The 69,951-nt window shown below is 49.7% G+C and overlaps 3 protein-coding genes across 3 annotated transcripts; all 3 read right to left on the reverse strand.

Annotated features, from left to right (window-relative positions):
* Window positions 1-2,308: 2,308 nt before the first annotated feature.
* On the reverse strand, window positions 2,309-10,485 carry Krt4 (keratin 4). The gene is made up of 9 exons (XM_070041563.1): window positions 9,968-10,485; window positions 6,670-6,884; window positions 5,810-5,870; window positions 5,361-5,456; window positions 4,430-4,594; window positions 4,143-4,268; window positions 3,291-3,511; window positions 3,027-3,061; window positions 2,309-2,928 (listed from the first exon to the last, which is right to left on the reverse strand). Exons 1-9 carry the CDS (start codon window positions 10,457-10,459, stop codon window positions 2,753-2,755), a joined length of 1,587 nt encoding a protein of 528 aa, XP_069897664.1. The 5' UTR covers window positions 10,460-10,485; the 3' UTR covers window positions 2,309-2,752.
* A 6,951-nt stretch (window positions 10,486-17,436) lies between these two features.
* Window positions 17,437-25,983, reverse strand: Krt79 (keratin 79). Its single transcript, XM_070035748.1, has 9 exons — window positions 25,507-25,983; window positions 22,692-22,912; window positions 21,724-21,784; window positions 21,475-21,570; window positions 19,904-20,068; window positions 19,595-19,720; window positions 18,480-18,700; window positions 17,832-17,866; window positions 17,437-17,642 (listed from the first exon to the last, which is right to left on the reverse strand). The coding sequence occupies exons 1-9, from the start codon at window positions 25,981-25,983 to the stop codon at window positions 17,437-17,439; spliced, it is 1,608 nt and encodes a 535-aa protein (XP_069891849.1).
* A 6,533-nt stretch (window positions 25,984-32,516) lies between these two features.
* Krt78 (keratin 78) lies at window positions 32,517-39,492 on the reverse strand. Its single transcript, XM_070035760.1, has 9 exons — window positions 39,127-39,492; window positions 38,454-38,668; window positions 36,898-36,958; window positions 36,400-36,495; window positions 35,719-35,883; window positions 35,056-35,181; window positions 33,142-33,362; window positions 32,881-32,915; window positions 32,517-32,797 (listed from the first exon to the last, which is right to left on the reverse strand). The coding sequence occupies exons 1-9, from the start codon at window positions 39,490-39,492 to the stop codon at window positions 32,517-32,519; spliced, it is 1,566 nt and encodes a 521-aa protein (XP_069891861.1).
* Between the last annotated feature and the right edge of the window lie 30,459 nt (window positions 39,493-69,951).

The following is a 69,951-nucleotide window of genomic DNA, read 5'->3' on the forward strand; positions in this document are numbered from 1 at the left end:
AAGAAGAAAAAAAGAAGTCTTCTTGTATAAACACAAAACAAATACACCCACGTGGCCCCTTGCCTGCAAGTACAATCATGTTGGCTCTGATCCACACTTACACACATCTCATCTGCAGCAAACTTGGCCAGGTAACTCATTAAGAACAACTACAGAGGCCTTAGACCCCACACACAGCCCCTGGACTGGCCACTCCCACACCCTCACACCCAGGGATGTGAGCAATTGGGGTCTATCACCACCTGCAGCTTTCTGAGAATCCCCACTCCTCTTTCAACCCTTAATTCCTCCTCTTCACCACAGAAACTCAACAGAGAGCCAACTGGGCATTTTCCCAGGGGAGAGGTACACAGAGGAAGAAGTCAAAGCTGTCTGACTGGCTGCAAAGGCTGCAAACTTCCTGTTCTCACATGCGTGTGCATGCATACAAGAGGCAGGGAGCCCAGCATAGACAATGGAGGCATCAGGGCCCTCTGGCCTAGTCTCTGTTCCTCCTGCCAGAAAGCAGAATCAAGAGATTAACCCTTGCTGCTCTGTCTCTGCTTTCCCAAAGAGAAGTCAGCTCCAAGCCTGCCTCAGGGTCTGCTTGAAGCCTGCCAATCAGTGGCAAACCTTGTTACCCTCCTGTCTGTACAGTCAGACACACAGACAATGCACTGAGGACTGGAGATGAGTGGACTCCCTGTAGGCAAGAGGCTTTGCCCTGCACCTGTAGAAGAGGGACTAAGTTCAGGCTCAACAGTCGGCTTCTAAAACAGGGAAGATTTCTCTGGAAATTTTAGGATTGCTCCAGCATAAAAACAACATATTCTTAAAGGTTAGTCCCAACCTCACTCCCCATCTAAATGTCCTCTCCTCATTTTGGCAAATGCTCCACCTGGAGCACAATCTCCAGGACTGCCCAATCTGGAAGCTTCCCCTCTCCACTTCCACCAATCTCCCTGCCCAATCAGGAAGCTTCCCCTCTCCACCTCCACCATTCCCCCTGCCCAATCAGGAAGCTTCCCCTCTCCACCTCCACCATTCTCTCTGACCAATCCAGAGGCTTTCCCTCCCCCATATCCACCATTCCCCCTGCCCAATCAGAAAGCTTCCCCTCTCCATTCCCACCATTCTCTCTGACCAATCAAGAGGCTTCCCCTATCCACCTCCATCATTCTCCCCACCCAGTCAGGAAGCTTCCCATCTCTGCCTCCACCATCCTTCCTACCTCCACTCAGGGACTGAGCAATGCCCAAACATCACCATCCCACTCACCCCACATGCCAAAAAGCAGGAAGCAAGCAACACCTCTCAGACAGGGAACAGACTGATGTTCCTTCATCTACCACCTGTGGCCTTGGCTGGTTCTTAGATCTGGTTCCTAAAAGCCTTCTGGGGATGTAGTCCCATGTGTGCAATTCCATAAAAATAGGGAGGCCAAGTGGATGCTAAATCCAAAATGTTAGGTGATACGACAAAACTAACAGGACTTAAGAAACAAAGAACTCCCACTCATCTGGTCGAACCACTACTAAATATCCCCATGCTGCTGATCACATGTATGGTGTATAACATGTGTACACCGTTATATGGTATAGACTGTGATAGACAATTTGCTCCAGGAAAGTTAGAATGAACTTGTGACTTTAAATGAGCATCATTATTCCACAGTACTGTGAAATTCGGGAAATTATGTAATCACTTAATCACAATCAAAAAAAAAAAAGAACCTAGGGGAAGGTAGGGAGGGAAGGGATGGTAGGAGGAAAACAATGGAGGGGGTAAAAATGCTCAATAGGAAGTGTACTCATTACCTTACTCATGTAACTGTAACCCTCTGTATAGTATCTTTACAATAAAAAAAAATAGGGAGGCCTTGCAAAATCCCCAAACATGAGCTTTCTCCCCTGAGTCCATAACCTCTTGTTCTATATCCAGTTGAGACCTCTGACTGCCTTCCTTGCAGCTGGCAGACATCCCATACCTTTACATATTGGCCATCCCCTCCAGGTACCCTCCAGACTCAGCATTGAGATGCTCTGGTAGCCCTGTAATAAACATTCTTTGATAAATTGTTGGTTGTCTCTTGAATCTAAATACCTTACCCTGTGAGTAGTCTCCATGCTCCCTCCACTATTCTGTGTTCAATGATCTGTGTAACTTAAAGTTAGTAGATGACTTGACCAGTATAGACAGATCCTTTAGATAAACTGCCCCCCTCAACCATGCAGTGTCCATCTGCACCTAAATTATTTGGATGTATCACAAGAAAGTCTTCCCCCCAGTGAACAAAGACAGTTGCTGAGATTGAATGATAAAAGCATTTTATTGGAGGACAGAGGGAACAAGCGGAGCTGAGCAGAACACTGAGACATTCTCATCCTAACCTTTCAGAGCCAGTTGCTGCCAGGTGATAGGGACTGAGTTTGGTTAATATCGATACATAGCTATGGTTTGATGGAGCTATGAGAGGACATACATGATCTTGACAGGTCTGGTCATTTCTCCTCTGTGCATGGGAGGTCAAAGCTGACAGCCCTCCTCCCACTCCAGGGGAAATCACCAGTCCTAAATGGAGAAGAAACTACCAAACTCCAAGAGGGCAGAGTCCACATTCCGGCCAAGAGGATCGTCCTGGAGCAGAGCAAGCCCAAGGCCGAGTGGCCCATCTCTGGCAGGATGAACAGCAGGAAGGGTGCGAGTGAAATGAAGGAAGCACAAAGACATCAGGGCTGGGCTGGACACAGGGGCCTACAGCACCTCATCTTCTCTATCGCTGGGACCTCTTGGTCAGGGTGGAAGAAGAGATGATCTTACTGCTGGAATGGCTACCAAACCCATAACCACTTCCAGAGCCAGAACCAAAGCCGCTACCCAGGCCAAAGCCAGAGTAGCTTCCTAATCCTCCACCAATGCTTCCAGCGCTGACACTACCACCGACTACGGCTGCAAGAAAGGCAAAGGACAGTTACTCACACTGTGCCAGAGGCCCTTGGCCCAGACCAGGGTGAGCAGATGACCATGGTAGGGGCAGAGGTACTTACAGATGCTCACAGCACTCTGGCATTCCCCAGACATCCTGTAAGGAGAAGAGAACCATGAGCCATAACAAGCCCAGAGCTACGCTTTGGTCATTACACAAGTATGATGCACCTTTCCCAGACTTGAGTGGCCAGATCCTAAGGTCTGAGCATGAACTATTTGCTACCCCATCCTGGTTCTTGATACACCAGCACAGCACTAGAGCAAACATCCCAGCAGAGGCCCAAACTCTGCATCCCATGTTCCCCTCCCTGCCTCCCCCTTACCTGCACTCCTCGCCCTCCAGCAGCTTCCTGTAAGTAGCTATCTCCACATCCAGAGCCAGCTTGACACTCATAAGCGCCTGGTACTCCCGCAGCATCCGGGCCATCTCCTCCTTAGCCTTCTGCAAGGCAGCCTCCAGCTCTGTGCGCTTGCTATAGGCATCTTTGAGAGCCAGCTCCCCGCGCTGCTCTGCATCAGCCACAGATGCCTGGATAGTCTGGCACTGTGGACAAAGGCATCAACAGGCCGCATCAGTGTCCTCCTGCCAAGATCTCTATGCCTGTCCCCTGTGCTGGGGTTGATATGTCAAGATTCTGCCTGCTCTTCTCCCTACCTTCTCCAACTCAGGTGCTTCCTTCACTCCAGGCAGAACCTACCAATGTCTCCACTACAATGATGAAAAAGAGAAGCAGGTGGATGCAGGTGGCTGACCACTGTAATCCTAGCTACTTGAGAGGCTGAGATCTGAGGATCCTGGAGCAGGCAATCTCCAATTAACCAGCAAAAAGTTGGAAGTGGAGATGTGACTCCAATAGTAGAGTACCAGCTTTGAAGGAAAAAAAATGCTCAGCAAGAGTGTGAGGCCCTAGTCCAAGCCCCAGTACTGGCAATAAAGAAATAAATAAATAGGCCAAACCCAGTGAAGGTCCAGGAAACTGCTATCCAGGATGTCATGTGACATTAATGAGGATGCTGTTGAGAATATCCAAATGTGATCTGCATAATGAGTTATGAAGGCCCTGCTCATGGGCTCAAGGGGCTTGCAATACAGGGTTTATCTGCTTGTCCACCGTAGTAGCCATCTGCCACAGGTCCCTTACCCTGAACCTAAGCTTGGAGGAAGTAACACTCACCTGCTTCTTGACATTCTCAATCTCAGTCCTCAGCCTCTGGATCATCCGGTTGAGCTCTGAGATCTCATTCTTAGTGCTCTTCAAGTTGTCACCATGTAGGTCAACTGATGTCTGGAGCTGCTGGACCTAAGATAGAAGGAAAACAGGAAGTCAGGAGTCAAGACCTTTAGGGTAAGACAATCCACTCATCTCTGATGGCTCCTGGGCTGGAGCTGATGATCGCATTCACAGACATTAAAGGCAAAATCTAGAGCCACCCTCATCTCCTGAGTCACCCCATCACCCACCTTGGTCTGATACAGGGCCTCAGCTTCAGCCTTGCTTCTCTTGGCAATCTCCTCGTACTGGGCCTGGACCTCAGCAATGATGCTTTCCAGGTCTAGGTTGCGATTGTTGTCCATGGAGAGGACCACAGAGGTGTCAGAGACATGTGTCTGCATCTGGGACAGCTCCTACAAGGAAAATGTCTCACATCAGCCCCCCAGGAGACTCTCCCTGATCTCTGACAAAAGATTCCTATCATCATGATATGGCTATGACACCAGTCAGAGGGAACAGAGATAGCATTCCCAATTTAAAAGGAAAGGAAAAAAGGAAAACTCTAAGTAGAAATGAGGGAAGGGACATCTCCAAACAGAAAGCAAGGTTTTTCACCTTTTCCAACTCCCATGCAAGAGCCACCACAAGTGCTACGTGTCTAGTGTGGAGGGTGCTGGGAATACCATATACAAGGAAATGTAATGAGCCCATTCCTCCAGAAAAAATGGTAGGCAGCAATGGATTCTATCCCTTGACATATCTGGCTCTAATCACTTCTTTAAATCAATACCTGGTTGCCAGGTACTGGTGGTACACTCAGAAGGATCATGGTTTAAATCCAGCCTGGATAGGAAAGTCCTTGAGATTCTTATCTCCAGTTAACCACCCAAAAAGCCAGACATGGAGCTATGACTCTAGTAGAGTGCTCACCTTGAGCACAAAAGCTCAGGGATAACATCCAAACCCGGAGTTCAAGCCCAAGGATTGGTACCAAAAAATCAATAAGTAGACAGGACCTGGTTTTGAGAAGCTCCCTGTTGAACCTCACTTCACTTCAGCCCCCTCTGTCCATGACATTGTCAAGAGGGCTGGGGAACTTTCTAACAACTGTGTATCCCAAGTTCTTTCTGCAGCCCTGTAAGTGGGGATCTCCTTCTCCTCTGTGGATGGACTCCTCACCGCTTCATAGAGGACCCTCAGGAAGCTGATCTCATCATTAAGACCATCCATCTTGGCCTCCAACTCCACCTTGGTCATGTAGGCCGCATCAACATCCTGCAGAGAAAGAGGAGAGACAACAGGCAAGACTCACAATGGGGACAGAGAAGGTGTTGATCAATATCTAGTAGGAAAGGCTACACCACACCAGGTGACAATTATTTGGTATCTTCTGCACCTAAATCCATATGAACACATGGAAGTTGATTGTCCGAACAGGCTTTCCTCCCCATCTTAACTCCTTAGAACTTGGTCTGTCACCTCACCCACTTCCTTAGACTGCCCAGGTCTGAATAGTAACAAATGAAATTCATTTCAAGGTAGACAAGGACCAAGGCAGAAATGGACCAAGCCAAGCCAAGAACGATCTTCAACCACGGGGGAACCTGGGGCTCTTGCTCCATCTTTACCTTCTTGAGAACCACAAAGTCATTCTCTGCAGACGTCCGCTTATTGATCTCATCTTCATACCTAAGGGACAGAAAGGAAATGGCAAAGCCCACGGTGAGCTAGCGCTTCTGAAATCTCTGCTACGTATTCCTAAATATCTATTTGGAGATATCCAGGTAATTAAGCTCTACGTCCCATGTTCAGTGAACTCAGGGACAGCCCCCAGGCTCTGTTCAAGCCCCATGATCAAGAAGAAAAAAAAAAGAATGGAGAGAGAGAGGGAAAGGAATGGTGGGATAACACAGTCATAATATTCCATGTACATATGTGAGTATGGAACCACAAACCTTGAGGAGGTGAGGGGGGTTGGGAGGGATGGGAAAGAACATGGATGGGAGGTGACATTGATCAAGATACATTGTACTCATGAAGAAAGTAGCATGTTGTAGTGAAATCCCTCTGTACAGCTACTTAAAGGTAATAAAAAGAATTTTAAAATAAAAAATAAGACTTAAAAAAACTGAAGCTCAGAGATGTTAAGCAACTCCCCAGAATCACATAGCTAATGAGTGAGGAATCAATATTCAAACTGATCCCATATGCCTCAGTACTCCACGAGCTCCTCATACGGTGTGTGTGGCAGACATGCTCCCTGAATCTAACAGTAAATTTATGTTTGGGGCAATTTGTGATTATTAAACTTGACTCCATGAAAACAGGATGGCCCCATAAAATATGGGTACGAGGGTCAGACTAGAAGACTTTTCCTGACCCCCGGAGATTTCTTCAGAGCCTGAGATTCTAAGGCATTAGAGTAGAGCTGGGGTGTTTGGGCCATCCAGGCAGAGGTGTTAAAGATCCCTTCCTTCCTTCCACATACTTGGTCTTGAAGTCCTCCACACTGTCCTGCATGATCTTCAGCTCTGACTGTAGGCGCCCTTTGTCATTGCCCAAGGTGTCCAGCTGCTTCCTTAAGGCACTAATGTAGGTCTCAAAGAAAGGATCCAGGTTTCTTGGAGATGAGGTGGTCGTCTGCTGCTGGAGGAGGCTCCATTTGGTCTCCAGGACTTTATTCTGTTGCTCTAAGAACCGCACCTGTGTTGAACAAGACACAAGCGAACCAATGAGGAACTAAAGCTTATCAGGATGGCCAACAAGGTAACACCAACCCAGTCAATCCAGGCAACCAGTCTACCTAAAACCACACAAGTAGAGTCACCATCCAATGGAGTGACCACAGTGGCCCCACTCCTCAGCCCATAGCAGCAAATGGGCCACATGGACTTTGGAGAACAAACAGAGGGCCCAGCAGTGCAGAAAGACTGGCTCCCCGACTGCAGGAATCCACAGCCCCCTGGGTGAGCTATTAGAGAAGAACATGAAACTTCTATTTTAAAAAATCATCCATTCTTTGGAACCAGGAGCTACAGTCATAGTCTGAAACCTCTTGCATTCAAGTGATCCTGACTCAAGGCAAAGAAAAAAAAAAAAATAGTAAGTTCACTATGCACATTTTTGCAGTGCTAGAGCTGGAATCCAGGGCCTTATACATGCTAAGCAAGCCCTCTGCCAATGGTCTGTATCCCCAGCCTTCAGAAGAGACTTTGGAAATAAACTTTCTTATTAATGCTTCTGGGCATGATGGGGTACAGGTATTTACAACAAAGGCCTAACAGGTTCTGAGTCTCAGCTAGATCCAGCCTGCCAGGGACTTTTGGGACCTCCTCTCTCTCTCTCTCCGAAAAGACTCAGCCAGTCCAGGCAAGAAAGCAACTTAGCAGGACAATCCCACATATATGCTTCAGAATTCAGGGGCTGATCCCCTTCTGAACCCAGAAAGTGAGATGAGATGAGGTGAGCTGAGGTGAGACAAGGAAGCATGAAGATCCTTTAGGCTTGCTTTTATATCTGTCTGTCTGTCTAGCGTCACAATAAAGCGCCTGACATCAATAAGAATTTATTCAAAGTTGTGAGAAGAGTACATATAATCACTCTGTTTATTCCAGGGCCAGTCATTCTTGTCCCATGTATCTAAGAGGCCTAGCACTTTTTTTGTCGGTTGTGGGGCTTGAACTCTGGGCATGGGTGCTGTCCCTCAGCTCTTCAGCTCAAGGCTAGCACTCTACCACTTGAGCCATAGTGCCACTTCTGGTTTTCTAGTGTTTTATTGGAGATAAGAGTCTCACAGACTTTCCTGCTTGGGCTGGCTTTGAACCACAATCCTCAGATCTCAGCCTCCTGAGTAGCTAGGATTACAGGCATGAGCCACCAGCTCTCGGCTAAGGGGCCTAGAACTTTTTTTAAAAAAGACCTTCTGTTTTTTCTTTTTTAGTGGCATATATTAAATTGTACATATAGTTTCGTATTACATTAAAAAGAACAGCAAGAAAGTACTTATAATGTAGTATGTGATTTTTTTTGTTTCTTCCCCCATGGTATAACCCCCGTTGTCACTGTATTTGATGTTAATGTCCTGCATCTTGTATATACATTTTTCTAATTTGGGGAGGGGAAAAGAAATAACAAAATGCTGAAATAAGGATACAGGGCAACCCATTGTAACAATGAGATGTACAAGACAGTATGTTGAAAATGAACTTTACAACTTGGAGGGGGAGGGAGGAGTTGGGGAGGTGGGGAGGAAAGGGATGGTAAGGGAAAAACAAAGGAGGGGTTAACAATGCTCAATAAGAAATAGACTCATTACCTTGCTCGCGCAACTGTAGCCCCTCTGTACAGTATCTTTACAATAAAAATATATATTAAAAAACAAGAGTTTCATAAAAACATTTCATGACCTGGCACTGCTAGCTCATACCTATAATCCTAGCTAGTAAGGAGGCTGAGATCTCAGGATCCTGGTATGAAGGCAGCCTGGGCAAGAAAGTCATGAGACTCTTATTCCAAATTAACCACAAAAGAACCAAAAGTGGAGCTGTGGCTCAAGTGGTAAAGTAATAGTCTTTAATACAAAAGCTCTGGGATAGCACCCAGGTTCTGAGTTCAAGTCCTCCAACACATACACACACACACACACACACACACACACACACACACACACAAACACACACAGCACGACACATTCCATGCATGCATATTATACTTTCCTCTTTCTTATTCCTTTCTCTTCCTCTCCTCCTTCTCATGTCCCTTCCTCTTACCATAATACTCAAGGGGCCTAAGACTTAGATGCACCAAGAACTAGGCTAGCCAGGAGTGAAGATCAAGGTGCTATACGCATCCCCACAGTCACCCATCTGTAGGTGACTCAGAGCTCTGGGATGACCTCTTCACCATCATCCATCATACTTAGCTGTCATGGCGCCTCCACAACATTAATCTCCAGACCTTACAGGAAAGAAGGGAAGTTGGGCTACAGAAACTTTCCAGAAACCACAGAAAGACTGAACCATCCCTTCTTCTCCTCAGAAAGGAGCCATTTTTCCCAGAGTCAGGAGAAGGAAGGAGATCTAAGGTCTTGTGGGCACCTAGAATCTTCCACAGAACTCAGTGCCTTTTTCCTTTGCAAAACCAGCTTGACTTTCTTCTGTTCCCAGAATACAGTTCCCAAGAGTTAACAATATGTCAACCGAGTTTATACTGTTTCCAAAACCAAAACCTGAGGAAAAGCAGGGAGAATTATGAACCTACTCTCTAGCTGGGGTGACCAAAGCCAAAGAACTATTTCCTAAGTAGTTTGTCTAGGGACCTGATCATGAATGAACTGCTCTGATCGTCCTATCTTCCACGGCCAAGGGACAAAAAAAAAGGAAAGCTGGGAGTAGTGAGAGTCCTTTGCAGCCAAAAACTGAGTCCTAGAGAAATTCAGGGATAATCCCCATTAAAAACACCTCGTGGCTGGGTGCCAGTGGCTCACACCTGTAAACCTAGCTACTCAGGAGGCTGAGACCTAAGGATCCCAGTTCAAAGCCAGCCCAGGCAAGAAAGTCCATGAAACTTCTCTCTCCAATTAACCAGCAACCCTATTTCCAATTCACTTGAGTTGTAACTCAAGTGGTAAAGCACCAGCCTTGGGGAGGGGAGGGGAACAACTAAGGAACAATGCCCAGGCCCTGTGTTTAAGCCCAGTACCATCTCTTATCAAGCTAGGGTCTGAGATCCTATGTCTCAGGAGTTCTCACTGTGCCCCCAACTTCTCTGGCCTAGGACTCACTCACCTTGTCGATGAAGGAGGCAAACTTGTTGTTGAGGGTTTTGATCTGCTCACGCTCCGCCGTCCGGACTCTCTGGATCTCAGGATCAATTTCCACATGGAGGGGAGTCAGCAGGCTCTGATTGATGGTGACCTCTTGAATCCCCCCAGCAGGGCACACAGGGAAGCCAGGACCACCCCGGCCATTGAAGGAGCCTCCAAATCCACCACCAAAGCTGCCAGCACCAAAGCCTCCAACACCAAAACTGCCAGCACCAAAGCCTCCGGCACCCCCAAAGCCAATGCCTTGGCGGGACCCAGCCACACTGCAAGAAATACTCCTGTTCCCCCCAAGATTGTAGAGGCTTTTGCTGCCAAAACCTCCAGAGGAACAGCGTCCTGCACCTCCTGACATGGAGGCCGAGCTGAAGGCAACACGCTTGCCCCCACCGACGATGGCTGAGCCGCTGCTGAAGCCTCGAGATCCTCCTCGAACATACTGCTGTCTAGCAATCATGGCTGAGGAAGGAAGTGAGCTGTGAGCTGTTGAACAGAGGTGAGAGAGGCCAGGCCACTGAATGCCAGAGCCCTAGGTCTGGGTCTCTTATATGGGTTGGAGCAGTAGGGCTTGGTTACAGGGGCATAAAGGGAAAAATCTGAAACATCCCTGGGCTTGGCCTTTGGCACTGGCCCATGCTTCTTGTACCCTGCTGAACTTGTCACTAACACACCTACAGAAGTCACTGGAAGGGCACAGGTTGCTGGATCCCATCCCTTTCCCTTGAGGAAAATCCAAGCCAGCGCCTCCTGCACCACTGGCCCTGCCTGGGCTGAGCCCTGCTGTCCGCCCCCCACCCCACCCCATTACCTCCCCACACCTCACCTGCTCCAGACAGGCAGCCCTGTGGCACCTCCTGCCATGCTACAGAATCTGGGACCCATGATCCTGGGTTCAGTCTGCACACTTTGAGCGGGTCACCCTCTGAACACAGTCACTTTACCCCTAAGATAGAAATTGTACAAATATTTACCTCCACTGCTTTTCAGAACACAGCCAGATTGTGATTCATGCAGTGCTTTTGAAACTTTCATGCACTGTACATAAACTTTGTATCATTGTCATCCCGGCTCCTCAGGGTGTATGTTAAATACACCCAAGCACCTACCCAAAAGAAAGAAATCTGAAGCCAGGCACCAGTAGCTGACACCTGTAATCCTAGCCTCTCAGGAGGCTGCGATCTGAGGATTGAGGATTGAAGCCAGCTCAGGCAGGAAAGTCTGTGAGACTCTTATCTCCAATTAACCAGCAAAAAAAAAAAAAACAGAAGTGGAGGTGTGGCTCAAGTGATATAGCACCAACTTTGAATGAAAAAGCTAAAGGCTAGCACCAGGCTCTGAGTTTAAACCCCAATCCTGGCACACACTCACGCGCATGCACATGCGCATGCACACACGCTCAGAGGACATCTGTATTGCATCCTCTGGTAGTCTCCTAAACTTAGACCAGACTCCCTTCAACTTGCCTTGTACTAGGGCTGGTACTGAGTGGAGAGGGGGAGCAGGGGTCCACATCTTCCCTTGTAAAACCCCTGTCTGCTGCCTCAGGCCTCCCACTGCTTCTCGGGTCTCTGTAGTTCTGTGCCTGAGCTGTGCTTGAGGACCCTGCTCTAGGCTGGCCCTGATGGCGTGGGCCTTGCCACTCTCTTTGCTGTCCTGGGGTTTGCTCAGTTACCTCAGAACAGAGCACATCTTTTTCCTCCACAGTAACTTCTCTATTCAAGTCAGGAATTCCGAATGTGTTTGATGCTGGGAATCTCTTTGGCAGAATGGTAAAAACCAATGAGCCCCTTCTCAGAGCCATGCTTTTAGGTGCAAAATCCCCTAGTTTTAAACCTTAAGTTCTTGTCCAATAAGTATAAATGATGTTGTGTCCAAATTCCACACATTGCCATTAACTAGCGGTACTGCCTGGGGTGGGTGACCTAACCTCTCTGAAACCTTCTCATCTATAAAATGAGAGACCTGCCCCACAGGTGATAAGATAAGGTACCTTATACAGGGCCTACCGGGCACATGGGAGGTCAGTAGGCATTCATTCTCTTCCCAGCCAGTCCTTTCCACTGACACTTACAAGGGGAAACTGGGGAATCTGTGTCCCGTACTTTCCTCCTCTTCTCCCCTCAACCTGCCTTAGATGCTGACCTCTCCTTGCTATTGGCCTGGAGTAAAGGGATGGGGTAGAGGGTGGTAATTGCAAGGGTTCGAAGCTCAAACATCACACATCTGAAAGACATGTCAGTCAGCAGAGCAGGTCACCATTGCAAAGCCAACATCATCTCCAAGAGAAGGGGCTAAGCATGCACTCATCCTGGAGCACCAGCTGGGCCTGTGTGCTAGACGACTTACAGACACAGGTCAGCCAGTCTTGTGTGTATGAAAGAGAGAGAGAGAGAGAGAGAGAGAGAGAGAGAGAGAGAGAGAGCACACCAAGACTAGGGCTTGAACTCAGGACCTCTTACGCTCACTTGGCTCTTTTCCCTCAAGGCTGGCACTCTTGAGCCACAGTTCTATTTCTGCCTTTTTTGTTGACTTCAATCCTCAGATCTCAGCCTCCTTCACTAGCCAGGAGTTCAGGAGTGAGCCATGAGCCGCCAGGGCCCCCACTAGCCAGTCTTCTTAATGGGTTTCCTGGGCTGGTACCGCCAGCTCTGCTTTTGAATGATGACAGGGGCACTCAGAGAGATGAAGCAGCTCCCAGGCTTGCACAGCATGTGTCAGAGCCCACATCAGCCTGGTTCCAAGGACTGGGAACTCATGGTCTCCCTCCCACACAGCTGCGGCTGGGTGAAATTAGTCTGTCTACTGTGCAGACCCACAAGGGCAGGACAGGGCTCCTGAATGCACCTGATGGGCCCAGAAACCTGGGATGAAGGAATTATGGGCCACTGACAACCCTGGTGGACAGGTGTCCACTCTGGCTCACTCTGGAAGTGGACATATGAGGAAGGAAGGCACACCCAAGAGAGAGAGAAAAAAGAGTTTCATGGTCTTTTCTGCCCAGTTCTGGAGCTTGAACTCAAAGCCTGGGCACTGTCCCTGAGCTTTTGTGTTCCAGGCTAGCTGAGCCATAGCTCCAATTTTGGCTTTTGGGTGATTAATGAGAGATAAGAGTCTCAGGGACGTTCTTGACTGAGCTAACTTGGAAACATGATTCTCAGATCTCAGCCTCCTGAGCAGCTAGGATTACAGGTGTGAACCACAGGCGCCCGGCTCATCTCTCTCTGTCTCAGGAACGGCCTGTGTGCTGCAACCTTCATCATGGACAGTGCTCAGGCTCTGAGTTCAAGCTCTAGGATTGTCAAAAAAAGTATCAGGAAGCTAATGCCAGAGTAAAAACCCACAGCTTGAGCTGGGTTTGGGTGGCTCATGCCTGCAATCCTAGCTACTCAGGAGGCTGAGATCTGAGGATCACAATTTAAAGCCAGAGTCAACCCAGGTTGTTTTCTCCAAATAACCATCAAAAAGCCAGAAGTAGAGTTGTGGGTGGCTCAAGTAGTAGAGGGCTGGCCTTGAGCAAAAAAAAAGCTAAGGGACAGTGCTCAAGCCCTGAGTTTAAAGCCCAGTACTGGTACCCAAAAAAGAGAGAGAGAGAGGACAACCCCCCAGAAAAAAACACCCCCTAACACACAGATTTATCTGGACATTAGTGGATCGTGTTTGTAATCCTAGCTCCTCAGAAGGCTGAGATCTGAGGATTTTGGTTTGAAGTCAGCTAGGGCAGAAAAGTCCATAGGACACTACTTCCAATTAACCAACAAAAAAAGCCAGATGTGGAGCTGTGGTTCAAGTAGAAAGTGAAGAAGCTAGTCACAGCTCTCAGGCTCTATTCAAGCCCCAATACTGGCACAAAGACAAAAAATATAAAAAACAGAACAAAACATTCCCCCCACTCCATAGCTTTGTTCAAATTAAAACAGCAATTGCATTGCAGAGTTCAGAGGCCCAGCAACAAGTTATTCAGAAATCCTTGCTGAGGGTTCCCATGTGGATTGTTCTTGGGGCCTAAGGACCTTAGGGTTGCTTCAGGGTGTCCTCGGGAAGGCCAGTAGGCCACAGGACTGGTGTTCCCTCCTCTGGACTGACCAGACAAAGCCTTACCTGCCTTGCAGTGATTGTGCACATGAAGTGTTCCCCCTCCCCACCTCGAGAACACTTGTGTTGCAGAAGCTCCTGCTAGTACCTCCCCAGAACAAGAAGGGCTTTCTCTGTGGCCCAAGAGAAAGGATCCTAGTGTCATGATGTGCCAACCCCACCCTGGCCTCTTTGCCCTCTTGAAGGTTCTGCGTGGCAGAATCTCTGATCCTCTTGTTGGCTCTGCCTCCCTCAGAATGACTCAGAATAGTGGAGGCTGGGTGATTGAGCAGGGCCAGGCTTTGACCCAACCAGAGAAGGCAGGGTATGTTCCCACACCATGCACCAGGCTTGGGGCCCAGAGTGACAGAGGACTTGGATGGGTAATCCCAGGCTGAAAGAGAGGGATTTTGCCTCCGGAGGGCCCTGGGCAAACACACCCTCCCACTCCACCTCCACACCCCACAGCTGCTCAGTCCTCCGTGTCAGGGCTGGGATAGCTGCCAAAGGAAGTAAGGTCACAGAGGGAGATAGGGAAGGTCATGGGGGAGGGGGCTAGGGCTGGGGGTGGGACCAGCTGTCAGCTGCCATGCTAGATAGAACCTTATTCCATTGCTTGCCTCCTGTCCCTATGAGAAGAACATATCTTTCCCACAAAAAGGCTCTCTTCTCTCTGCCTCTCTCACTCAGGAAGTTCTCTCTTATATAAACTTTTCATCTTCATGCTACAGTTTGAGAGTTTTGTGACCTTTTGACAATTCTGATGATAAAATCATAGTGATAACAGTTCCAGATCAGAATTTTCTTACTATGTGACTTGGGGTTGCCACGGGATTAACAATTATTTAGTTTCAGTTAACTTGAAGATACAGGATTGGTTTCTCAGAATCATGTTTTACTTTATTGAGGACCAGGCCACGCAAACTAAGACTTTAATCATGAAACAGAGTAGGGACAGAAAGGAGAGGGGCCAGGTCTGCAGAATGGGCAGGTAGGTCGGCTGCCATTCTCACAGACAAAAGCTGTTGTGTGGGGCAGAATCACCCAGAGAAGACATTATAAAGTCCCAAGCTTTGAAATTAGCTACCATTCTCACAGACAAAAGCTGTTGTGTGGGGCAGAATCACCCAGAGAAGACATTATAAAGTCCCAAGCTTTGAAATTAGATGGATAGGGCTCCCATCTCCACACCTTCCTTGCTGGGTGGTCTCAGGAAAGTCACCTTGCCTCCTGAGCCTCAGAGCTGGCATAGCAGACCTTTTTGGAAAGGTTGTCATGATGAATAAAACAATTGTAAGAAAAGCCCTAGTGTTCACAAAATTGTACTACCAAGTGAGTCCCTTCCACCAGAAAACCATGTGGGCTTTCCCTCAGCTTGCTTCTGTGTGTGTGTGTGTGTGTGTGTGTGTGTGTGTGTGTGTGTGTGTGTGTGGTAAGCAGAGTGAAAGAACATGGGCTTCTACCATGAGTCACAGTGTTTACAGAATGGAGAGAAGGATGGGGGCTCTAGAGACAGATGGAGGCACTAGAGAAGAGCTGAGGGTAAAAGGCCCAGCCAGGTAAATTACTTCATATAGATTGAGGAATGGGGTCCAAGCTTGGGATAGAGGGCTTAGGGCAGGAGGGAAGGCTGAGGAAGAAAGGTGGTGATTCTCTTTTTTTTCTTCTTTTTCTTTCTTTTTTTTTTTAAAGTAGTGAGGTTTGAACTCCAGGCTCTGTGCTTACAACTCCAGACCTTTTAGCTCTGAGTGCTGTTGAAACAGAGTCTTACAAGTCTCACTTTTTGCCCAGCCCAGCCTAGACCATGATCCTCCTATTTATGTCTCCCAAGAATGCAGGTATATGCCACCACCCCTAGTTTTTTCTGTTGAGATGACAGTCTCGTGAACATTTTGGCCTGGGCTGGCTTGGAACCTTGATCCTTCCTATTTCCACATCCTGTCTAGCTGACAGGACCACTGGACCACTATCGAGTGACAGGGCCATGCCACTGGCCCCCAGCTATTAGCTGAGATGGAGTCTTGCAAACTTTTTCCATGGGACTGACCTCAAACCTCAATCCTACTGATCCCCACCTCCCAAATAGCTGGGATTATCAGTGTGAGCCATAAGCACTCAACTAAAAAAAAAGGTGAACATAATGAAGGGAGAGTCCTTGGATCCTGGAAGCAGGGGTGGGGTAGAGAGTACTTCCATGGAAAAAGGAAAGAGGGCATGAAATCACCATCTTAAGCACCTCTAACCTCCCCTAACCAGCTTGACAGCTGCGCCTATGAAGATTGACTTCCGGGAGCCTCAATTTTCTCCCCTGAAAATGGCCATCCGATAGTATTCCCCCTTCCTGAAATCTGCAGCAAACTAATGGATTAGTAAAGCACAAAATTAGGGCTGAGAGAGAAATTATGTGACTCTAAGAGAAGAAGTCTAGGGAAGGGGAGCAAGGGGCACCCAATCTTCACAAGGTCCCTTATGCCAGATGCTTCACACCTATTATCCTCACGACCCAGATTTTACAGAAGAGGAAACAGCTCAGAGAGATTAAGTAACTTGTCGAAAGCCAAACCACCAGTAAGTGGTAGAGCTGAAATGTAAGCCTGAGTCTATATTGTTCTAAAGCCAGGATCTCCACCCTGACAGAACCATGCCACCTAGCCTTCAAAGCAATGATGAGTGTACAACAGGCAACGCAGACAGGCAAGGTGATAGACCCAGAAGCTGAGGCCTTCCTTTAGATGGGAACTCTCTTCCTCTGAGCTTTAGGCTCCTCTGCACTAGGCAAGGAGCCTTTTTCCCAGCCAGGTGGTGATTGGGACATGGTGAGCATGGGACAGTACTGCAGATCAATGAACACATTTCAGTTCCTCAAGTAAGACAAACTCCAGCCACCATCCACCAACTAGCTCATTGTTTATTGAGACACATCACAAGGCACAGTCAGGGGACAGGACTGTAAGCTGAATTAGGGAAAAAGGGATGGGTCTAGTAGGAGACTGGAGAGGTAGGAGGATCTTTGGGAACCACTCCTGATTCCCTTCTTTGACCCCCCTAATCTTCCCTGGACTCACAGCAGCAGACAGGCAGTAAATGAAGGAAGCCAAGATGACAAGACTGCCCACTTCCCATGGTCAGAAAGTCAGTACTCTAGCTGATGCCCCTAACCTCCCCTCCCAGCCCATCCCAACCAAGCAGAAAACCTGGGCAGATCTGAGCCTCACCCCAAATGCAAATCATATGCAAATCAGGTGGTATAAAGAACTGGTCCCCTGGGCTGTTTCTGCTCCTGAGAAAGAAGGTGGGAATGGCAGCAATGGGCAGGTAGGTCGGGAGGGTAGGTTTGAGACCCCACTTGCAAAGCCCAAACCACTAGTATCTCCGACTGGATGTCTTGACCGTGGTGGTCTTCCGCAGGATAGATGTGCCCCCTGAGGCTGCCCCGCCTTTGGCCGTGCTGTAACCCATGCTGGAGCTGAATCCACCTTTGCAGGTCCCCCCGCTGCCTGCCAGGGTGATGCCACCTCCATAGCCTGTGGAGACGCCTCCGCTCACGGTGGTGGAGTTGCCAGTCACCGCTGGAAGGCAAAGGCTCTGGGTTAGGCAGGCTGGGGTAGCAGAGCCATGGGGAAATGGGCAGAGAAGCCCAGTCCAGAAAATTCTAGACCTGGCTCCAGAGGGACTCATGGAGGGGCATGGAATGAGTAGGCAGCAGGGCTCTGGGGCCAGGCCAGGGACAGGGCAAGGACTAGATAGCAAATACTCACAGATGCTCACTGCACTGGGACACTCGCCAGACATCCTAGGGGAAACAAAGGCCGGGAGAGGTCAGTGATCTCCAGAGCCCACAGGTGCATCCTCTCCTTCCTTTATGCAAGTGTCGCCATCCATTGACACAGCCATGAGAAGCCTTGCCATGGACCTCCCACCACCGCTGGAAGCCAGTATGGGCAGAGGACAGAGACTGCGAGTAGGCCCAGGACCACGGACAACACCCTCACCACAAACCCAGGCCCAAACCAAGACCCTTGCTCATCCGCTTTCCACCCACTTCCAGTCTCGGCCTTAGTAACTTCTCAAAGCTTCCACTGATGGGGGAATTTGGACTCGTCAGAGGAAGCTTCCATCCTGTGGTGCTGCTGCCCTTAGCTCACAGATGAGGGATGATTTTGCATCCAGGAGGTGAACAGGCACAGGCTTGGTGAGCTAAGTGCCTGCTCCATTCTGCCCCACCAGTGTAGACTACATAGCCTCTCTCTCTCTCTCTCTCTCTCTCTCTCTCTCTCTCTCTCTCTCTCTCTCTCTCTCTCTCTCTCTCTCTCTCTCCTCTCCCTCTCCCTCTCCCTCTCCCTCTCCCTCTCCCTCTCCCTCTCCCTCTCCCTTTTCTCAGGATAAAAGGGCAAAACGGCAGCCACCTGCTCTCCTCGCTCTCCAGCAGCTTGCGGTAGGTAGCAATCTCCACATCCAGTGCCAGCTTCACGTTCATCAGGGCCTGGTAGTCCCGCAGCAGCCGGGCCAGGTCCTCCTTGGCCTGGTGCAGGGCTGTGTCCAGATCCACAAGCTTCTTCTTAGCATCCTGAAGCGCTAGCTCCCCACGCTGCTCTGCTTCCCCAATGGCTGTCTGCAGCTGCTGACACTGCTCAGAGGGGTGAAAGGTATTAGGAACATCCTCCAGAGTCACCTGTCTTTCCTCAAAACCAGGTGCCACCACTACCATCACCATACCCCCTCCCAGATAACTAAGGAATGGGAAGGGAGAAATATGTGCTTGAGAGCAGAGCTACAGTGAGCAGAATCATGTAGTCCTGACCGATGTCCAACTTCAATCTCTCTTCCTGCAGCTCAGCTCAATGTTTCAGAAGAAATGGAATAAATGTCACAATTTTTCTATTAGCCAAATGCCTTATTCTGATGAGGAGAATTCACACCTCTTAGCCACACCTTAGCTGAAATCAGCATCTAGACCTAGAATTTAGAAACTTCAGCCTCCTGTTTTTGACCTCCTAGAAATAAAATTGATGCATCTACTCAGAAAAGCTCATCTTGCTTGTTTTACTATTTATTTACTAGTTACTTATTCATTCATTTACTATGCATTTACTGACAAGTTCCCTCCCCAGCTTCTTCTTTAAAAAAAAAAAAAAAAACATTGACCAGGTTCCTGTGGCTCAGGCCAGTAATCCTACCTACTCAGGAGGCTGAGATCTGAGGATTGTGATTCAAAGCCGGCCTAGTCAGGAAAGTCTGTGGGACTCTTATGTCCAATAAACTACTCAGAAAAATCCAGAAGTGGTGCTGTGGCTCAAGTGGTAGAGTACTAGCCTTAAGCACAGAGAGGCTCAGAGACAGTGCTCAGGCTCTGAGTTCAAGTCCCAGGACCAGTGCAGGGGGGGTTGGGGGAGGACCTCAGTCTTGGTGGTTCAGCATTTAGTTGCTCATCCCTCTGAAGAACAGACCTGGCCCCTCAGGCTCACCAGTCCTGCCAAGACCCAGGCCGGGCCCCTCCCAAGGACCCCAAATAGAGGCCCACCTGCTTCTTGGCTGCATCCACCTCCCCCTGCAGCCTCTGGATGGTGCGGGTGAGCTCCGAAATCTCGTTCTTGGTGTCCCGCAGGTTGTCCCCATGCTTCCCAGCTGTCACCTGCAACTCCTCATACTGGAGACCAAAGAAGGGTTAGGGAGGTGTTAGAGCCCCAAGCCCACCCTCTAATGGAGACCGTCATGAGGGCTGAGTGCATTCGTCCCCAGTACTCTGAGGGCCCAGGGCAGTACTCTGAGGGCCCGGGGGGGGGGACTGAACCTCTTGCAGCCCACATGCCTGAGCCAGCCTTCCACTCACCTTGGTCTGATACCAGGACTCAGCCTCTGCTCGGCTTCTCTGGGCAATCAGCTCATACTGGGCGCGGACCTCTGCGATGATGCTGTCCAGATCCAGGTTACGATTGTTATCCATAGACAGGACCACATTGGTATCCGACACATGGGTCTGTACTTGGCTCAGCTCCTGAAAAAACAGAAGCAACTGCCACCAGGCCGCAGAGAAGACAGAAGGGGGTGGAGGACAAGGGCCCTGGGGGGCATTGGAAAGGCCACCCTAGTTGTCTAAAAAAAAAAAAAAAGTATTGTGTAAAACTACCCAGGGTTGCCCAAACAATCAAAACAATAAGATAACATCTAGCATAATGCATGAACTAGGGCAAGGTTAGCTGCATGAACAGATGTCTATTTTCCCTCTCTGCCCCTCTGTGTTATGAGTGCTTGACTAAGAGACCTGGATGCTTACTTCCATGCATGTCTTGGGATTCATACATGCACACACACAGTCTGGGATCAGTCAAGGACAGAAATGGAAAAAAGACTCAAGGCAGCTTTTCACAGATCGGTCAACAATGGCAATTCCTGCCTTCACAGGAAGTATTCAAGTACAGGTCAGCTGACTAACAAATGAGAATGTCACAAAAGTGATCTTACACTGGATGAAAGGCTGATTTTCAGGTCCCAACGGATTCTCAGAACCCCTGGTTCTCTAGGGAATTCTTGTTAATTCCAGCCCCCTTCTTCCTAGTCTGTAATGCCTCTTAGTCTCCAAGGGGAAGAGTCTTAAATTGTGTGTATGTGAGAGAGAGAGAGAGAGACAGAGACAGAGACAGAGAGACAGAGACAGACAGAGACAGAGAAAGAGTCAGCGAGAAAGAGAGACAGAAAAAGAGACAGAGAGACAGAGACACAGAGAGAGACAGAGAGACAGTCCTGAGGCTTGAACTCAGGGCCTGGGTGCCATCCCTGAGTATTTTCACTCAAGACTAGCACTACCACTGGAGCCACAGCTCTACTTCTGGCTTTTTATTGATTAATGGGAGATAAGAATCTTACAGACTTTGCTGCCCAGACTCAATCCTCAGATCTCAGCCTTCTAAGTAGCTAGAACTTCAGGCATGAGTCACCAGCACTGGGCTTAGAATCCTGGATTCTATCCCCATCTCATTCCTACTCCAGCCTGGAATCCTACTCCCTCTCTGCCCATCTCTGCTGTTCCATCCTTTACCCCAGGACAAATTGGCCAAGACGAGGACAACACAAAAAAAGTAGGAAGATTCTAGAGGAGTACAAGAACCAAGTTTGAATTCTGGCTCTGGACTCTCACTTAGCTCTGTAACCATGAGCAAGTGACTCTGAGCCCTTGAGCCCTGGACTATACAAAATGGAGACAATCATGGTACTTAGGAACTGTTAAAAGGATTATACAAGAAGTTTGACCCAGTCCTGGCTCATTGAAAGTACTTCACACATGGGACGGGTCAAGTCCCCATCTTTTGCCAATTAGGCTGACTGGCAAATTCAGATCAGGGGGAATCCCCAATGCTATATGTAAATGTATGCAAATTGCCCCCTCTCCATTGACCACCTCACCATTTCATAGAGATTCCGCAGGAAATCAATCTCCTGAAGGAAGGTGTTCACTTTGCCATCCAAATCCATTCGAGTCATGTATGCTGCATCTACATCCTGGGGTGAGAGAGAACAAGACAGCCAGCTCAGCCTGGACAGGGCCAGGGCAGGGTGACGGCGGGGGGGGGGGGGGGTCCCTTCATCTCACTCCAGTTCAGCCAGCACCCTGGCAGCCAAAGACCACCAATCACACTCCCACCATCCACTCACCTTCTTGAGCACCACAAACTCGTTCTCCCCAGCAGTACGCTTGTTGATTTCATCCTCATACCTGTTCCAAGGGGAAGGTTCAAGTCTGCTCAGCCCAGATCTGCGTTTGAGTCCTTGAAACCCCTAGCCCAATGAGTTTCCCCCATTGCACAAGTACATCTTTGGGGAGTGATTCTTTAATACGGACAACTATTAAAGAAACTTGGGATGCTTCCTTAGTTTAAATATCCTCTTTTCCTCTTCTGGGAAAAAAGGCATGGAATTACTACAGGAACAGACATCCCTTTGGATCAGAGTCCTTAAGAGGCCATAGAGGAGCAAGTGAAAATGTGCCAACTGTGGTTAATTACTGTGTTCCCTTTCAACAAGGCCATGTCATGAAAAAGAACCAACTTCTCCTCAGCCACTTCTGCTGAGACTTTCAAGTTTTAAAAAAATGGCTATCATCAGTAATCCTAATTATTCAGAAAGCTGAGATCTGAAGATCTAGGTTTAAATTCAGCCTAGGTACAAAAGTCGGTGGGATTCTTATCTCCCATTAACTACCAAAAAGCCATAAGGGAAGGTATGACTCAAATGGTAGAGCATCATCCTTGAGCCAAAAAGACAAATGAAAGCTGAGTTCAAGGCCCTGAGTTCAAGCCCCAGTACCAGCACATTCACACAAAAAAAATAGCCAGGGTCAGGTTATGGAAAATGGAAAACACACAAACAAGCACACCAATTCTCCCAGTGGCAGCAGGCCCTGGACCTAAGTCCCAGGGGACTTAGGTCTGTATACACACACACACACACACACACACACACACACACACACACACACACACACACACACACACACACACACACACACACACACACCTTCCAGGAGTACCAAGGACCCTGGGAATGCATGACTGTGCTGAAGAACTCCATGCCTCTCCTCCCGCATCCCCTCACCAGGAAACCAGTCCTGCACTTTCCCTCACTTGTTCTTGAAGTCCTCCAGGACATCCTGCACGTTCCTCAGCTCCGAGTCCAGCCTTCCCCGCTCTCCCTGCAAGCTGTCCAGCTGCCGCCGCAGGCTGACCACATAGGTCTCAAAGAGGGGATCCAGATTGTTCTTGGTGACCCCCATGTTCTGGCCCTGCTCCTGCAGCAGTGCCCACTTGGTCTCCAACACCTTGTTCTGCTGCTCCAGGAACCGCACCTAAGCCAGAGAAAGAAAGATAATTGGGTGTCAGCACCACAGTAGGTCAGCATCACAGGGGTGGTAGAGCAGTACCTGCTCCTCACTGAGGTTGGGGTCCTGAGGGAACTGGACTCTGAACTCTCTTTCACTCAAGGCTAGTGCTCTACCACTTGGAGCCACCAATTTCTGGTGATTAATTGGAGATAAGAGTCTCACAGACTTTGCTGTCTGGACTTGTTTCAAACTGTGATCCTCAGATCTCAGCCTTCTGAGTAGCTAGGATTACATTATAATGTTTCTGAACCTGAATTCTGCATCAAAACCCACTGTTCAAAATGTCAGTGATCTCTGGCCTTGGTGATTCAGACCTGTAATCCTAACACATAGGAGACGGAGGTAGGAGGATCAAGAGTTCTAGGCTAATCTGGGCTACAAAGAATACGCAAATAAAAACATCAGAAGGGAGGTAGAGACAGCAGAGAAAGACAGAGGGAGGGGGAAAGGAAAAGGAAGGTGGCAAAATGTGAAAATTTACTAAATTTGAAAGCACATAAGAGTATGTTGGGCTGAGAGCCCGGTGGTTCCCACCTATAATCCTAGTTAGTCAGAAGGCTGAGATCTGAAGATTGTGGTTCCAAGCCAGTCTAAGCAGGAAAATCCATGAGACTCTTATCTTCAAATAACCACCAAAAAGCCAGAAGTAGAGCTATGGCTCAAGTGGTAGAGTACCATCCTTGAGTAAAAAAGCTAAGGTACAGTATGCAGGCTCTGAGTTCAATCCCCAGGACCAGTACACAAAAAAATAATAATAACGGGGCTGGGAAGGTGGCTCAGTGGTAGAGTGCTTGTCTCACATGTATGAAGCCCTAGGTTCAATTCCTCAGCACCACATAAACAGAAAAAGCCAGAAGTGGCACTGTGGCTCAAGTGGTAGAGTGCTAGCCTTTGGCTGAAGAGCTGAGGGACAGCGCCCAGGCCCAGAGTTCAAGCCCCACAACTGACAAAAAATAATAACAATAGTAATAATAATAAGTTGAACTATTCTTGCAATTTCTCTACAAATTCCACATTTTTTTAAAACTCAGCTTTTTGCAGATGCCGGTGGCTCATGCCTATCATCCTAGCTACACAGAAGGCTGAGCTCTGAGTCCCTGTGAGACTCTTATCTCCAATTAACCACTCAAAAAATGGAAGTGGGGGCTGGGAATGTGGCTTAGTGGTAGAGTGCTTGCCTAGCATGCATGAATCCCTGGGTGTTCCTTCCATTCCCCAGTACCACATAAACAGAAAAGTCCAGATGTGGCACTGTGACTGAAGTGAGTGCTAGCTTTGATCAAAAAGAAGCTCGGGGACAGCACCCAGGCCCTGAATTCAAGCCTTATAACTGCGGGGGGGGGGGGGGCAGGGGAAACAGCTTTAAAAAGAACGTCCATGTTTTATGTCTATAGACTCAGAAGAAGGCCTATAAAGTGAGTTTAACATCCCCCTACCCCCCCCCTTCCAGGGCTCTGAGTCATAGGACACCAACCCCTCAGACCTCCAACTCTCAGGCTGTAATTCTCTGAGCCTGAGAGACGTTTCTGCAACTCTAACCTTTGGAACAGTCCCACGAAAGAACCAGAAGTCACTAGGGGAGAGGGTGCGTAGGTGGGCAGGGCAGCTTGCTTCACTCCCTGTAACCAAGTCACTGCAGCTCCCACCTGCACAGTGCGCCAGGCCCAGGGTCAAGTGTCACAGGTGTTTCACGCAACAGGTGCACTCAGTGCCCAGGACCATGGAGCCAGAAACCTAATTTCTAGCTCCATTTCTGTCTTCCAATACCTGTGTGGCAGGCCTCAGTTTTCTCATCTCAAAAATGGGGACATCACCTATGTTCTGCTCGCGAGTGCCACATGAGAAAGAGAGAGGGAATATTCTTTGTAGAAGTTCCACCTGTGGGAACTAGATCTCATTGTTGAGTGCATCTCCTATCATGACCCCCACTGCCTTGGCTCAGGGCAGAGGGAGACAATGCCAGCTGACCAAGAAATGTCCCATCATAGTATTCTTAGTTACCCTAGAAGCAAGAAAAGGGTTCAGAGTACTCCTGATCAGCAACAAGTCAAACTCCTCTTTGACCCAGAGACCACCCTCACTGTCCAGCCCAGACTGACCTTCCCAAACAGGGAGCAGAAAAAAAAGGAAGCTTCCACTGTGATCTCCAACTCTGTCCCAACCCTAACTTGTCCTTAAGCCTCCTTCCAGGCTGAAAGAAAAGTGGGTAGACAGGGCTCTAACACTTCATTGCAGTGACTTGTTGGACTCCCAAGACAATCCGAGTTTTAAATGTGAGACAAGGCTGCTTCTAATAATCTCATCACAGACCTAGGAAAACCTCCAACACAGGCTGAGCTTGGTCCCTCAGTCTCCCAAGTACAATATAGATTTCCAGGCCAGCTCACAGCAAAGACCTTGCAGACTGTCCCAGCCATCAGACCCCAGGGTCAACAGAGATCAAAGCCGTTCTACCCAGCCTGCCTCAGGGCACGTAGGCTGCAGCAGCCTCTGCCCAGCCCCTCCTCCCTTCCAGGCCTTGCTTCCATTCCAAGCCCTCCCAATTCCACTCAGCCCACCTTGTCTATGAAGGAGGCGAACTTGTTGTTGAGTATCTTGATCTGCTCGCGTTCTTGGGTGCGCACTCTCTGGATCTCAGGGTCTATCTCTACGTTGAGGGGAGTCAGCAGGCTCTGGTTGATGGTGACCTCCTGGATACCCCCAGGAGGACAGGCAGGACCAAATGTCTGTCTTCCAGCCCCCAGACCCACATAAGCCCCACTACCCAAGCCTAAGCCTCCCAGAGCCCGACCCGAAGAAGCCCCACGGGCCACACTGACAGAGATGCTTCTGTGGTCTCCAACATTATAGAGACTCCGGCTGCCAAAGCTACCCATGCTGGGGCCGCAGCGGGCCCCACCACCACTGCCACCACTCCGGGACATGGTCACCGAGCTGAAGTTGGTATGGGTGCGGCGACCACCCCCTCCACTAGCCGAGTTGGAGCTGAAGCCTCCTTTGGTGGAGTAGGTCTGCCGAGACATAGAGGATCTCATGGCTGTCGGACAGAGCAGCTAGCAAGCAGGCTGAGAGATCGAGAGAGAGCACAGTGAGCTACCAGGCCATGGATGGGCCTTTTTATCTTTTGCCAGCTGGGCTGGCCCTAAACTCCACACACATTCCTGCCCCATTGCCCCAGGAGGAGAGGGAGGGGCCCTGTGGGCATGGAGGGAGTCCCCTCTCCCCCAGGAGGCAGGAGGGGGCCCCTCCCAGCCATCACTTGTATGCTAGAGCTGGGACGAAGGCGAGACTGTTTGGAGAGGAAGCCACCTTCTCCCCCCTCAGGCTCTCCTAACTTGGAACAGGATGGTATGGGCTCCCACAGCTGCCCCCACCGCCCAGTGGCTGACTTGGTCTCCTCCCACCCAGCTCTGATGGCCGTTGTCAATGGGGCTCTGTTCTGTAGGGTTTGTCCCAGGGCCCTGTGGTAAGCCAAGGCCCCAGGGCCCAGGGCTGTGCAGGCGGCAAGGGAAAGAAGGTTGGGCAATGGGCCGCTACACAGAGTTCCCAGGCCTGCTCTAGTCCCACCCTCCCAGCCCACGGCCTCCTTGTCTTTTTGGCAGGACCACGGTGGGGGACACAGGTGACAGGGTAGAGGTGGGGCAGCCTGTTCTTTTGTCTGCTGGGTGGAGTTTTTGTGCAGGACAACGTAGATTCAGGGGCCGAAAGTGGGTCCCTGCCGGAATGTGGGCCTGGGCAGGTAATGGAGGTAATGGAGAATAGAGGAGCCCAGGCTCTCAAGCAGGGGGCTGTGGCTTAAGTCCTCACTTCATTTCTCTCTTCCGAGGACTGAAGGGAGGTGGGGGGGCTTTAGCTACCAATTGAGGTCCCTTACCCTTTCCACAAGGGCCCAGCTGCTTTGGAGGGAGCTGAATGTGAATACAGGGCCCCCCTTTCTGCAGTTCTGGCTGGAAATGCCAGAAGTCTGTGATCAGCAAAAACCCCAAGAGGTCCATGGTGGAGCCCATCATTTTCCTTCTTTCCCTGATCACCAAGAGTCTAAATCCTTGACCACAAGAGGAGAGAGATTAGGGGGCTCCTTAAATCATTCCAAATGTTTGTCCTGGTTTCTATCCACTTGCTGGGACCAAACACGGTCCACGCAAAGACAACGAGACTCCCAATGTAGGGACCTAGGTTGATTGAAGAAGTGACAGAGACTGACCCTCATCACCTCCTTCAGCTTTCAGCAAGAAAACAGCCCCAAGAGGACAGAGACTGTCCTGATCCCAATAGAGAGGCCGGGGCCCTGCCGGAGGAGACAGAGGAAAAGTCCACTCTGCAAAGGGTGAACTAATTCAGCAGTGATACTCATTCGACACTATGTTGAAACTGAACTATACAACTTGTAAGGGAAGGGATAAGGAGGGAGGTTGGGGAGGGGGGGAAGTGGGAGAAAATGAAGGAAAAGGTGACACTGTTCAAACCGTAACTGTAACCCCTCTGTATATCATCTTTATTATAACAAAGTTTTACGTCCACTCTGGCCCATAAGGGAGCAGTAGTATCTTTTACCCTAGGGCCTCTAGGAGAATACAAGTAGCTCCCGATTGCTTGCCACCATCATGAGGGGTAGGAAAAAGATAACTCATAGGTCTGGTCTCTTCATGCCTGACAGACTCTCCTTTCTTTCTTGGACTTAAAATACCAAGAATTTAGGGGAGTTGGGATGAATCTTCACAGAGCTGTGTACCTCCTTGTGTAGCTCCCAGCCTCTCTGGGCTTCAACACTTCTGCTTCTAAGCACAGTCCACTGTAGAAATCCTTGGGGGAAAATGATAGCCTAGTCTGAGCCGTCCTTTCCCATCAACCTTTGTCTCCTTTCCCCAGGCTGTGATCACTTTCTCAGCCTCCCTTATCTCTTCCTGGGCAGCGTGGGAGAGGAGACGATCGTGAGTGGGAGCTAGCCTCCAGGAGGCGGCTGTAGCCCCCTGGGCACAGCAATGATGTCAGCCCTCTGAGTCACCATGTGGCTGGGGTGGTGGGAGTGGGAGTCAGGCTGTAAACAGAAATATACCCACCCCAGAGACTGGCATTCAGGCATGCAACTCCTTCATACATTTACCCAGCGTGCTGTGCATGCCAGGCCTTCCCTGTGCTGGAAGCAGGTGGCAGGTGCACAAGCAGCCTAATCACTGCTTTAGACAGCCTCCCTCCCACCTGGCCTGTCACTCACCCATTCATCTCCAACAGGATGGGAGAGGTCTCTGACTCCTGCAGCCCTTCCTCCTGACTCAACTGCCTGACATCCAAGCTCAGATCTCTTCTAAGTATTCTTGGAAGGAAAAACTCAGACTTTTACATCTTTCGCCTGAGCAATTTTTTTATTTTATTTGAGTAATTATAAAACAAAGCCGTATCTATAGTCTATGAACCAGGCTGCAGACTTCCGTTGACACCACCTGACAACGTCTGTAGGAAATAAGTGCAGTGCGGGGATAATTTCATTGCTCTCGGCTTCATTGGTTGACTGAGCCTCTTGAAATAACTAGAACTCAGCCACTGTAGTTAAACATCGACCATACCTACAACCCCAGAAATCAAGAGGCAGAGACAGGAGGATCAGCAGAAGACAACCAGCCTCAGAGACATAAAGCAGAGATCTGAGAATCACCATTCAAAGACAGCCTGGCAGGAAAGTTCACGAGACACTTATCTCCATTCACTACCAAAAAAAAAAAGTGGAGCTTTTTAGGGTGGTGGCTCAAGTGGCCTTGTGCAAAACACTACAGACCCTGAGTCCAAGCCCCAGCACCAAACAAAAAAAAAGCACAGGGATTAAATAGTGCTGCCCACCACAGGATAGAACCCTGAACATGGGTCAGCCTGAATGCAGAGCAATAGGGAAGACCTGGGGCTGAGGTGCTCCACCGAGAGGAGCAAGATTTTCTCATCTAATCAGCACTAATGAGCCTTCCTACATAATCCAGAGAGGCCCAGACACTTCCCATGCCATCATGTGTTTTCTCCACACTGGTTCTGCCCTCCTTGCCTCTTGCATCCTTCCCAGTCTCTACCCTCCTCTCACCATGGAGCTTCTCCTTACTTCCTGCTTTCTGCTGCTCAGGTTGACCAAAGGGAGACTAAGCAGGACATCCCAGTGGGATTGAGGTCCTCGATTCTTCCCAGCTCCCCTAATTCCAGGACAGCAGCTTCCTCCCAGGTCCCTCCTCCACCTCTTCTACCCAGACAATATCTCCTCCATTTTCCTCTCTACACTGGGTAACCAGCTCCTCTGAAAGTCCCTTCAATCCTGGACAAACTGAGGCACCTGACCACCCTAGCTCTAGGTGGGAGGTAGCTTCTCAACTTACTGCTATGACTACTCTTTTGGTGAATTATACTTCTGGAAGTAATCCTCTCATTCAAGTCAATTCAACTCTTGGGTCCTCACTTCCAGGACAACAAAGAATAGGAAGGAAAAGAAGGAGGAAGTGAGAAAGGAAGAAAGAAAAAAAGAAAAAAGAAAGAAAGAAAGGAAGGAAGAAGGGAGGGAGGGAGGAAGAAAGGAAGGAAGAAGGGAGGGAGGGAAGAAGGAAGGAAGGAAGGAAAGGAAAGGAAAGGAAAGGAAAGGAAAGGAAAGGAAAGGAAAGAAAGGAGAGAGGGAGGGAGGGGAGAGAAAGAGAAAGAAAGAAAGAAAGAAAGAAAGAAAGAAAGAAAGAAAGAAAGAAAGAAAGAAAGAAAGAAAGAAAGAAAGAAAGAAAGAAAGAAAGGGAGGGAGGGAGGAAGGGAGGGAGAAAGGAAGGAAGGAAGGAAGGAAGGAAGGGAAAGAAAGGAGAGAGGGAGGGAGGGGAGAGAAAGAAAAAGAAAGAAAGAAAGAAGGAAGAAAAGGAAGAGGAGAAGAAGGAGGAAGATGAAAAAGAGGAGGAAGAAGAGGAGAAGGACAAATCTGGCCACAAGCAGTTTGCTGCATGAACTACAATGTGTGACCTAGAGCAAGGCCATTATTGGCCAGGTACTGGTGGCTCACACCTGTAATCCTAGCTACTTAGGAGGCTGAGATTGGAGAAACACAGTTCAAAATGAGCCCAGGCAGAAAAGTGTGCGAGATTCTTCATTCCAATTAACCAGCAAAAATCCAGAAGTGGAAGCATGGCTTAAATGGTGGAGTGTCAGCCTTGACTGAGAAAGCCAAGCAAGAACAAGAAGCCTTGAGCTCAAACCCACCCACACTTACCCACAAGAAAAATAGTCAATTGAACCAAGCTATCTCTAATGCATTGTTCTCCCCCTGTGGTACTGAGTGGCATCATTCCCACACAACCCTGTGAAATGGATGCTGCTATTTGTCTCTGTTAACAGCTGAGGAAACTGGTAGATAGGATTAGTCACCTAGTGAAAGATATAGCACAAGGAAATGGCAGTGCTAATTTAAACCCAAGAGTTCCAGCTGCAAGTAACTCTTTCTTGGGTAGTTTGACAGAAGGACACATTGATCTGAGGAAGGACTGCCCTCCTCCTAATGCAAAAGAGAAATATTGCAACCTCCTGCCATACAGGCATCAGAGCTGGAAGAGGAGCCAGGTCTCCACCTGGGTCTGGACAGCAAAAAGGGGAAGGAGAGACAGCAAAAGCCCCCTTGGTGGCTGATGGGCAGAAAAAGTTCTCCTCCTACCCCTGGACCCCTTCCAGGGGTAGGAGCCCAGGCTCCCCAGCTTCTGGCTTCCAGCAGAGAGCAAAAAGAGAAGATAACAGAAAAAAAGATGTTTCCAGCCTACTGTTCAGAAAGGCCTGTGGCATGGATGGGATGGGATAGGAGCCAAGAGAGAAAGGGGAAAGAGCATGGTTTTAACCCCAAATGGCCATGAGGGCCCTGGGCATGAGCTGAACAAAGCTCCTGGTGCCGGAAAAGCACTTAGCTAACAGAGAAACTGAGTTCAGTCAGAACCAGACAGGCCACAGAGGCCAGGACAGCAACAGGTGTAACCACAATGTGCCAGGAACAGGAGGAATCCATCCAGAAGGTTTGGACATAAGGGACTAGGGTACTAAAAATGTGGGTGCAGACTTGAGAAGAAAGAGGAGTAGGGATGAAAGGTCAGCACTGAAACTTGTTCTAGAAGGGCAATTGATGAGGGACCACAATGGAAGAACAGATAAAATATACATGGAGATACAGGAGATGGCGTGTGTTCAAGAAACACACTGGATTGGGCACCGATGGCTCATGCTTGTAATCCTAGCTACTTGGGAGTCTGAGATGGTCCCTCATCAACTGCCTTCTAGATCAAGTTTCAGTCAACCTGGGCAAGAAAGTTGGTGAAACTTATCTCCAGATAAACACCAAAAGGCCAGAAGAAGTAGAGCTGTGGCTTAAATGATAGAGTATTACCATTTCTGAAAAAAGTGACACAAAAGCTGCACTTTGCCATAGAGATTCTTTGTCTCTGCCCTTTGGTCTCCTCTCTCAATGTCCTTTGGAACCAGTATTTGAGACTATTGCTCAGCATCTGTGCCATTCACAATTTAACATCTCTGAGTCAGAGCTCAGAATTGGTTAAGTGGAAGTGGGTGGCAAGAACCAGGCTTACTGGCCTTGGAGAAAGCTGAACCAGGGCACCCAGGAGAAGAGCTTGAAGAAGGGACAGACTGTTCCCAGCATAGGGGATCTGAACTAGTCAAAGGAGGCCAGCATTGAGTCTCAGGGCTCTGGGAAGGAGGCTCTGGTTCTCCTGGGTGGGAAGGATCGTGTTGGGGATTCCAGAAGGGAAGAAGCCCTTTCCAGAGGGGCCTCAAGGCTAGGACAGTGCCTCAAATCTGAGTGTCCTGAATACAATTTGCAGGAAGAAGATAGGAAGGGCACATAGAATAAAAAGGAAACGCGGTGCTGTGTCTTCACAGGGCAATTAGGCAAACAGAGGACCAGAGAGAGGAGGGAGGAAGACAGCAGTGGTATCCTTGGCTCCAGCCCCATCCTCTTGCCAAAAAGCCTCTCCCCTCTCACTAAAGGACAGTGTGTGTGTGTGTGTGTGTGTGTGTGTGTGTGTGTGTGTGTGTGTGTGCGTGCACGCGCGCACACACACACACACACACATGAATGCGCACAACATTACTGAGACTTTAACTCAGGGCCTGAGTACTATCCTGTAGTTCTATTGCTCAAGGCTGGTGCTCTATCACTTGAACCTTTTGGCTTTTTGGTGGTGAATTGGAAAGAATAGTTGCATGGACTCTCCTGCCTGGGCTGGCTTCAACTGTGATCCTCAGATCTCAGATCTCAGCTTCCTGAGTAGCGTGAGTCACAAAATAACATTAGCACTAGGGATACTGCCTGGCCACGCCCATCCAGGAGAGTTCCCAGCTCAGGCTGAAAGCTATAGGGAATGGAGAGACTGAAGCTGACTGGCTGCAGGATAGGTTCTGTGCACCTTGACTTGGGGGGGGGGGGGAGGTCACACACATAAGAAGCCAATGGCTGAGCACTTAAAGCAGAGATGGAGCAGGACTTTATTGATGGTCTCCCTCAGAAGCCCTACAAGGCAGTGGACCCAAGGGAATAGGGCAGGGAGGTAGGGAGCCTTCAGGTCACTCAGTATATAATGGATGTCTTCAGACTCGACTCCACTGTCTTCTTCACAATGGTGTGGCCAGAGCTGGAGCCAGAGCTAGAGCTTGAGCTAAAGCCAGAGCCAGACACAGAACAGGAGCCCAGAACAGGGCGGCAGCCAGAGCCCAGGCCAGCATGGAAGCCTCCGGTCACAATGCTGGAGCAGCCAGACCCAAAGCCGCCTTTGCCGCCTCTGCGTGCACAGGTGCCCACGCGGCCGCCACCAGCTCCTCCACGTGCCAAGATGCTGCCTTCCAATGTGGCTGCCAAGAAATGCCCGACGGTCATAGCAGGGTCCTCAGTGCCCTTATGAGGACCCCCACATTTGAGCCCCCCTCATACTTACAGATAGTGACCTGGCTGGGACACTCTCCAGACATCCTGTGGGAGAAAAGACAAGATGAGAAATGTTAACAAACAGATGCAGGTGCTTAGGCACAGCCCACCCAAGCTCTCATAAGATTTACAGTCCCCAGTTCAAAAGCCTTCTGTTGATCACCCTTCATGACTCACAGTGTCAGGAAATCTCCCAGAGCTCCGTGGGGGTAGTCTATACTCCTACCACCCACCCAGCCACACTTTCCCAGCTCCCTCCGACCTGTCCCACCTGCACTCCTCGCCCTCCAGCAGCCTGCGGTAGGTAGCAATCTCCACATCTAGGGCCAGCTTGGTGCTCATCAACTCCTGGTAATCACGCAGCAGGCGGGCCATGTCCTGCCTGGCCGATCTCAGAGCTCCCTCCAGCTCACTCAGCTTGGCCTGGGCATCCTTCAGAGCTGTCTCCCCATGCTGCTCAGAATCAACAATGGCTGACTGCAGGTTGGCATTCTGGAAATGGAGAGAAATGAGGGGGACAGTGGGTGTACGCCCCAAAGCCCCATGGAAGACACAATGGAAGAAAGGGCACAGACCAAAATTTCACAAACCCAGAATTACTGCAGCCACCCCATCCTCCAGCTCTTCTTGCTGCAAGAGAAAGAATGGCCCCCACAGTTTCCTTACCTCCCAAACAAGGTTAAATGGGTCACCCAAAAGTTTTTGACCACCCAGAACCTTAGAATATAATCCTATGTGGAAGTAAGGCCTTTACTGATGTACTGAATTAAAGATCATATATTATCATACTGTAATTCAGGTGAGCCCTAAATGCAGTGACTGGTGTCCTTAGGAAAAAAAAGGGTTGGAGACATGGCTCAGGTGGTAGAGCACTTGCCTAGAAGTACAATCCCTGCATCCAAATACAGTATGAAGAAGAAAGAGGAGGAGAAAAAGAGGAAGAGAAGAAAAAGAAAAGGAGGGGAGGAGAAGGAAGAAGATAAGAAAAGGAGAAAGAGGAGGAGGAGGAGAAGAAGCAGAGGCAGACAAAGAGAGAAGATGTCATATAAAAATGGAAGTTTTCAAACTCTAGTGGCTTATGCCTGTAATCCCAGCTATTCAGGAAGCTGAAATCTGAGGACTGTGGTTCAAAGCCAGATCAAGCAGGAAAGAGGCCCTAAGACTCTAATCTCCAACTAACTAGCTCCACTAGAAGTGGAGCTGTGGCTAAAGTGGTAGAGTACTAGCCTTGAGAAGAAAAAAAAAAGCTCAGGGACAGCACCCAGGTTTTTAAGTTCAAGCCTCAGGACCAGCATTAAAAAAAAAAAAGATGGAAATAGATTCTTGTAGGAAAGGCTTTGTGTGAGGAGCCATATTTCTAGGCCTAGATACTCGGTAGAAACCTGTGCTTCAGAGGCAGCTGCAGGATTCTGGGCCCCATACAGAGAGGTTCTGGTCCCCCAGGGTCCTCAGGAGACCCAGGAAACAGTATCAGAAAGACTACACAGAGGATTCTAGAACTAGAGTTCAATTCCATTGGGGAAACATTGGACAGGAAATTGAGCCTAGACTCCGGTCCCTTCACCCTCAGATCCATTTCAGAGGAGAGCTGCTAAGGAAAGTCTGGAGATAGGGTGACCTCCACATGCTCCAAGAACCTTCTCCACAGGGCCCTCCCTGTTCAGGAGGGTGCTTGGAAGTGAAGACTAAGTGCTTGGGGAACCTACCTGAGTCTGTGGCCTCTGCTCCCCAACCCTCTGAGCACCCCCAAGTCAGTTTTTGCAGTTTGGGGAACGGAAATCAAAGCTTTTCAACAACTGGTAAGCTGTGATATCACATTCTATGATCATGTCCCACCGGCTCTCCCTCTTCTGCCTACATCATACCTACATTTCGCCTGCTCGCCTACCTCTCACCTTCCCTGACAGCTGCCCAGGAAGAGCAGTGCTGAGCCTCCAAGTCTCTTCTCAGTTTTAGAAGAAGAGTCAAAGAAGAGATAAGCAAAGAGATAAATTAACTTTCTTCCCAAGAAGCCAAGAGCAAGAGGTCCACCTGGAAGTGAAGTCACTACAAGTGACAGTCACCCAGAAATACCAACATGAGAGCTAGAGTGCATAGGATTCAGGAGGTTGAATTCACTCAGAAGGGAAGCCACAGGAGTGGCTCACAGCCACTTATCCAGGAGCATGGGGGCCGGGAGCCTCACCTGCTCTTTGAGGCTTGCGATCTGACTCTGCAACTTGTGCATGGCATGCTGCAGCTGGGATATCTGCATCTTGGTCTCCTTCATGCTGTCCCCATGGTGCTGGGCTGATGCCTGGAGCTCCTGATACTGAAGGGAGTAGAGTAGACACCACAGGTTAGGAAGATGGCTGCCTTTGACCCCAACACCAGAGAACATCCCATCTCCCAGCCTTCAAAGGTGCCTTCCGACATCTTCATTTTCCTGATGCAAGTCAATGATGAGTCCAAGGCATGGTGGATGTGCATGCAGAAAACCCAGCCTTCTGGAAAGAGCCCTGGACCTCAGAGAGTTATCAAAAGCCTCCCCAATTATAGGTGCTGGTGGTTCATGCCTGTAATCCCAGCTACTCAGGATACTGAGATAGGAGGCTCATGGTTCGAAGCCAGCACAAGCAGACAAATCTGAGAGAATCTTGTCTTGAATTACCCAGCAGAATGCCAAAAGTGGAAATGTGGCTCAGGTGGTAGAATACTAACCTTGAGGGGGAAAAAGCTCAGCGACAGGCCCTGACTTCAAACCCCAGTAATGACACAGAAAAGTAAAAAAAATAAGCACCCCAGTGGGAACCAAGATGTTCCCAACAGCAGGCCTCTCCACCTCCCCACCACCACCTGACCCCCGCACCTTAGTCTGGAACACAGTCTCAGCTTCAGCCTTGCTGCTCTGTGCGATCTCCTCGTAACGAGCACGGACCTCAGCAATGATGTCGCTGAAATCCAGACAGCGGTTATTGTCCATGGACAGCACCACAGACGTGTCGCTCTCCAGGGGCTGCAGCTGGCCCAGCTCCTGCAGCAAAGATTGACTCAGTGTCCACACCTTGATGTTCTCTCTTTGATAAACATGCCCACACTCTCACCGCCAATCACCCACATTCATACTGGAGTTCTGAGTGCAGGCTGCCCTTGGTGGAGCTCTGTATCCTCATTTAAAAGGGAAGGCCAGTCTGTCTGGGTTGCCTTTGAACCATGATCCTCAGATCTCAGCCTCCCTGAGCAGCCAGGGTTACGGGAATAAGACACCAGGGCCCAATTTACATCAGTCACTGTTTACTAAGTCTAGTGCTTGGGTCTGTAGGAAGCCAGCCTTGTGTGCTGTTCAAATCTGGCTATCCATTGATGTGTCCCCATTATCTAGCAATCCACACAGTGACTTCTCAGTAGCTGATTGTCAAATGACTGAGTGATCACAAATCCAAGCTGCCCTTTTCAGTCACCCCCTCCTGGCTGCTCTCCCCCCACCCTCACCATGACCTTGCCCACATTGTCCCCTTCATTGTTCCAGCCCACCCCAGCAAAAGCTCACTTCTTCATACAGACGCTTCAAGAAGCAGAAGTAATCTCTCAGAGACTCCAGCTTGCCTTCCAACTCCAGCTTGCTCAGAAAAACCCCATCTACATCCTGGGGACAAGAAGATAGAGTTCATACATCCTTCCCTTCCTCTTGGTGGGCCCTGTACTGACAGAGGAGTTATCCAACTCCTACACTCCCTTCTTACTCCAATCCCACCCTGGCCTGAATGATCCTCCAGCCTACACCCACCTGTGATACCTCCAGGAAGCCCTCCCTGCTAATCCCACTCTTCTCTACTTCCTCCACTCCCTCCTCACCCTCTCCTGCAATGACACCCAGATGCCTTGTCTGGAAGGATCTCTGTGTCTAGGCAAATGTCCTATTTCAGAGGAGGACTGCACACAGAGGGACGGCCAGTCCTCCATCAGAGGGGCTCTACCCTCTTCCCTCCCAGCCTAGGAGCAGACTGCATAGTGGGGGGTGCACATTCCAATTGGAGCATTTGCCCACCTTCTTAAGGACCCCAAAGTCATTCTGCACCATGGCATGCTGGTGTGCCTCCTGCTCGTACCTGCCAGTTGGATAGAAAAGGACACATCAGATGTCTGCTGACGTCAGAGCCCACAGTCCTGTCCCCAAGTTCTCCATCCCTGAGCAGGAGCCTTGCCTTTAGATACCCAAAACCTACCCCAGAATGGGAAAGACGGAAGAGAACAGTGGAAGGTATGACACTGGTCAAGAAGCATTGCACCCATAACCTGACGTGTTGAATTGAAACCCCTTCGTATAGCTACTTGAAATAAAGAAGAAGGATTTTCTAACTTTTTTTTTTTTTTTTTTGTCGGTTGTGGGGCTTGAACTCTGGGCCTGGGCGCTGTCCCTCAGCTCTTCAGCTCAAGGCGAGCGCTCTACCACTTGAGCTACAGCGCCACTTCCGGTTTTCTGGTGGTTTATTGGAGATAGGAGTCTCACGGTCTCTCCTGCCCGGGCTGGCTTTGAACCGCGATCCTCAGATCTCAGCCTCCTGAGTAGCTAGGATTACAGGCGTGAGCCACCAGCGCCCGGCTTCTAACTTTATTTTTTAAATCATTGCTATCTCTCTTCTCCTTTCCCACTGGGAGGTTTTGTCACATCAGCCCATGTCCCCTGTGACAATAGACCACATGACTTCACAGTTTGTAAGGCAATTTAAACGCCTGTTCTCAGGCTGAGTGTGTGGCTCGGTGGTAGAGAACTTGCCTTGTGTGTGTAAGGAAATAGGTTCAATCCCCCCTCACTGCAAAAAAAAAAAAAAATCCCACCAAATGCCTGTTCTTACTACAGACAAGTGTCATCTGTGGTACTCAGCTTGGGTTTTATGAGGAAAAAAGGACTAAACTAAGATTCTCCTCCTCCACCACAACCATCACTCACAGTGATTATTCCTAGAAGACCCAGAACCCTGAATCCCCCTTTCCTCCATCTCCCACCAGCCCTGGAGGTCAGAATGGAACCTCTCTCCAGTGTGCAGGTGTGGAAACTGAGGCAGGAAAGTAGATAAAGTGGTTACCTGAGACCGCATAGCTTGTCCTCAACTCACAGCCTCTCTGGCCCACATCTCCCTTCCGCACAGGGCTCTCTCTCACACCATCAGGTAAGGAGGCCAGAACCACAGCCCCACTGTGAGTGTTGGCATGGTCCTGGGGACAGTCCCACTCAATTCATTGCCTTCTGAGGACCAGAGGACACCTGAGTCACTTTAGCCTACAGCTTGCTAAACAGGAAATCTCCTGAGGGAAAAAAACCCACTGAGGCATTATTTAAATAAGCCCTTCCCAGCCCTGACCAGAAACCTGGGCCCTCCTGACAAAGCTCATAGGAATGGGCCCCAACCCAGGGGTGAGATAGATCCACCTTGAGCTTCCTCTAGTGTGTGCAGACTTGGGCAGGTGGCTGCCTGTGGGTAAGGGGGAAGGGGAGGCAGAAGGAGAGAAGGAAGGTCCGTTGTGCGAATGCACTGAGGGAGACCCGCAGGCTGGTGGAAGTCCTCCCGGACCTTTCCCATGAGGGAAAGCGCCACTGCCTACTTGGTTTTGTACTCCTGCTCCTGGTCCTGGCAGGCCCTCAGCTCAGCATCCAGCGCCCCTCGGTCTCTCTGCAGCTGCTCCAGATGCCTCCTGAGCTGGTCCAGGCAGGCTTCGAAGACAGGCTCCAGGCCCCGGGGCCTGTCGTTCACCTCCAACTGCTGCAGCAAGGACCACTTGGTATCCAAGACCTTGTTCTGCTGCTCCAGGAACCGCACCTGCAGCCAGGGAACAGAGTCCCTGAGGCTCCAGCCACTGGAGAGGGAAGTTTTGGTATACACTCCTGACAGTCCCCCTCTCTCCCCTGAAAACAACCACATGATTGGATGGGTTAACATAGAAGTGTCTTTCCCTGTATTGTCAAAGCCTATAGAATTCACAAACTTTATGGACCATGATAAAATGACAATTTGCCTTGTTAAAATGTGTCTGTGACTTTAACTATCTCACAATACTGTGAAATGTATGTAATCACTTAATCTCAATTTTTAAAAAAAAAATTTTTTTAAAAGAAGGGTCTTTCCCACTGTTGATCAATGTTCTCTACCCCTAAGTCCCAGTCCTGGAATAACCAGGCCTTAGCCTACACAGAGAGATTCCAGTTAGACTACAGGAGGACTTCCTTGCTGTGGAAGAAAAAAAATGGTAGAAGGAGAGCAGACTTGCCCTCTCTCACCTTGTCGATGAAGGAAGCAAACTGGTTGTTGAGGGTCCTGATTTCTTGGGTCTCCTGTGTCCTGACCACCTGGAACTGGGGGTCGATCTCAATCTTCAGGGGTATCAGCAGACTCTGATCCAAGGTCACTTCTTGAATGCCCCCCGGAGGGCACAGTGAAAGCCCAGGCCCACCACTTCCTTTTGCAGGCCATACCCCAAGCCTTCCCCGAGACCCCCAGGCCCTCCCTCGAGCACCTCCCCGACAGCCCCGGAAAGAGCCAAGGCTTCTGGTACTGAAGGCAGCCTGGCCACGGGCTCCTGAGCGAGCCGTACCGGCTGAGTGCGCACTGAAGCCCCTCTGGGCCCGGTAAGGGGAGAGAGACATGGCAAAAACAGGCAGTTCACGTAGCTACAGACAGACAAGAGGGTCAAGGTATGTGTGTGTGTGTTCCTGCCCTGGGGCTCAGGCACGGGACTTTTATCCCCTCCCGTCCCTGGGCTGGGCCTTGGAGAGCAAGATGCTCTTAGTCTGACTGTGTCGGCCACTTGGCTCCGGCTGACTTACTATGACACACCTGAAGAAGGGATGGCAGACACGTGCAGAGATTAAGGGAGAAAGAGGCCCAGCTCCTGCCTTGGGAGCTCCGGGGTTGGCAGGAGGAGACCAGGAAGCAGACCTGGATCACCACACTGGACAATGGGCAAAGTCACAGAAGACCATTCAAGGAAGGCTTCCTGGAGAAGGAGGCAGGAGGAGAGAGAAAGATGCTTAGAGGAGATGAGGTGGGGAAGAGGGAGATGAGGTACCTGGCACCCTGGAGATGCAGAACAGAGGACAATTCTTTGAAAGGAAGACTTGACCTCAAAGAGGTGGAGGAGGGAGACCCTGTGCAGAGCTTAAAGCTGGGAGGTTAGCAAGATGTTGCTAGTCTTGTCGACTGAAAGGTACTTGAAGATTTGGAAATGGCATAGAAAAAGCAGGGCACCCAGTCCCTCCTCCAGCCCAACCCAGCAATCATCCCAGTGGCACCACCCACGGGAGCAGGCCTCCCCGGCCAGGATCCCCACAGGGTTTCTGTGTGTCCAGGGTACAAGGCAGAGGCACCAAACTTCAATATAAAAATTTCTATGCCTGTCATCCTAGCTCCTCAGGAGCTGAGATCTGAGGTTCATTGGTTTAAAGCCAGCCAGGGCAAGAAAGTCCATGACACTCTTTTCTCCAATTAACCACCAGAAAACTGGAAGTGGAACTGTGGCTCAAAGTGGTAGAGTGCTAGCTTAGAGCAAAAGAGCTCAGGGACAGTGCCCAGACCCTGGGTTCAAGCCCCACAACCAACTCCTCCCCCCCCCCCACCAAAAAAAGTGCATTTAGAAAACTACTTTTGAGGGAATAGGAGCAGAAACTGAAACGTTCACATCCTCCCAGGATGGACTCGGCCTCTGAGAACAAAGTCCAACCATCGCAGCAATACTCCAAGGTTCTCCAAGGATTATTTTGTCCAGCTTCTTGCCCAAAGCATACTTCTCTGGCCTTCACAGCTGATAGAGCTGGATAAAGCTGGACGGATCTGGATGTACCTGGATAGAGCTAGATAGAGCTGGATGGAGCTTACAGCTCCAATTCTTAGGAAAGTCTACAACTTCTTGCAGGATGCTGGTGGCTTACGCCTGTAATCCTAGCAGCTCTAAAGGCTGAGATCTGAGGATCTCAGATCATGTTTCAAAGCCAGCTCAGGAAATAAAGCCTGTGAGACTCTCCCGGGTAGTTAATTTCCAATTAACCACAAAAATAATCTGGAAGTAGAGCTGTGGCTCAAGTGGTAGAGTGCTAGCCTTGAGCAAAAAAGCTCAGGGATAGCACCCAGGCCCTGAGTTCAAGCCCCAGGACACACACACACACACACACACACACACACACACACACACACACACAAAAGAATGTCTACAACTTCTTTAAGTGATAGCAATGTTTTTGCTCCCTGAACCCCCACCTAGACCCAGAGCTTGGGACATTTGAAAGGAAGGACATTGGGGTCTCTGACAATGTTGTTAAAACAAAATGCCTTCAAAATACCCAAGAGAGGAGCTATGAGGAAGTAAGTCTTTGGTAATTAGAACAGTTCTGCAGTGCTCCACCCAGGTCAGACAATCCTGAGCCATCCCCTCTCCCCTCCCATCCGGGGATTACAAACCCCTTCCTTCCTCCATTGCCATACAGCAGCCACCCCTGAGTGACACTGAAGGGGAGGAAGAGGCCAGCCTTGGGCCTCTGATCGGGACGACTAAGGAATTCATGACACAGGGGCCAAGTAAAGAAGGGAAGAGGAAGAGGAAGCAAAGAGCCAGGAGAGCAATAGGCTCAGCTCCAGGCTGAGCTGCTCTAGGTCCAACCAAGAAGGAAAGAGTTTGGAAGTAGCTTTGGTAGCACTGAGAGCATACCCCAACTTCTCCTTATCCCCAAAACCCGTACTATACAGAGGCAAGACTGGGTCTTCCTGCCCTACTCTGACCTTCCTCAAACACATCCCTGGAGCCCTATAGGGACCGACCGGGGCCAGCCTGCACTTTCTGCATTGAGAAGATGGAGGTCAGAGGTCATACTTGGCAAAGAATTTCCCTATATATGTATAATCAGAGACTATGAGAGCAGGAGGGAGCTTTGAGGTCATGTGATCCACAGCCCATCTGCATGCTTTCTTGGAGAATCTTCAAGGTCACAGCAGTTGACCTCTAAATCTGCCATGGCCTCTGAGGGGCTTGCCTGAGACCACTTGCATGGTACTCAGACTCAAGCCATAAGCACCAAGAGTGGCCCAAACCAACTCCTCTCCCTCATGTCACCCTTCACCCTGTGCACATGAGATGCTTCACGGTGTCTGCCCCGCGCCTCCCTCTCCAGTCAGTTCTGCATCTGCTACACAGGAGGCATCAGGAAGTAGTTGTTGAAAAAGATGAGTCCAGATCCACAAAAGTCACCCTGGAACCTTCTCAAATCTCCAGATTTGTAAACACTGCTGTATCACATGCTTACCCTGGGTGACAATCACTTGAAAGATCATTTGAGTTCCTAGGTGCCAGTGCTCACGGCTATAATATTAGGTACTCAGGAGGCTGAGATCTGAGGATCATGGTTCAAAGCCAACCCAGACAGGAAAGTCCATGAGACTCTTGTTGCCAATAAACTACTCAGAAAAAGCCGGAAGTGGCACTGTGGCTCAAGTCATAGAGCACTAACTAGCCTTGAGCACAGAGAACAGTGGCCAGGCCCTGAGTTCAAGCCCTAGGACTAGCAAAAAAAAAAAAAAAAAAAAAAAAAAAAGATCATTTGGAGATGGAGAGAAAAACACAACAGGAGCTGGGATGTAGCTCAGTGACAAAGTACTCACCTAGCAAGTGCAACATCCTGGGTTTGCTCCCCAGTACCCAAAATAAACGATTTTTTTTAAATACCAGTTTGGAGATGGACAGAGGCCCCCTCCAGATGGGAGATATCTCCACACACTAGCATCCAAATCACACAGCAGAATTGCAAGTGGTTCATGCTTCATGACTAAATATTGCTAAATCCAGCAAAGACTCCGTGGGAGGTTTTTCCTCACCTGTCCCCCCTGCCCAGGGCAGCCATCCATTATCAGTCACATACCTGGGCCACAGTCCCTCCCTGGCCCAGGTCTGCCTCCAGAAAAGCCCTGGCCAGCCATGCTGCCTGCAGCTTCCTTCTCAGCTGTGACTCCTGGACTTCTTTCTCTGAGATAGTTCTCCAGCCCTGCCTTCTTTGTGTGGTTGGTTTGGGGGGGTGGGTTTTTTTCTTTTATTATTCATTTGCTTTGTCTCCAAATGCCATGTTTTCATACACTGAACCAAGCACAACTGAGCCTCCTAGGCACCAGGCCTTGGGCTAAGAGTGAGGGATTGAGGTAATGCCGAGGTTTGGGCCCCTGCACCAAAAGACCTTAGAATTCAACAGGGAAACAGACATTAAGCAAGTAATTAGACAAGTCTTTAACTGCAATTATGATGAGAGAAGAGATGGAGTGGAAGGAAGGAAGGAAGGAAGACCTAACCTAGTTTAGCTCCTAATTTATTCTTTTTTTAACTTTATTTTATTGTAAAGATGCTGTACAGAGAGGTTACCGTTACATGAGTAAGGTAATGAGTACATTTCTTGTCAAACATTGTTACTCCCTCCTTTGTTTTTCCCCTACTATCCCTTCCCTCCCACACTTCCCCCATTCCCCTCCCCAAATTGTAAAGTTAATTTCCAACATAGTGTCTTGTGAGTCTCACTGCTGCAATGGATCATCCTTTTTTCAGCATTTTGTTATTTCCCTTCCCCTCCCCAAATTAGATAAATGTATATACAAGATACAAGGTACCAAAATCAAATACAGTGACAACAGAGATATACCACAGGGTGATGAACATACAAAAAAATCACATTGTACATTAAAAACAACAACAAAGAAAAACCTCTGTTTCCATATCTTGGGGTTCATTTCACTGAGCTTGAACTCTGGACCTGGGCACTGTCCCTCAGCTCTTCAGCTCAAGGCTAGCGCTCTACCACTTGAGCCACAGCACCACTTCTGGTTTTCTGGTGGTTTATTGGAGAGAAGAGTTTCACAGACTTTCCTGCCCAGGCTGGCTTTGAACTCGATCCTCAGATCTCAGCCTCCTGAGTAGCTAGGAACAGGCGTGAGCATCATCTTATATGGTCATATGTACATAGCTTTTGAGCTTTTCTGTTTATCTGATAAGATTATCCTAGATGTATACTAATTTTTGCAAATAAGGGAAAACATGGGACCTATATTTCTTTGGATCTGGCTTATATCACTTAATATTTTTCCAAGTCTTACCATTTTCTAACAAATGGGGAGGTATCATTCTTTCTGATGGAAGGATAGAATTCCATTGTGTGTGTGTGTGTGTGTGTGTGTGTGTGTGTGTGTGTGTGTGAGTGTGTCACATTTTCTTGATCTACTCATCTCTTATCTATGGTGAATAATGCTGCAATAAACATAGTTGTGCTGGTGGCTTTAGTATGGTCTTGTTTGTGATCATTTGGATAAATGCCCAAAAGTGGGATTGCTGGGTCAAGGGGAGCTCTATGTGGAGTCTTTTGAGGAACCTCATACTGCTTTCCAGAGTAGTTGAACAAGTTTACACTCTTACCAACAGTGCAGTAGGGTTCCCTTTTGGCCACATCCCCTCCAGCATCTGTAGTTATTAGATTTCTTGATTATAGCCATTATAACTGGGGTAAGGTGGAATCTCAATGCTGTTTTAAGTTGCATTTCTTTTATGGCCAGAGAAGCGGAGCATATCTTCATTTGTCTATTGGCCATTCTTATTTTCTCTTTAGAGAAGTCTCTCTTTAGCACATTTATTAATGGGGTAGTTGTTTCTTTGAGAATTTGTTTTTGGGGGATTTAATTTTTAGAGTTCTAAGTGTATTTTAGATATGAGGCCCTTGTCTATTGTATGGCTAGTGAAAATCTTTTCCCAATCCGTGGGCTTTCTATTGATCTTGCTAGCTGTGTCCTTTGCCATGCAGAAGCTTTGTAGTTTAGTGCAATCCCATTTGTCCAACCTTTCTTTGATTTGTTGGGTCATTATTATTATTATTATTATTTCTGGGTCTTTAATAAGAAAAAAACCGGCCTATACCAAGGAACCCTAGAGTTTGCCCTATTCCTTCCTGTAATGTTTTCAGGGTGTCTGCTTTTACTTCGAGGTCTTTGATCCCTTTGGAGTTGATTCTGGTGCAGGGTGATATATAAGGATCTAACTTTAGTTTTCTACAGGTGTTTAGCCAATTTTGCCCACACCATTTACTGAAGGGGCTGTCTTTCTTTCTTTTTTGGCTCCCATATCAAAGATTAGGTTGCTATAGGTCTGTGGGTTCATTTCTGGGTCTTCAGTTCTATTCCATTGGTCCTGAGATCTGTTCTTGTGCCATTATCAAGTCATTTTGATTACTATGGCTTTGTAGTAAAGTTTGAAATTTGGTATTGATATTCCTCCAACACTGTTTGTTCTGTTAAGGATTGTTTTTGCTATTTGGGATCTTTTGTTGTTCCATATGAATTTTTGGATTGCTTCTTCTATTTCATTGAAGAATGAGGTTGAGATATAGATAGGTATTGCATTGAATTTGTAGATACCCTTTGGCAGTATTGCCATTTTCACGATGTTAATCCTCCCAATCCAGAAGCATGGAAGGTTTTTCCACTTCCTTAAATCTGCTTCAATTTCCTTTTTCAGGATTTTAAAGTTTTCATCATAGAGATCTTTCACTTCTTTAGTTAACTCCTAGGTATTTTATTTTTTATGGGGCTATTACAAGAGGAGTTACTTTTCTGATTCCAGCTGCACTCTTCTCATTATTGGCATATAGAAAATCCACTGGTTTTTGAGGGTTAATTTTATACCCTGCTACTTTGGCAAAGTTTCAGATCAGCTTGAGTAACTTGGGGGTGGAGTCCATGGGGTGCTTTAAATACAAGATCATGTCATCGGCAAAGAGGGAGTTTTACTTCATCTTTGCCTATTTAGATCCCCTTTATGTTTGCATCTTGTCTTATTGCTCTAGTTAGGCATTCTAATACTGAAGAGGAGTGGAGAAAACAGACATCCTTGTCTCATATACCTGAATTTAGAGGAAATAGCTTTAGCTTTTCACCTTTAAGTATAATGCTGGCTATAGGTTTCCTAATTTATTCTTGCACATGTGAGGAACCCTCTGCTTCAGGGCCTTTGCACTTGCTGCTTCCTCTTCCTGGAGAGTTCCTCCCCAGATGTCTTTTTTCCAGGGCCACCTTTCCTGGCTATTCTCAGTCAAATGTGGAGTGATGAAGATATCCCTCCTCTGTTATTTCTATGCTGCTCTCAGCGTCTTCCAACACAGGACCCATCCCTTCCAGACACACTTTGTATCTCACTAACTGGTTTTGTTGATCAGTCCCTGTGACTGTGAGCTCCCGGGAGACACAGCCTCACCCCTGTGCCCTCAGCCCTGAAAACAGTGCCTGGAGTCCTGGAGGTGCCTGATAAAAAACAATTGAGGACTGAATGAAGCCCTTTTCTGTTTTGTTTCTTTGATTTCTATCTCTGGAGATCCTTGTCCATCTCTGCACTCTTCTTGGAAGCTCTAGGCAGCCCTTCTCTGAGCACTCTGCCTGCCCATTTAAGCTGCCAAAGCATCTTGGAGTTTGAGGAGTGTGTGTGTGTGTGTGTGTGTGTGTGTGTGTGTGTGTGTGTGTGTGTGTGTGTGTGTGTGTGTGTGTGTGTGTGCACATGCTCCCATGCACATGTTGCTGGGCACTGACCGCTGGGTGAACACTGAGCTAAGTGATACAGGAGATACAAGATGGATGGATAAGGTCCTTCCCTACTGGAAAAGAACATTCATCCCCATGGAAGATACACCTGTGCACTGACAGTGGGAGGCCTCAGAGGACAGGCCTCAGTAGTCTGGCCCAGGTGTGATGGTGGGAATGCTTCGAAGACAGAGCCCTGTAGCAAGGTACTAAAGCTAACAGCCAGGAGCCAGGAGCTCACACCTATAATCCTAGTTACTCCAGAGGCTGAGATCTGAGGATCACTGTCCAAAGCCAGCCCAGGCAGGAAAAGTCCATGAGACTCTCATCTCCAATTAACCAGAAAAAGAAAAAACAGAAGTGGAAGTGTTAGAGCACCAGCCTTGAGTGAAAAAGCTGAGGAGATCTCCCTGAGCCTGAATTCAAGCCCCAGTACCAGCACAAAGGAGGAGGAGGAGGAGGAAGAGGAGAAGGAGGAGGAAGAGGAGAAGGAGGAGGAGGAGGAGGAGGAGGAGGAGGAGGAGGAGGAGGAGGAGGAGGAGAGGGAGAGGGGGGAAGGAAGAAGGAGGAAGAGGAGGGAGAGTTTGAAGATTCTTTCAGAAACAGTAGCAGCAGCCATTTCTTATTCTTAGCATGTTCAGAAAGCATGGAGGCATCTCCTGGAATCAAGAGAGCATCTCCTGGTACAAAGAGAGCAAGACAAAGGCAAGGATGAGGGGGAGGAAATGGAGTGAAACTGTGGGGGGCACCCCAACTCAGGGTCCCAGCTGCACCAGGCCACCAGAAGGCCCTGAATAGAAGCCTTCCCTGCTGTGTCCCCTGCTTTTGGCAGCCCCACTCCACCAACAACAACAGTCCCGTGGTGACAGTCCCCAAGCACCATGGAACCTTCTTCAGCTCTGTGGGTAAGAAATTCATGCCAAATTCCAGCCCTATGCACCCGGATTATCCCAGTATGTCAGTCATGCAGCTTCAACTCTCACCGTCATCCTGTCCTATGGTCCCTCCAAGGCACCGTGACACAGGACAATCATTTTCCTTACCTAGAACCAAAAGCTCCGCCCACTCTCTTTTCTGTTCCTGATCCTTAGAGATTCTGTCCTGTAAATTGCAACTTCCAGGTGCTAATCCTAATTGTCTAATTCCTCTGCCAACCAAACAGAATTATTACAGTGCAGCCCCCCTGTCTGTGGCCATCTCAGCCTACTGGCCTGCACCCCGCCTCTGAGGACGTCCACCCCAGTGCAGGCACAGATGTCTGCTCTGACTCCAGGCGGAAGGCTCCAGGCTTCCCCAAAGCCCAAGAGGCCAAGGGGATGTGGCCATCTCCTCTCCTCCCCTCCAGCCTGCCCCGCCCTCCCTCTTCAGCTAGGCCTCATCATTTGCCTCTTTGGGCCCCACAGGGGAGGAAGGAGCCAGTGAGATTCTGCTGTGTCCTAACTGCAGGCTGGGCAATGCTATCCTCCACCCTCAGCCATGGGCCCCTCCTGTCCCCTGGGCCAGGGACCTGCAATCCCTGCAGTCTTCACTGAGCTGCTCCTAAAGGATTCCCCCAAATGGGAATAAATATCTCACAACACTGATGCCCACACACCCTGACCAGGGAAAGAGATCTCCCAGACCCAGGAACAGCATGTTCTCAAAACAGAGGGACTGTACCAGGGAGCTCAGGATGTCAAGGTCTAAGTAGAGGAAAGAGGGTTAAAGATACTAACAACTCATTTACAGGGGTACCATGGTAATCCCTTTTTGGTTGGTATTCATTTGTTTTGTGAACTCAGGCCCTCAGTCTTTCTGAGCAAGCACTCTACCAATTGGGCTGTATCCCAGTTCTTTTGCTTTTAGTTTATTTGTTGTTGTTGTTTTGTGGGATTTTTTTTTCAGATAGGGTTTTGTGGGTTTTTTCCTAGCCTCAGACCAAGATCCTCCTACTGAGTAGTTGGGATTACAAGGAGTGAACTATTGAGTCCAATCCAACACAGGATGATATTGTACAAAGGACTTTGTAAAATTCTACCAAAGACCCTGAGGTCTTGGTCCCTTCTGAGCCTTTGCAGTTCCTTTCTCCTCTTCCCTCCTCACCACAATGTAAGAAGTGGGTATTGTTTGCATTCACTCCACTGACACAACACAGAATAAAGAGCAACCTCCCAAGATGGCAAAGACACCAACAGTCCAAGCAAGGATGAGAACGTGGATCCTCCAAACTCACACCACCTGAGAAGCCTCCTGGGAGCACCCCCACATCCTCTAAGATGCGGTGATACAGTGAGAAGTTTTCCCTGGCTCGGGGCTGGGGGCAGAGCCCAAGGGAGATGACACCCTGGCTGAAGAAACCAGCTCCAGGCCCGAGGTAGGTTGCCCTCACACAGCTGGCTGTCCTGGGAGAGTGGAGCAGGCCCAGGTGGCAGGTTCCCAGGGTGTAAACGCTGCAGCAACAGCTGATCTCCAGCTCTCTGAGTTTGCTCCAGGGGCTCCATGGGCAGAGAATGGGGGTGTTGAAGGCCCAGTAATGACTGCCCCAGACTGGGAGGCTGGGTCAGGGACATCAAATGTGTTCCCCTCAGTGGGGAAAAGGGAAGTGGTCAGAGAAGAGAGCATGAGTAAATAGGCCAGCCTCAGCTGCAGCCACCGTCTCTCAGGCCCAATCAAGCTGAGCCGGTTGAGCACCCTGCTGCTAGCAACCAGCCCTGGGATTGGCAAATATTATGGGCTTGTTACTAAGGACTGACTCCCAGCACCCAGAGGCTGACAGACTGCCTCTAAGGGAAAGGTCTGGGCATTCCTGCTCCTAGGCTGGGCAGTCGAGGTTCTGGGAGGGACACCTGGGCTGGTGATTGGGGTGAGACTCTAGGGACCCATCTCATATGATGCTTCCTAGAGACATATGGATGGCCTTGCCTGGGCATGGGGGCTGGCGTGAGATTATCGGGTGCCCCAGGAACCCCAGACTGCTGGGCCCTGGTGGCTCACGCCTGTAATCCTAGCTACTCAGGAGGCTGAGATCTGAGGATCACAATTCAAAGCCAGCCCATGCAGGAAAATCCATGAGACTCTTATCTCCATTTAATCACAGAAAAAGCCACTTGAGCTACAACTCAAGTGGTAGAACACTAGCCGTGAGCTAAAGGAGCTTAGGGACAATGCCCAGGTCCAGAGTTCAAGGCCTAGGACTGGAAGAAAAAGAAAAAGAAAGAACGAACTACAGTCTGAGAGAATAGTATTGTCTAGACAAGTTATCACCACCCACCAGTGGAGTGGCATTGACAGAGCAACATAAGAGGAAGACGCACAGGCAGGAAGGACCATGGGCACCAGACATAGGGGGTGTGCGAGGCACGTGCCCAACTGTGACAGCAAAGAAACTGACCACCGGAGAGCAGTATCAAAAATAAATAAATAAATAGCTTAGGGAACTCTCTGACAGAGGTGGTGGTCCCCACACCTACCCTAAGAAATTAAAAGCAGACCAGAGCCGGGTGCCGGTGGCTCACGCCTGTAATCCTAGCTACTCAGGAGGCTGAGATCTGAGGATCATGGGTCAAAGCCAGCCCAGGCAGGAAAGTCTGTGAGACTCTTATCTCCAATTAACCACCAGAAAACTGGAAGTAGTGCTGTGGCTCAAGTGGTAGAGTGCAGACAGTGCTCAGGCCAAGAGTTCAAGCCCCACAACCAATTTAAAAAAAAAAAAAAAAAAAAAAAAACAGCAGGCCAGCCAGGTAGTACACACCTGTAATCCAGGTACACTAAAAGCTTAGGCTAGATTGTGCTTTTGATGGAGACAGAGACAGAGGGAAAGACAGAGACAAAGAGAAAGGGAAGGGAGAGAAGATGAGGGAAGGGAAGAAGGGAAAGGGAGGACAAGGGAAGTGAAAGAAGAGGAGAGCAAGAAAAGGAAGGGAGGGCAGGGAAGGTGGCTCAGTGGTAGAGCGCTTGCCTTGCATGCATGAGGCCCTGGGTTCGATTCCTCAGCCCACATAAGCAAAATGAAAAAAGCCGGAAGTGGCGCTGTGGCTCAAGTGGTAGAGCGCTAGCCTTGAGCTGAAGAGCTAAGGGACAGCACCCAGGCCCAGAGTTCAGGCCCCATGACCGGACCCAAAAAAAAAAAAAGAAAGAAAGAAAAGGAAGGGAAGGAAAAGGACAGGAGGGGAGAGAAGGGGAGAGAAGGGGAGGGGTAGGGAAGAGAGGGGAAGGGAAGGGGAGAGCAGGAGGGAGTTTGACGTCAGGCTGGGATTGAAAGCAGGGGTGTTCCGTAGGAAATCCTCCTCCTGTTGGATTCAATCCCTAAGCCCATAGGCCCTGGCTTCCTCCATCCTTCCTGAGTCACGACTGAAATATGGTCAAGACACAGTCAACCTTGAGCAGGAAGGGCAAGGTCAGCATGCTGGGCACAGGTCAGGAAGGGCCCAACCCAGAGTCTTCTCGGGGACAGTCTGTCCCACCTGTGCTGTGGACACATAAAACTTGTCTTTGGGGAATATGTCAGCTCTCCCTCAGAAAAGTCAGCAAACAGCCTTCCCGCCACTGCTTCCTGCATAGGCTGGCACTCCTGAGACACAGCAATGACACCTCGTCATTGGAAAACTGAGGCCCAGAGTGGGTAATCCAACCTGCCAGTGTCACACAGCAAGGGTAGGACTCATATCTACTAAGCCAGGACTCACTTTGTCCTACAATATGGACGGCCTGGAACAAACCCCGAGACAAGAGTGACATAAGAGGAGATCTCAGCACCCCCTGCTTGAGACAGGCTCATTAATTAGTTATTGCCACCTTCTCTCATCCACAGGGACTGAGTGCTTCTCTAGGTCAAAAACTGCCCCCCAAAGTGGATTACACACCTGCCCGAAGCTCTGTGACCTCACTGACCTGTATGATCCAGATGCTCTCAAGTCTAACCTTAATCCTTCCTGCTGCAACGTCAATCCAGCAGGAGGATGCCTTGCTGTCCAGCTCCTGAGTCAGCCCGGCCCATTGTTCTAAGACTTTGTCTGCTAGGGTGGCTTGAAGCCCAGCCAGCTGAAACCAGCAGGGCGGGAAGGAGGAACTAGGGTAGGAAGAAGGGAGATGGGCAGGAATGGAGGGGGCAGAAAAAGAAGATTCCATCCCACCTGCTACCTGGTTTCTTAAAGTCGGTTTGTTTTTGTTTTTTTGTGTGCTTTTGTTGTTTTTTAATATGTGGATGGGGGGGGTCCTAAGCCTTATAGCATTTCCTGTCCCTTATACATAACACAATACAAACACACCACACTGTTGAAAATTTTAAACAAAACGTAACACAAAAAAAAGAAGGAGCTGGGCACTGGTGGCTCACATCTGTGATCCTAGCTACATCAGAGGCTGAGATCTGAGGATCACAGTTTGAAGCCAGCTCAGGCAGGAAAATCCATGAGACTCTTTATTTCCAATCAACCACCAGAAAACCAGAAGTGGTGCGGTAGCTCAAGGTGGTAGAGTGCTAGCCTTGAGCAAAAGAGCTCAAGGACAGTGCCCAGGCCCTAAGTTCAAACTCCATGATGAAGGAGGAAGTGGAAGAAGAAGAGGAGGAGGGGAGGGAGGAAGAGGAGGAGGAAGGGAGGAGGGTGAGAAGGAGTAGGGGGAGAGGGATAAGGGAGAGAAGAAGGAGAAAAAAGAAGGAGAAGGGGAAGAAGAGGAAGGAGGAGGAGGAGGGGGAGGAGAAGAAAGAGGAGAAGGAGGAGGAGGAGGAAGAAAAGGAGGAGAAGGAGAAGGAGAAGAAGAAGGAGAAGGAGAGGAAGAAGAAAATCAACCAGGTGTGGTCGCTCTCTTCTATAATCCTAGCCATTAGGATTCTTCCTGAGAACAGGAAGATAGAGATTTGAAGCTAGTCTAAGCAAAAAGTCTGTGAGACTCCTCAATAGAAAAAGGTAAGTATGGTGCACATGCCTTGCACGCCAGTGACAGTGGGAAGCATAAAAAGTCACAATCTATATTTTTTTAAGGTAAGACTCTATCTCAAAAATAATCAAAGCCAAAAGGCTGGAGGCATGGCTCACTGGTGGAGCACCTGTCTAACAAACTGAGGCACTGAGTTCAAAACCAAATACTGTCAAAAAAAAAAAAGGAGGAGGAGGAAAATAGAACACTTTCCAAAATATCGTGTCTTAAAAGTAACCACTAAACTTCCAGATTTTTCTGTCCACAAACATCTTTCAGCATTATTCAGTCAATATACATTGTGAAGTGTATGATTCATGATTGTGTGTGCCATGTGTAAGTGTGTCATTTTATCTTCACCTCTCCTGAGTGGATCGTTGTCACACACAGGGATTCAAGTGAAGGGCTCACATCCTTTATTCCTTGCACAGATCTCAGGACTTTTAGACACAGTTCCTCTCCCTGATTTCTTTCACAGAGGAGCCTTGCTCTGGAAGCCTCATCTCTGATCACACACACACACACACACACACACACACACACACACACACACACACACACACACACACACACACACACACACTCTGGAGCTAGCCAGTGACTCACCAGGCTTACTCCAGTCTGGATCCTAAAGGCCTTTCCAGGATTTTCCAGGACACAGACACATTCCCAGCATTCCTTTCCAGGCAGAGGCAGGAGCCTGGGTTTCTCCCACTCTCGACTCCCCCTGCAGGTGACTGCGGTTGCTGCAGCCAGGAAAGGACCTGGCATCTGGGGAGGAGGCAGCCCACAGTAAGGCCTGCACCGAAGCAGGTTGCCCAATGCATAACATGATCTCCCAGAGGGCCCCTTCTCACTCTTCCCACTTCTGGTGGGGGTTGGGGCCAGGGCCCCTCAAATAAAGGGGGCCCCAGAGTACCAGAGATTTTTCAGGTCTCTGCTGCACTTTTTTTTTTTTTAATCATTCATGGGACCTGAACTTAGGGGTTTGAACCTGGGGTCTACACACTGTCCTTGAGCTCTTTTTGCTCAAGGCTAGCGCTCTACCACTTTGAGCCATAGCTCCACTTCCAGTTTTTGGATGGTTAATTGGAGAGACTTTCCTGCCTACGCTGGCTTCAAACCACAATCTTTAGTTCTCAGCCACCTGAGTAACTAGAATTGCAGGCATGAGCCACCAGTGCCCGGCTTCTCTGCTGGACTTTGAGATGTCCCAGATGACCCTGCACTAACCCACTTCTCTAGGAGCAGACTCCTAGGACCCTAGAGGTACCTGGGGTACCTTCGTATCCTCAGTGAAGCTGAGGATCTGGGCAGTTGGGCCCTGTGGGCTGAGAAGAATCAGGTACTGCCTCTCTCTGGGCCCAGCTACATAGCCTCAGACACAGGCCTTCACCTCTCTGTGCCTCCCTCTCCTTTCTTTCCTATCATGAGGGAATAACAATTTCACAGGGCTGCTGTGTGTGTGTGTTAAATAGAATAGGCCTCTTGCCCTGTGCTGGTGGCCCACCCTATAATCCTAGTTACTCAAGAAGCTGAGACCTGAAGATCAAGGTTCAAAGCCAGCCTGAGCAGAAAAGTCCATAAGACTCTTATCTCCAATTAACCATCAAAAAACCAGAAGTGGAGCTGTGGCTCAAGTGGTAAAGTGCTAGCCTAGAGCAAAAAAAAAAAAAAAAAAAAGTTCAGGGACAGTACCCAGGCCCTGAGTTCAAGCCCCAGGATCAACACACACAATAACAACAACAACTATTATTATTATGATGATGATGATGAGAACAGTACTCAGAGGGACATCAACTAACCATTTCATGAATGATCACCATTACCCATCAGCCCCAAGTCCCCCACTGACCTGCCCTGTGTATTACAAGACTCCGGTCACCTGGGTTTCCCCTTGCTCTAAGGACAACCTCATTTCTGACTCCATAACACAGACAACATGTAAGGACATTTATGTAAGGTGGTTACATGTGCACATGAGTGTATAAGTGTGAGGGGGTACAGGTTCATGTGGCAGGCTTGTGCCTTACGAACTTGTAAGCGTGGTGTGTATACACAGCTGTGTGGGGATGTGTGCACGCTCCACCCAGCATGCATTTCTCTCTGTGAGGCTTCATTGGTGACAAGAGTGCCCCAAGCTGGGGGCACAGTGTCCTGACTCTGGAACAAGTTTGATCTTTTTTTTTTTCCTTTAGAGCTTTCTGGTTTTGAAGAGAGAGAAGGAGAGGAAGGAAGAGGAAGAATAGGAGGAAGAAGACAAGGAGGAAGAGGGAGAAGAGGAGGAAGAAGAGAGGGAGGAGGAAGGGGAAGAGGAGGAGGAGGAGAAGGAGGAGGAAGAGGAGGAGGAGGAGGAGGAGGAGGAGGAGGAGGAGGAGGAAGAAGAAGAAGAAGAAGAAGAAGAAGAAGAAGAAGAAGAAGAAGAAGAAGAAGAAGAAGAAGAAGAAGAAGAAGAAGAAGAAGCAACCTAGCAAGCCTTAAACCCGCCCTACTGATCGAAACTGGAAGGAAGCCAACCTCAGCAGCCCGCCCTGCCCAGACAGCTCCTCTCAGGCAAGGCCCTGGAAGAAGATGTCCCTTCCCCTGCTCTCCCTGCCCCTCAGAGGGCCTGGCAGCTTGCAGACACTGACCAGAAGCTCCTCCTTGTACAAGCTCTGAGAGCCCCCTGCCACCTATCCAGGACAGCTCTACCCAACCTAACTCCCTGCCATGGGGCACCTAGGGCAGCGTAACTGCCCATAATGATCTCTTCCTGGAAGGCTGCTTCCCACCCGCCCCAGCATCTCCTCAGAGGCAAAGGGCCAGGGGAGAGGAGTTCAAGAAGGGCCCCCCCAGGGGGAGGGTGGAGATGGGAGGGGTCTCATGGCCTCTTCTGTCTCTGATGTGTGTACTAAGTGTGCAGCTGGCTACTACATGCTAGGGGCTTTCTACACCACACCTCAGATCACTGGGTAAAGTGAGACTCAGCCAGGCTAAAAGACTTGTTCATGGTCATACCATGAAGGATTACAAAGCTAGAATTTGCACCCAGGTCTATCTGTAAAGCCTTCCCAAAGCCTGTAGCCTCATCTGTCTGATCTCTAATGGGGGGAGGGGGCCTGGCAACACTCCTATGTTTTTCCTCTCACCAAGGGTGTAAGGGACATCCAGAGAAACAGACAGATAGATAGACACAGACACAGAGAGAGGGAAAGAGAGAGCAACAGAGACAGAAAGGCAGAGACAGAGACAAGATGCTGGGACAAGGTAGAAAAAGCAGGGAGCCAGTGAGCTGGGCAGGTGCCAAAGGCTTGGGAAGCCAGGGGCAGGGGGCAGGGAGGGGATGGGGACTCAGAAGCCAAGGAAAAACTGTTGATGGAGAAAGAAGAGGTGAGAGGAAGCCCCCGTCTCAGTGACACTTGACAAGGGAGGACATGCAGTATGGGGTAAGGGGGGGTGGGAATGGAGGCTCATGGCTGGGCTCACCCTTGTTCACATCTCCCTGTGACATCCTTGCTCTCCCCCCCCCCACCCTGGCTCATTTTCCTCCTGGCCACCACTGGGCCAAGAGTCCTGGAGTCCAAGGATCCCAGAAGCAGGGCAGATTCCAGGCAACTGAGCACCTCAAACTCTGGAACGTGCCAGAGTTTCATTCCTCAGGCTTCCTCATTCCCAGCAACAGGAGGGCCTGCTCAAACCCTTGGGCCTGGCCAAGATACATAAGGTGAGCGGACACACAAAAGGAGACCTGGCTGGAGGCCAGCAGCAGAGGGAACAGGCAAGGGGAGATGGCAGGGCAGGCGAAAGGAAGGAGCGCATGGGGCCTGGAAATGGATTAAGGTGCCTACGGGGTGGGATTCTCCCCTGAGTTGCAAATAGTGCCCCCAACTTCACCAGGCACCCTGCTCCCAGCCCCAGCAGCATGCCAGGAAGAGCCTATCAAACACCACGGGTGAGCCTGTTACCCATGGCTCACACCTGCAATCCTAGCTATTCAGGAGGCTGAGATCTGAGGAGATCCATTCAAAGCCAGCCAAGGCAAATAGGATGAAACTCTTATCTCCAATTAACCAGCAAAAAGCCAGAAAGAAGAGCTGTGGCTCAAGTGGTAGAGTGCCATCCTTGAGCCAAGCTAAGGGACAGTGCTAAGGCCCTGAGTTCAATCCCCAGTATGAGCACACACCAAAAGAAAAAGGCAAATTCTCTCTCCCTCTCTCTCTCTCTTCTCTCTCTCTTCTCTCTCTCTGTCTCTCTCTGTCTGTCCTCTCTGTGTATGTCTCTCTGTCTCTGTCTCTGTCTGTCTCTCTGTCTCTGTCTCTGTCTCTGTCTGTCTCTGTCTCTGTCTCTCTCTCTCTCTGTCTCAGTCTCTATCTCTATCTATCTATCTATCTATCTATCTATCTATCTATCTATCTATCTATCTATCTATCTATCTCTATCTTCCTTCTCTCTTGAACACTAGAACTCTGGAACTCTACTTCAGGACAGGGGAGGGACAAATAGAGAGGCATCCAATCCCCTTTGAAATGTTTCTTGGGGCTGCTGGAGGTACCGCTCAGTGGTAGAGCACCAGAGACCAGACTAGGGAGCTCAAGGAGGAATCTGAAGAGGACAGGTCTTCTGGCTGTGGGCAGGAAGCCTGGCTTAGGGCGCCCCCTGCAGGGAGATCCCAGGATGCAGGGAGGTGGAGAAGAGCCCTGGTCTGTCTCCTTCCAGCTCCCAGCCCTGCAGCCGCCCTGGTCCTCTAACAGGGCCTACTTCAACCGGGAAATCTGGGAACAACATTCTCCAGATACCCATACACCCCCAAAAAATCATATCCTGCCCAAGACCAAAGGGTCCGCATGTACTGTGCCAAGCACTGAAGCAAGAAGAACTGGGAGTCCTTGGTTATAAGCACCATCCACTGGCGGGGGGGAGGGGGGGAGCAGAACAGGGGAAGTCATATGGACTCCCCCTTCTGTAACCCAGCAGTGGGAGGAATTGTGGCTTCACTTTAGGAAGAACCCAGGGTGCAAAGGGAATCCCCAACAAGCTAGAGAGAACTTCATCTGGCTAGACTAATAGTAGACCCACAAGGGTCTCCCCAGCTGGGCCATAGGTAGAAAGCCAGGGCTGCAACTAGTAGGATTCAAGTCAGACTAGGGAAGGACTTCCCCAAAGCAATGGAGCTGTTGGGGAACCCCCAAAATGTCCACAGCTTCCTTCCCAGCCAGACTCAGCATATGACACCAGTTCAGCTAGGAGGGAAAGGACAGAGAAAATGCATCGACAGCAACATTTGACTAAGATTTAACTAGGGAGAAAGGAAAAAAAAAATGTCAAAAAAAAGCTCTGAGACTGCACTTGGCTAGTTGGCATACACAGAACTTTCATGCCTTCACCGCAGATTCCCCTGCCTGCCACCCCTGCCTGGGCTGGGGCCGGCGTGTGAATGGGGACACGGGGGGGGGGGGGGGGGGGGGGGAGGGCAGGGCAGCAGGGTGTGTGTGTGTGTGAACAAGTGAAGCCATTCTCTCTGAGTAGCGCTGCTTAATTAGCACCTTGAAAAAAAAAACTCCCAGCCAGCAAAATTGAGTCTTGCCAACTGGGAGCCCCACCCTTCTGGCTCATCCAAGCCCTAGGGGCTAAAAGGGGGAAACAAACTTTTGAAAGGCAAAGATGGAAGGGGCCTGCTGAAAGGCCTGGGCATTTGAGAAGCCTTCTCTAGCCTTCCAGGACACGTCAACACACAGGAGCCATGAGGCCGATGGCCCCTGGAAGCCTGGACTAAAAGTCTTAGAACAAGCAGAGGAGGTTGGCAAGGCATCGGTAGAATGACTGTGCCCACACACACACACATACACACACACACACACACACACACACACACACACACACACACACACACACACACACACACACACACACACACACACTACACCTGGGCCCTTTGGTAAGCCCAGACCCTGAGAGCCATCAGGGTCCAATCCCTGAAGGTACATCCAGGCCCAAGTCTCAGAAAGGCATATAGGCCTACCTCTAGCCATTTGTTGTACCCAACATTCTAAGCAAAAGGTCACCTGGCCCATCATGGCCAACTTCCAGTCTCAGTGCACGGGACTAGAAACAACGAGACTACCCTGTACAAGGGAAAAAGCAAGCCTCCTTCCCTCTCCTCCAGACGCCTGGTTGAGCAGTCTAAGGTTTGTCCCAAGTTTGTCCCTGCTTCCCTTCAAAATCATTCTCCAGATCCAATGAGCCTTTCTGCCTGGTAGGGGGAGTCTCGGCCTCCACATGTAACTCCAGAAAGCACCTAGCACCCTGGTCCCCATCGGGCTAGGAGCTCCAGAGGACAGTTCCAAGTCCTTGCTCTGGTCTCCCACTCCAGATCCTAACACAAACGGGTGCAAGATGAGCTCACCACAAAAGGACAGTGGCAGGAGGAGAAGACACTGACACCTGGGACTTTTCTAGCTGGGGAGGCAGGAGGTTTGTTGGGTGATTTTTTTTCAGGTGTTGTTATTGTAGTTGCTGTACCCTTACTGGGACTTGCGCTCAGGACCTAGGCACTGTTCCTTAGGTTTTTTTCCCCCCCTCAACTGGTGCTCTACCACCTGACCCACACTTGATCTCCTTCTGGCTTTTTGGCAGTTTATTGGAGATTAGAATCTCATGGACTTTTCCTGCCTGGGCTGGCTTTGAACTTCGATCCTCAGATCTCAGCCTCCTGAGTAGCTAGGATTGTAGATGTGAGCCACCAGTGCCTGGTCAGGAGGCCTAATTTTGATTTCATGTGGCCTTGGATGTGAGGTTCTTCCTCTCGGGGCTAAGCTAGCTGATGGGGTGGGGGTACTCTGACAGTCAGAACTAGGATTTTCTGGTATCCTCAAGTGTTGGGGGTGGTATTAAGTGAATGATCAGGTTTGTATGGCCAACAGGAAAGGATCCTCACTCTTCCAGCTAGGAGCAGAGTTTCCTTTTCATTCTCCCTGGATCTTAAGAACCATTTCAGCTCTGGGCAGGCATAAGGCTCAAGCAAGCACTGGGGATGGGGAGCAGAGGTCAACGTGGACTAGGAGGCTGGAACACTTCTCAGAGCCCAGAAGAACATTTCTCGCCGCTGGTCCCCCCTCTGGCTGCTTCTGGGGCTGAACAACCAAATCCCCAGAACCAGAAGCCAGCACCCCAGAGAACAGATTGGACCAGGACTTTCCTCTGCTGACCCCAAAACCTTCCAGTGAATCCCAGGCTACTGTGTCTTGCCATATGGGGTCAAACAAACCTGCAAAGTGGCAGGAGGAGGGGGGAGTACCCTGGGGCTCAGGCTGTGGCCAAGGGTGGGGTCCAATCTCAGGCAATTGTAGAGAAAGGATGGGGTGACTGCTCCAGAGGACAGAGAAGGGTGTGTTGGAGAAATGAAGGCGTCCTGAGCCTGGGGCAGAGCCGGCACCGCCCGACGCGGAGGCCTCCAGCCTCCAGCCCCCGCCCCGCCGGGCCTGCCGTTCCCATCACACCCTGGCCAGTAAAGCTTGCTTTTATGTTTGTTGTGGGGGTTGCTGCTTTTCTTGGGGTGTGTGTTGGGGGGGAGGTATTTGTGTCTGTGTCTTTGTGCAAATACATCTATGTTGATGTATACATGTGTGTATTGATGTTTGAGATTTTGTGTGTGTGTGTGAGAGAGGAAGAGACAGAGAGAGAGAGAGAGAGAGAGAGAGAGAGAGAGAGAGAGAGAAGAGAACCATACCTACCCTATAATGAAGAATCTTCCAAGTACCAGGCACTCTCCTTCCATCTTTACAACAATCTATAAGGAAGTAATCCTGGCTCTTCCCATCTTACAGATTGGAACTGAGGGTTAGAAAGATTCAAAACTGGGCCCACCCAATGCCAGATAATTAGGGGTATACATGCCTCTACAGAGAGGGAAAAAGACAGAGACAAGACATACAGAGACCGTGGGGTGGGGGCATTATAATAGAAAACTCCAGGCCCACCTCTATACAGTCTAAGCTTCAGACAATCTACCACTTAATCTGAGATAGTGCTTAATTGTGTGTTCAGATTGTTTCTACAGCTCCATAAAGGGACACAAACATTTTTTTCCATAAGCACTCTCCTTTGTCCTTTCTTTTCCTACATTTAGCCTGTTGGTCACACAGACCTGTGTGTGTCAGTGTATGTTGAGGCCCAAACCCAGGGGAAGCGGGCCAGCAGCCCAGGTCACCAGAGGGTTAAGAATAGGGTTCCATTGTTTTTCCCCTACCATCCCTTCAGGAAATGTACTCATTACCTTGCTCATGTAACCGTAACCCCTCTGTACAACATTTTTATGATCAAAAACTACAAATAATAATAATAATAGGGCTCCACTCTTTCACAGGGGCTATTTTCTTAAGCAGGTGTGTATCTGACCTGGGACAGAGAGCTCTGGCCATGGAGACTGGCAGGAAATGGCAGCGTTCTCAGCCAGCACCATTCCCAAGCCTGGCAAAGCAGGAGATCTATTCCCTTCCAGAAGGGACCAAGTGCCAGCCGACACACAGCCTGGGAAGGGCTCCACCAGAGCAGGAGCTGTCCTCCGGTCCCTGTTTACCCTAACCAGCAGGTGGGAGCAACAAGGAAGTGGGGGGGGGGGAGAGGGGAGGAGGGAGGAAGCAGCAAGGAGGGACCCCCCCCACTCCACCACCAGGGATGGGGCTGAGAACTCTCCCCTAGGCCTACAGGCTCCCCTGCTAGGCAGAGATCAGGCTGAGAGCCAGGACAGGGGGTGGGGACTGGGAGCTGGGCATGGTGGGAAGGCCCGGCACTAGGCCGGGTGGCAGACACCCATTGGCTGGGCCCAGTGCTCCCACGGGCCTGCAGGCCTTCAGGTGACTCACCAGCACCCCACCCTGGAGCTGGACAGGTGCCCCAGCTGCTTCCCACCTGGGCCCCGCCCTCTAAGCCAGGGCAGGCTGAGTCAGCTGCGATGGGGGGGGGGGGGGTAGGGGGAGGCAGGGAGCGCCCAGAAGGGAGGAGGGAATGGGGGAAGGGAGGGGACTTCTATCCCTCTGGGAAAATCCTCCTTTGGGAAAATCACAAAGGAAGCAGAATTGGGTGCTGATCCAGGAGGTCTGTGTGTCTGCTCAAGACACTCCTGTCCTTCTGAAATGGGAGGCTGTGAGCCTGTCCTGGAGACACGTCTGTGTCTCCCCTTGGCAGCCATCTTTATGACTCCAGATGATAAACTAGTGGCCATTTGGAGTCAGCATGTCAGTCCCTGTGTGGTTACTGTGTGTTCCGCCGCCACACCCACACAGCCCCTCTGTGCTCTGTCTCAGTAGAGCCAGAACACAGGTCAGATGTGCAGAGACCACATCTGAGAGCCCAGAATTCACCCCGCTGCTCTGGCCAAAGCCTGCTCCCAGTGCTAAGTGACTTTCAAGTGATCTTAAATCAAGACCTCAAAGAGGTCCCTGAAAAAGGAAAAGAGGAGCCTAGCACTGGTAATCCTAGCTACTCAGGAGGCTGAGATCTGAGGATCACAATTTGAAGCCAGCCCCGGCAGGAAAATCTGTGAAACTCTAATCTCCATAACCACCAAAAAGCAGAACGTGGTGCTGTAACTCAAGTGGTAGACTGCTAGCCTTGAATGACAAAACCAAGCAAGAGCACGAGGCTCTGAGTTTAAGCCCCAGTACAGGCATCAAATTGAATGCATGAAGGAAACAAATCTAATACCTTCTGTTGATTACTGAAATGCTGTGTGGTAGTCTTTTAGGTTGATCCTATTGATTTAGTTGAAGATAAACATAGGAAAAGGACAAAACAGAGGGCCGATGGAAAAAATGTTTGTGTCCCTTTATGCCGTTGTAGAAACAATCCAAACACACAATTAAGTACTATCTCAGATTAAGTGTCAGAGCATTAGCCTTGAGCCAAAAGGCTCAGGAAGAGCTCAGGCCCAGAGTTCAAGCCCGAGGACCAGCACCCAAAATAAAAAGGAAAAGGACTCACAACTGTCCTCCAGAGCTTTGTGATCATCTTAGACTTCACTTAACAACCCCCAAAACAAACACACAGCCCATTTACAGAGGCGAGACCAACGCAAAGAGGGAGCTGCGTCAGCCACACGGGAACAGTATTTTAATCCAGTCAGGATTTGAACCTAAGACTGCCTAACTCTAAACCACACCCTCTTCTACTAGCTCTGGCTTGTCCTCCAAACCCCAATGGTGGCCTCCAGTTGCCTCATTAGACTAAAGCAAAACTGGAGGAGCCACCAACTCCCTAGGGAGCCCCAGTTCTCAGTAGCACCTAAACCTTCCTATCCCAAGGGAGGGAGGAGCCCTCACGGTGGTGAGGGGAAGAGGATGGGTGAGGAGTGGAAGGAATCTGAGTGTGTCAGCATTTGTGGGCTTTGGAGGGGCAACAGGGTGTGCCAGGTCCTCAGCAGGGAGAAGGCCAGAGAGGGCCACTGCCAGCCCAGCCCACACACCTGAAGGACACACACACACACACACACACACACACACACACACACACACACACACACACACGGACACAGCGGCTGCCAGAAACACACAATGCACAGATCCAACAAGGGATGGGGGTGGACACAGGCGCACACACACAGACACACACACACACACACACACACACACACACACACACGGTGTTGAAGAAACACAAGCACAATAATAAAGGAGTAAAGTTGCCTCATACAGACTCACAATGGTTTTCAGGTCATCTCACACACAATACACACACACAATACACATATACACTGTGGGAAGGGAAAAAAGAAAAGAAAGGGAGGGAAGGAAGGAAGGAAGGAAGGAAGGAAGGAAGGAAGGAAGGAAGGAAGGAAGGAAGGAAGGAAGGAAGGAAGGAAGGAAGGAAGGAAGGAAACAGGGGGAAAAAGTTACCTACAAAGAGAAACATGTTGCCTGGTGCTGGTGGCTTATGCCTATAATAATAGCTATTCAGCAGACTGATATCTGAGAATTGAGGTTCGAAGCCAGCCTGGACAGGAAAGTCCATGAACCACCAGTGAACCATCAGAAAGCTGGAGGTGGAGTTAATGACTCAAGTGGTAGAATACAAGATTTGAGTGAAAAAAAAAAAACCTAAGGGACAGCAACCCAGGCCCTGAGTTCAACCCTCAATACCAATACACACACACACACACACACACACACACACACACACACACACACACACACACCAGACAGAGGATGATTGAAGGAGTGAGAAGAAGGTGTGAAGGTACAGGAACAAGTTGGTCCAAGACGAAGCCCCTCAAGTCTGGAAGTCTGGAAGGCCACTGCTGACTTCTGTCCTCTGGACCTGAGACACAGACTACCCAAGCACACAGAGGGACACCCAATGCATGCACAGGTGCACACACACACACACGCACACACACACACACACACACACACACACACACACACACACACACACACACAGAGGCTTTCCAGAAAATATCTGCTTGGGCACTGACTCTCATAGATAGTCAGACGTTCAAATGCCACTGGGGCACTTTAGACACGTAGGTACACAGGACAGGGACAGAGCCTCCCAGTCTTCCCACAAGCGTGCATCCTTGAGAGACCCTCATGCACACGGCCACAGGTGTCTTGGCCCAGGGCCACAGACACCTTTATTCAACCCAGGTGCACCCCTGAAGCAGATGCACAGGGGAGTCTCAGGGAGATGCGTGTGCACAGCCCAAGTGGGACACCCCTCGCCCAGCATGAACCACAGAACCTTGGCAAAAACAAGGCACAAGCTTGCCCCATCAGCTCCCTCCCCTCCCTGCCGGAGACAGGCCCTGCCCTGCCTGCCCCAGCCTGCTTGGGTGGAGCCCAGCCTGCTCCCAGCGCCAGCTGCCAGCTCAGCACCAGGCAAGCTGCCCACTCCTCCCCTCACATTGCTGCCCCACCTTCTCCTCCGAGGCCTGCAGCCTCAGCACCTGGACCCGACCTGGGCCCCGCCCAGCTCTTTGCTGCCGGCTCTCAGTTGGGCAGGGCACCTGGCTGAAGAGCTGAGAGAGCAAGGAGGAGGGGGGGTCCTGTGGCCAGGCCGCAGGAGAAGGGGCAGCCGAGCTCAGAGCCTCCCACTGCCACCCCTGGGTCCTTCTTCCACTTCAGATTGACCCCAGATTGGCCAGCCCTGGCAGAGAACAAACATGTCTGGAACTACACCTTGATTGGAGCCACACACAGACTTCCAGACACACACAATAACCTACACACAGCAACCCAGGCTCCCCAGGGCCCTCAGCACACAGCCCTGTACACTGCCACACACAATCAGAATGTGTGGCCACACACACAAAAGACCACCCTCCTCTCACGCTCAGGGCCCACCAGTCAAGCACACTGCCTCTCTCCATTCCCTGTCATCCAGGCTTTCACAGTGTCATGCATTGCTTAGTATGATTGTCCCAACAGAGTCATGACAGCTGTGCCCTGGCAGAGCGGTATAAAGGGCAAGTCTTGCACACCACCATCTTCGTTGTATGAGCTCTACTTTGTCCCTGCTCAGTCCTTTTCCTGGACCCAGGACAAGCCTGAGAGATGTCACCCCAGAAGCTATGTCCACTCACAGTCCAGGCCCTGGGCATTAAAAAGAAGAGAGAGAGAACAGAAATAGTCCCAGGAGCCAGGCACCAGTGGCTCATACCTGTAATCCTTACTACTCAGCAGGCTGAGATCTGAGGATCATAGTTCAAAGCCAGCCTGAGCAGGGAAGTTTGTGAGACGCTCTCCAATTAACCAGGAAAATGTCAAACTAGAAGTGTGGCTTGAGTGGTAGAGCACCAGCTGTGAACAAGAAAGCCAAACAAGAAGGCTAGGTCCTGAATTCAAATCCAGGGCCAGCCCACACACAAAGGAAATTTTAAAAATAACAATAATACGCTAAGGACTGGCTTGAATACCAGGACCCCAAGGCATTGTGGGGGAACCTGGAAGAGAGGCCTAGAGTGTTCACACAAGGGCCAGGCAAAGCCTGCTCTAAGTGGAAGTTGGCTATTACAAAATGGTAGAAGAGTCACCAAGAGCAAGGCCTGAAACCTAATGCTCACACTTATAATCCTAGCTACTCAGACACCTGAAATCTGAGGTTTGTTGTTCAAAGCCAGCCTGGGCAGGGAGGTCTGTGAGAGTCTTATCTCCAATTAACCAAAAAGATGGAAGTGGAACTGTGGCTCAGGTGGTAGAGGGCTAGCCTTGAGGGAAAAATCTCAGAGACAGTGCCCAGGTTCTGAGTTCAAGCCCCAGAATTCACACACACACACATACACACACACACACACACACACACACACACACACACACACACACACACACATATACCACACTGAGGCCTGGATACTAAGGCCTTTGGGCAACCCTGGGAAGACTCCAGCCCTTAAAAAAAAAACAGAAACGTGGGCTGGGAAGGTAGCTCAGTGGTAGAGTGCTTGCCTTGTATGCATGAGGCCCTGGGTTCGATTCCTCAGCACCATATAAGCAAAAAGAAAAAAAGCTGGAAGTGGCGCTGTGCCTTAAGTGGTAGAGCGCTAGGCTTGAGCTGAAGAGCTGAGGGACAGTGCCCAGGACCAGAGTTCAGGCCCCAGGACCAGACCCAAAAAAAACAGAGACTTAAGGGCCTTAGACTCTTTCCTTCCCAGTCTCATCTGCCTTCCATCCTTCGGCCTAGGTGTCAGTAGCAAACTTTGAAAAGTCCCACTGAAGACTCCTGGGCCAGGCCCTGTCCTGCTTCTGGATCTAATAGCCATGGCCAGTCCATGGTCTGGGAGAATTCATCAGGCTGTGTGTGCAACACCTGAGTGCTTCCCTCGACACCAATTACCTCAGTGAAAACACTGCTTTAAATATCAATCCTCCTTTATGTCCAGAGCTCCGTGTTTTCCGGATTGATGTGTGCATCTGTCTGTACCTGTCCATGCCTGTCTGTGCCTGAGCACATACAACCTTCCCACAGGAGTTAAGTCTCGTCTCTGGTGATCTGGGACCTCCTTGAAGTGAGCAATTCACACATACACACACACACACACACACACACACACACACACACACACACACACACACACACACACACACACACACACACCCTGCCTGTCTTCCCCTTTGTGGTGTGGCTGAGGACAGGAAGGAAGACTTCCTTTCATTTAGGCCATTTGCACTTGGCCCTGGCCAACTTCACTGTCCGCTGAGGGAGACCTGGTCCTAGCGAGAAGTAGCCCAGGCAGCTACGGGCAGTGGAGAGCGCAGCAACAGGGGGTTAGCAAAGGACATAAACAGACTGGATAAACTCTTATGTCAGGAAGAACATATGTCCACCAAACGGATGAGCCAGACAAAGGAAGTACATTCCAGAAGCCAGAGGAGCTGGGGTGCGGGAGAGAAGGAAAATAACTTGAGCTCAGCCGCTGGGGAGAGGGCAGGGGGGGGGGGGCGGAATATGTCATTGCAGAGGTCACCTCCATCCAGGCCATGGGGCCACCATGAGCAAGCTTCCTGAGTGTCTCTAAGGAAGGAACTGGGGCTAGATTGTGGCATGAATGGGCTCGGCCATGGACCCTCACTTTCCCCTTCTTATTCTGCCCTAGGCCCTACTCTGAGTCCCCAGAACAACAGGATGCTGGGCCTCTGAGTAGCTCACCCACGGCCAGATGTGCCCCTCCATGCCTGCCACAGCTGTCCCCTATCCCCTGGGACCTGCCACCCTGGACCCCCAGCGCCACCTGCCAGCCCTGAGAAGAACAGACTTTCTGCCTTGGCTCCGTGGGATCTGCGGGTGAGGACGTGAGGCTGGTGCTGCCCCCTGGTGGAAGGATAGGCACCAGCAGGTGAGCACTGGCACTGTGGCGCCCTCTGCTGCCGCTCACCTGGCTCTCAAACCTGGAGTGCACCGTGCTGCAGAAAAGAGGCTCCTCACACATTCTCCGAGTGCTCAGCCCTCAGCACCCCAACACACCCTGACAAAATGAAAGTGAGCGCTCCAATCCTAGAGCTGTGTGCTGTAGGAGAATGGGAGCTTCCTCCGTTTTCACAAAGTCACCCTATGGGTTAGTGATGTCTTGGCCAGCTAGGAGCTTCCTATGTCTGGCTCCTGAAATAAGGAGTCTGGCTGGCAAGCACTGCTCTCTCTGTTCCTTTGTTTCCCCCTACTGGACACTTAGTGAAGTGCCTTTGCTCCAATCTGCAGGATCGCTCAAGTATTGTCCAGTGCTGGTACCCAGTCTTCAGAGAAACTGAGATCCTGGGGCTACCAGGAGAAATGAGAACCCAGAGGTTTCACACTGCAGTGCTTCTGTATGTTCTGAGTTCCCCTCACAGTACTGTGTCTCCATGACAATAATGACTCAAAGTTGTCAAAGAAAGCTGGGGTTGGTTACCTTACCATCCTGTCTCTTCCGGCTCAGCCTTGCTATGCCATAGAAACCAACACACTGAAATCAACACAAGCCTGTCACACTCAGACCCAGAGCACAGCTTCCTGTGGCTTGTGTTTTCCTAGATACTTGGATTTACTGTCAGTATTTCAAATTCAGATTTCACTCACAAGTCCAGATTTCTGTCAAAAGTGGCCAAAAGCTCTGGCCACTCTAGGACCAATTCTCCTGCCATGTTGGCAAGAGTCAAGGAAAGAGGCCACCTCAGGCCTGACCCCAACATTAAGAGAAGCCGGAAATTGGGGGGGGGGGGGTAAAAAGAGCCACAGTTCTTCTGACCCCTTCTTGTATTGCCAGTCTCACATTCGAAGCAGCATGAGATTTCAAGATCAGCCAACTGACCTTCCATGTGCTTTCTGTAGCAGCCCAACAGAAATATAAGCCAAAAATGTCCATTACCTATGGAACTTTATAGTAGGCACATTTAAAAAAGTTAGATCAATGAAATGCATTTCAATCATAGATTTTTATCTGCTCAAATACAGCCCAAGTGATTTCAACATGAAATTGTTACTATGATATTTCTCTGGCTTTATTTTTCTCCTGCTAAGCCTTCAAGATCTTGGTGTACCCAGTGTGGTGTAATCCTAGCTACTCAGGAGACTGAGATCTGAGGAACAAAGTTCAAAGCCAGGAAAAAAAAAAGCTAGACATAGAAGTGTAGCCCAAGTAGTAGAGCACTAGCCTTGAACAAAACAGCCTAATGAGTGAGAGAGGCTCTGAGTTCAAGCCCCAAAACAAGTTCCAAAAACAAACAAAAAGCCTAATCTGGCTGTAATTTAGCACGCTGAACCTATCTCAACATGGACCAGCTGTGTTTTAAGCCATCCACAGCTGCTTGTGATTATTGATGGAGGAGCAGCTAGAGAAGCCCTCACCCCACCTCATGCCACCAATCAAGATTAACAGCACACAGGAGGCAGAGTCCAAGGAAGAGAGCTAAGCAGTCCCTGCAGGTTGCTTAGGCTGCTTTATTAAGGACTTAAGAACACAGACTCCATTTGTGTGGGTGCAATACTCTGGCCACTTAGATCCTCTCAGGAGTGGCTGGACATTTCCAGAATGGCAGGGCAGGCAGGGCTCACTAAAGTGAGTGTGTCTCTGGCCCTATACATGTGGCAAGCCCTTCTAGTTTGCCACATTTCCTTCCACTGACCCCACAATGAAGCCAGATGTCAGGTGCCATGGCTTACTATGCCCAGATCATCTTAAATAAAGACAAAGAGGAAATCAAATCATCCCTACATGTCCATTTCCCTCTTTAGTGGAAGAATAAAAAGTCCACATGCTTCAACAAAAGCAGAGCAAAACATAGTTCTTTGTGAACTTGAAGACCATTCCAATATCATCCCTGAGCCCACAGTGCATCTGTTCACATTTTCTTACCTCCGCCCCACTTTTACACTGCCCTTATCAGCATGAATCCTGTTGGCATTTGAAATTTTGACCTTCAAAAAAAAATCACCCATCTGCCTATGTTCCTACTGTTCTAATCAAAGGTAACCACACTTGCTAGACAGAAGTAACAGTGTAACAGTGTCACACTTCCTGTGGCTGGGTGTGTTGCTAGGCCCTTCCCATAATGTCCACCAGGGGGCACCTAAAGCCTGGATAAAGAGAACCACAGGAAAGATAACCAGGTGTCAGGCCCTCCTGGCAAAAGCTCAGCTGTAGCTCCAAGCTCTTTGATCTGAATACCCAGGCTGGCCTATGTGAGCACATCCTCTTTCCAGAATGCAAAATGAGACTGCACCTGCTTCCCAGAAAACACCAAGGGGTCAGGAGAAGTTGCCTTCCCATGCTAAGCATAGAAGTGAGGAAGAGGGGCTGGGAAGGTGGCTCAGTGGTAGAGCATTGGCCTTGAGCTGAAGAGCTGAAGGACAGCACCCAGGCCCAGAGTTTCTGCCTTCTTCCAGCTCATCCAGGTTCCTGGAGAATGCCAGTCCTCTGTGAAATGAACTTGGTGCCCCAGGTGGGGGTGACACAGAGGGAAGGCAGAGAGAGAGCCTGTCTGCATGAGGCATCACATTCACCCTCAGGGCCTGCCTCATATGGTTCCCTCACTCAAGTGTAGAGACTGCTGACTGGAGTCCTGTGACACTGTGCAGTGATTTATCCGCTCCAGACATCATCTCCATCCAGGAAGGTCTCTGGACAGGTATGGGGGGGGGGGGGTTTCCACAGGGCTTGAATTCAGGGCCTGGGTGCCATCCCTGAG

This window comes from Dipodomys merriami, unplaced genomic scaffold (genome assembly GCF_024711535.1).
Source record: "Dipodomys merriami isolate MVZ:Mamm:240054 unplaced genomic scaffold, mDipMer1.0.p SCAF_10, whole genome shotgun sequence".
Lineage (NCBI taxonomy): Eukaryota > Metazoa > Chordata > Mammalia > Rodentia > Heteromyidae > Dipodomys > Dipodomys merriami.

Bases quoted from the DNA above. Each gene is read 5' to 3' on its own strand.
- Krt78 (XM_070035760.1), bottom strand. From the start codon at position 39,492: ATGTCTCTCTCCCCTTACCGGGCCCAGAGGGGCTTCAGTGCGCACTCA. The intron at 33,363-35,055 runs GTGAGGCTCCCG...CTCCATTTCCAG, and splicing joins TCGCAAGCCTCAAAGAGCAG to AATGCCAACCTGCAGTCAGC. The intron at 32,916-33,141 runs GTGGGACAGGTC...TTTCTCCCACAG, and splicing joins CTGGAGGGCGAGGAGTGCAG to GATGTCTGGAGAGTGTCCCA.
- Krt79 (XM_070035748.1), bottom strand. From the start codon at position 25,983: ATGAGATCCTCTATGTCTCGGCAGACCTACTCCACCAAAGGAGGCTTC. The intron at 21,785-22,691 runs GTGAGGGAAAGT...CCCTTGGAACAG, and splicing joins CTGGAGGACTTCAAGAACAA to GTATGAGGATGAAATCAACA. The intron at 20,069-21,474 runs GTGAGGTGGTCA...CTGTTTTTTCAG, and splicing joins TGCGGAATCTCTATGAAATG to GAGCTGAGCCAAGTACAGAC.
- Krt4 (XM_070041563.1), bottom strand. From the start codon at position 10,459: ATGATTGCTAGACAGCAGTATGTTCGAGGAGGATCTCGAGGCTTCAGC. The intron at 5,457-5,809 runs GTAAAGATGGAG...CTTTCTCTGCAG, and splicing joins ACTTTGTGGTTCTCAAGAAG to GATGTTGATGCGGCCTACAT. The intron at 4,269-4,429 runs GTGGGTGATGGG...CTTCTATCTTAG, and splicing joins AGGCCCTGTATCAGACCAAG to GTCCAGCAGCTCCAGACATC.